This window comes from Oryctolagus cuniculus, chromosome X, assembly GCF_964237555.1.
Source record: "Oryctolagus cuniculus chromosome X, mOryCun1.1, whole genome shotgun sequence".
Taxonomy (NCBI): Eukaryota; Metazoa; Chordata; class Mammalia; order Lagomorpha; family Leporidae; genus Oryctolagus; species Oryctolagus cuniculus.
The window spans coordinates 38501505-38571489 of record NC_091453.1 but is presented as its reverse complement, the minus strand read 5'-3'; the positions used below and the strand labels follow the sequence as shown (position 1 = coordinate 38571489).

Sequence of the window (69985 nt, the reverse complement as noted above, 5' to 3'; positions counted from 1 at the left end):
AGAGACACGGAGATAATAACAGAGCCAAATAGATCAGGAGGGGGTGACTAGGATTAGATGGACAAAGATAGAAATAGATGGTGATGATAATGAGGATGATGTTGATGACATAGAAGCTAACATGTCTGAGTATTTGTTCTGTCGGAGACATCATTCTACAGAGTGTATGTGCATGAACTCATCTGATCCCCTTAGTAACACTATGAAGCATACGTATTATGATCAGCCCCATTTTACAGATGAGGACACTGAGGTACAGAAAGTCAATGGCACAGCTAGAACTGGAATGCAACAATCTAGCACCAGAGACCATATTCTTGACCAGTCTGTCAGTGACAGAGAGATAGAGACAAAGCATGTAAATGTTAAGGGAAAAAAAGATGAAGACAGATATACAGAGATTGGAGCAGAAAAATGAGAACAGAATGTGAGACAGGTGGGGAATGGAGACAGATGAATATAGCAACACAAGAGAAAGATGAGGAAGGACTAGGGACAGCCCGAGATAAGATAAATATGAACAGAGTGAGAGAAGGAGAGAAAAAAGGCCAAGAAGCCAGGGCAAACAGAAAAGACTGAAATTTAGGAACATATAAATTCAGAAACAGATGAGGTGAAGCAATGTAGTACTATATATATATATATAAGGACAAGGATACAGACCAAACTGGGGACCATGCATTAGATGGGGACAAGATGTAGACAAGACAGCTCTCAACATAACGAATAGGGAGAGACAGAGAACAGGAAGAAGGGGAGCAAGTGTGAGAAACAAATTATGAGAGATAGGAAAAAGAAAGCCAGATAGATGTAAACAAAAAAAGAGAAAGCAAAAGAGAGATGGGGGCTGGGAGGTGGGGATGGTGATGGGGGATGGGCAGCAGGGGAACACAGACCAATATGTGAAAGGAGGGTGGGCATTTGGCACAGCAATAAGATGCTACTTGGCAGGCCTGCATCTCATATTGGAGTCACTGGGTTTGAGTCCTGGCTCAGTTTCTGATTCCAATGCACCCTAGGAGGCAGCAGGTAATGGATCAAATACTTAGGTCCCTGCCACCCATGTGGGAAACCTGGATTCAGTTCCTGGCTCCAGTCTTTGGTCTGGCCCATCCCCAGCTGTTGGAAGCATTTGATATCTGAACCAATGGATCACAAATCTATTTCTCTCTCTCTCCCCACCCCCTACACGGACTTTCAAACAAATCAATACATATAAAAAAAAAAAAGAAAGAAAGAAAAGGAAATAGAGAGAAAAGGATGAAGTTCTTTCACTCCAGCAATCATGGAAAAGTCTGTTGGATATACCAGAACTGGAGCTGGATTGTAGAGGGTCAGGAAGGCAGGGCCCAGGCCTTTGTTCCTCATTGCTGTCCACTACTATCGACAGCCATAATAGAGTACCAGTCATAGGGAGGGCTCCCATTTATTAACCACTGGATACCACGGACTGTGCATGCCTTTGTGTGGATTACATCAGGAAATTGTCACAGCTGTGATGGCACAGGCATTCTCCATCTTCCCCAGTTTTCAGATGCGCAAACTGAGAGTTCAAATTGACCACTTATCCACAGTCTCATAGAGGAACTGGGAGTGAAACCCCAGCCTGGGAGTAAATCGTGAACAAAGGGTTGGGATGAATCCTATTCCTTATACCTAAGGAACAAAAAGGCAAAGTCCCATGTGCCTGCCTCCAAGGCCAAGATGATTGATCACCAAACCATAGTGCTTCAGTGAGGACTTGCTGATAGTCTAATGGGCGACTGCAGAGCATCTATGGACAGGAGCTCCTGCCATCTAGTTAAACAGGCTGGCTCAGAGAGACTGGGAAAAGTCCTATGAGTGGCAGAGATAAATCCTGTGGGAGAACAGGATTTATCAGCCAGGGAAAATCAAAGAAAGCTTCCTGGAGGAGGAGGTAGTTCAAAGAGGCCAGAAGCAGATTAAGTAGCCGCCTATAGCCCGCCTGATGTGCCAGCATCCCATATGAGTGCCCCCTTTCAGATCGAGCTCCCTTCTCTCCCTCTATCCTCTCTCTGTACCTCCGCCTTTCAAATAAAAAATAAGCAAATCTTTAAGAAAAAGGAAAAAGAAATCAAAGACAGGCTCCTTCGGAGGCCCTAGTTAATGAACAGTGAGAAATCAGGATACTGAATTAGTTGTTATTCTACAAGAAAATTTAAATGCCCAGAAGTCTTACAGTCCACATATGAGACAAACCAGAGGTTTTCCCAAACTTGACAGCAGTCTTAAAAAATACGTAAGATATTTTAAAGCTGAAAGTTTTAAAAATTATCCATAGCATAAAACAAACTTCTGTCAACCATGGTATTAAGAAAGACAAATATTTTTACTCTCTGTGGAAAATACCTTCACTTCAAGCTTCAGTGATAAAATAGAAGTCACCGGACTTGCAAATCGTCACAGAGTCCTCTTCGTCCCACCACCAAATTTCTAAACCTACTGGTATCTGCATTCATCCTTCCTGTTACAACGAGGCAACTGGAGCAGGGGCGGGACCTTTCCTCACCTCTGAGGCCCAGTGCTCCAGACCCCGAGCCCAACCCCATCTTTCCCTCGTTTTATTCCCTTTCTCTCCCTCTCTACTATATTATTCTCAGAAGCAAACGTAGTTCAGTATCTCCTATCTTTTATTTTTGAATATTTATTTTATTTATTTGAAAGGCAGAGTTGCAGAGAGAGGTAGAGACAGAGAGAGAAAGACAGACAGAGAGACAGAGAGAAAGAGAGGCAAAGAGAGAGAGAGAGAGAGAGAGAGAGAGAGAGAGAGAGATCTTCTATCCACTGGTTCACTCCCTAAATGGCTGCAATGGCTGGAGCTGGGCCAGGCTGAAGCACTGGCCTGAAGCTTCTTTCAGGTCTCCCACACGGGTGCAGGGGCTCAAGGTCTTGGGCCATCTTCTACTGCTTTCTCAGGCCATAGCAGAGAGCTGGATCAGAAGTGGAGCAGCTGGAACTCAAACTGGCTCCCATAGGGGATGCCAGCATTGCAGGCTGGAGCTTTAACCCACTGTGCCACATTGCCGGCCCCAGTATCTCCTATGTTTTAAAAAAATAAATAAATAAACAAATCATTCATTCACCCCCCCCCCCTACCATTGCCCTACATCTCTGTGCTTTGTTCCTGACAGCCAAACTTTGCAAGGGAATTTTCTGCACCCTTAGCTTCACTCCACTTGGGTTAGGAAGGGAACCTGCCCCTACATTTCCACCAGCAATCTAGCCAAGTAACCCTGTTGTGTTGTTTTTTTTTTTCTATGAATGTATTTGTTTTTCATGAAATACATTGTACATTTTAGAATATACATGTCTGGGCCATCATTGTGGCACAGTGGGTTAAGCTGTCACCTGTGATGCCATCATGCCATATGGGCACTGGTTTAAGTCCCAGCCAATTAGGGAGTGAACCAGTGGATAGAAGACCCCTCCCCCCACTTATGCCTCTGTAAGTCTGCCTTTGAAATAAATAAATCTTTTTTTAAAGTGTACCTATATATTGTTTAATTTTGCATGTTTTCAGCTTCATTAAACATGATTCCATGACTTTTCTGAATCAGCATTAGATTTCCTGAATCTCATCCACATTGATAGATATAGCTACAATCATTCATTTATTTTTTTTTATTTTTTGTTAGATTTTTATTTGAAAATCAGAGTTACACAGAGAGAAGCAGAAGCAGACAAAGAGAGAGAGAGAAGTCTTCTATCCACCGGTTCACTCCTCAATTGGCCAAAACAGCCGGAGCTGCGTCGATCCGAAGCCAGGAGCCAGGATCTTCTTCCAGGTCTCCCACACATGTGCACAGGCCCAAGGACGTGGGCCATCGTCTACTGCTTTCCCCGGCCATAGCAGAGAGCTGGATCGGAAGTGGAGCTGCCAGGATTTGAACTGGTGCCCACACGGGATGCCGGCACTGCAGGCAGCAGCTTTACTGGCTACACCACAGCACCGGCCCCTATTTTTTTTTTCTTAAAGGCAGAGTTACACACACAGAGAGAAGGAGAGACAAAGAGATCTTCTATCTGCTGGTTCACCTTCCAAATGGCCACAACACCCAGAGCTGGGCTAGACAAAAACTAGGAGGCAGGAGCTTCTTCCAGGTCTCTCACAGGGGTGTAGGGGCCCAAGCACTTGGGCCATTTTTGCTGCTTTCCCAGGTTGCATTAGCAGAGAGCTGGATCAGAAGTGGAGCAGCCAGCAATCAAACCAGCTCTCATATGGGATACTGGCGTTGCAGGTGGTGGCTTTCACCCACTATGCCACAGCGCCAGCCTCAGTCATTCATTTTTTATTCCCTTATAGTATTTCATTATATAGCTAGGTCTCAATGTGTTCATCCCATGCTTGTTTCCAGTTTCTTGGTATGATAAACAGGCTTTTGTGAGCATTCTTCTTTTTTATTTAACAATTTATTTAGTTATTTAAAAGAGTTACAGAGAGAGAGGGAAAGACAGAGCTCTTCCATCCTCTGGTTCACTCCCCAGATGGCTACAATGGTCAGGACTGGACCAGACTGAAACCAAGCGCTTCATCTGGGTCTCCCACGTGGGAGGCAGGAGCCCAAGCTGTTGGGCCATCTTCCACTTCCTTTTCCATGACATTAGCAGTAAGCTAGATCAGAAGCAGAACAACCAGGACACAAACCAGTGCCCTATAGGATACCGTTGTCTCGGGTGGTGACTTAACCCATTATGTCACAATGCCGGCCCTGAACATTCTTTTTTTGAAAACAAATATTTATTTATTTGAGAGGGAGAGAGGGAGGGAAGGAGGGAGGGAGGGAGGGAGAGAGAGAGAGAAAGAGAGAGAGAGAGAGAGAGAGAGAGAGAGAGAGAGAGACTCCATCTATTGATTCACTCCCCAAATATCTACAAGGGCTGGGAAAATAGGCAAGGGACAAAGTTAGGAACTGGGAACTCAATCCAGGTCTCCCACATGGGTGACAGGCACCTAATTACTTGAGCCATCATCTCCTGCCACCCAGAGTCTGCATCAACAGGAAACTGGAATCAGAAACTGGAAGCAGGTATGAAACCCAGGCACTCTGATATCGACAAGGGCATCTCAACTGGTATCTTTAATGGCTAAGCCAAACACCTCCCCTTTGTGAACAGTCCTGGAGGGTCTCCCAGTATACATGTGGAAAGGTTGCTCTAGGAAGCAGTCCTCAAACGTCTTTGTCTCAAGACCCCTTTACATTCTTAAAAAGCATTGAATGTTCAAAGGGCTTTGGTTTATATGGATTATAGCCATTAGAAATGAAAACTGAGGGGCTGGCATTGTGGCACAGCAGGTTAAGCCACTGCTTGTAATGCCAACATCCCAAATAAGAGCACAAGTTTGAGGACCAGCTGCTCCATTTCAAATCCAGCTTCCTGCTAATGTGTCTAGGGAGGCAGCAGAAGATGGTCCAAGTGCTTGGGCCCCTGCCAATCATGGAGTTCCTGGCTCCTGAATTCAGCCTGGCCCAGACCTGGCTGTTGCAGCCATCCGGGGAGTAAACCAGAAGATGGAAGCTTGCTCTCTCTCTCTCTGACTCTCTCTCCCTCTCTGTCAGTCTGCCTTTCAAATAAATAAATCTTTAAAGAAAAGAAATTAGGGCCTGGTGCTGTGGCATAGCGGGTAAAGCAGCTGCCTGCAGTGCTGGCATCCCATATGGGCACCGGTTTGAGACCCAGCTGCTCCATTTCTGATCCAACTCCCTACTAATGTGCCTGGGAAAGCAGTAGAAGATGGCCCAAGTGCTTGGGCCCCTGCACCCACATTGGAGAAGAAGCCCCTGGCTCCTGGCTTTGGACTACCCCAGCTCCAGCCATTGCGGCCATTTGGGAAGTAAACCAGTGGATGGAAGATCTCTCTCTCACTCTCTGCCTCCCCTTCTCTCTCTGTAAGTCTGCCTTCCAAATAAATAATAAATCTTTAAACAAAAAAAAAAAAAAAAAAAAAAAGAGGGGCCGGTGCTGTGGTGCAGCAGGTTAAAGCCCTGTCCTGAAGCACCAGCCTCCCATATGGGTGCCGGTTTGAGTCCTGGCTGCTCCACTTCTGATCCAGCTCTCTGCTATGGCCTGGGAAAGCAGTAGAAGATGGCCCAAGTCCTTGGGCCCCTGCACTCAGTGGGAGACCTGGAAGAAGCTTCTGGCTCCTGGCTTCGGATCGGTGCAGCTTCGGCCATTGCGGCCATCTGGGTTTGAACCAGCAGATGGACGACCTCTCTCTCTGTCTCTACTCTCTGTAACTCTGTCTTTCAAATAAGTAAAATTAATCTTTCAAAAAAGAAATTAAAAATGAGAAAGTTTACATATATTAATTTTAAATAACAAAAATAAACCCATTACATTGAACACAAATAACATTTTTTATGAAAAATAACCATAATTTCCAAAATAAAAAGGATTTAGTGAAAAGAATGGCACTATTTTACATTTTTGTAAATCTTTCTACTGTATGGCTTCAGAGAAGACAACTGGATTCTCCTATCTACTTGTGCATTCAATCTGTTATGATATCACATGTCATGTAGCCTCTATAAAACTCCACTCTACATTCTTGAGAGAATAAGAGTTTTTAAAAGCAAATAATATCTTACTAGTATTTTATATTTTTGCTCCCCCATCCCGGTCCACAGGATCCCCAGACCACACTGGGAGAATCACTACTCTGGGATATCCCAATACACCTAGGATTGCTGGGTCATAGAGTATGGTGCGTCATTTAGCTTTGCTCAAAATGCTCAACTTTATCTACGCATGGTTGTATCAAAGAATGCTCCCTCCCCTGGTATATTCATTCACTCTTTTTCCACTCTGGCATTCACTCCCATCACTTCTCCAAAACTGCTCCTGTCAAGGTCACTAATGATATCCATGTGACCTGATCCAACAGACCATCTTCTGTCTTCATCTTACCCAACTCAGTGCTCTTGAAACATCCCTAACACACTCCTAGTTATGTTTCTACCTCTTAACCTCTCTCTCAGTCTCTCCGTTCCTTCAGCCAACCCGTAAAGTTGGCATTTCTTAGGGCTCAATCATAGATCCTCGGGGCCAGCACTGTGGCGTAGAGGGTAAGGCCGTCACCTGCAGTGCCAGCATCCCATATGGGCGCTGATTCGAGTCCCGGCTGCTCTACTTCCAATCCAGCTCTCTGCTATGGCCTGGGAAAGCAGTAGAAGATGGCCCAAGTCCTTGGGCCCCTGCACCCACGTGGGAAGACCCAGACGAAGCTCCAGGCTTCGGATCGGCCCAGCTCCAGCCATTGAGGCCAATTAGGGAGTGAACCAGCAGATGGAAGACACCCCCCCACCCCGCCTCTCCTCTGTGTAACTCTGACTTTCAAATAAATAAATAAATCTTTTTTTTTAAAAAATCACAGATACCCTTCCTTTCTCACTCTTTGCTGTGTTTCAGGCTGATCTTGTTGACTCACATTAAAAAAAAAAAAAAAGAAACAATTTATTTCTTTGAAAGGCAGAGACAGAGACAGACAAACAGTCATCCACAGGTTCGTTCCCCAAATGCCTGCAATAACTGGGACTGAGCCAGGAGCCTGGAACTCAATCCAGATCTCCCATTTAGGTGGCAGGGACCCAACTGCTGAGTCATCCTCCACTTCCCCTCAGAGTACCCATTAGCAGGAAGCTGGATCAGAAACAGCAGCAAGGACTTGAACCAGGAGCTCTGATTTTGGGTGTAGGTATACCAAAGGAGCATCTTAACAGGTATATCAAAATAACCAACCCTATCCTCATAAATGTTAATGCCATCTCTCTGTTGACAATTCTCATTTTTTTCTGAAACCCAGACCTCTCCCCTTGAATATGTAGATGCCATTACCTGCCTGACTTCTCCACTTGGATATCTTAAGGGCTTGTTTGGCTTAATGTATCAAAACTGAACTCTTAATGTTCTCCTGAAAACCTGTTTCTTTGTCTCAGTGAATAACTGGCACCACCATTGCTGGAATCCTGGAAATTATCCTTGATTCCTCCCTCTCCCTCCTTCTTCCAAGCCTCCACAACAGACCCTCCAAATTCTAGATATCTCTCAAATCTGTCTACCTCTCTCCATGTGCACTGCCACCACCTTAGTCAACCTGTCATGACCTCTGACTGCTGTATGTTCTTAATCTTGTTCACCTCCAATCCAATCCACAGCAACCAAAGTCATCTTTTTAAAATACTAAATATTATGCTGGTGCTGCGGTGCTGTGGGTTAAAGCCCTGGCCTGCAGCACCAGCATCTCATATGGGCACCAGCTCCACTTCTGATCCAGCTCTCTGCTATAGCCTGGGAAAGCATCAGAGGATGCCTCAAATCCTTGGGTCCCTGGACCTGTGTGGGAGACCCAAAAGAAGCTCCTGGCTCAGCTCCAGCCATTGCAGCCATTTGGGGAGTGAACCAGCAGATGAAGACCTCTCTCTCTCTCTCAAATAAATAAATCTTAAAAAACAAAACGAAATAAAATAAAATGTCAGGGGCCGGCACTGTGGCATAGTGGGTAAGGCTGCCTCCTGCACTGCTGATATCCCATATGGGTGCTGGTTCGAGTACCGGCTTCCCATCCAGCTCTCTGCTATGGCCTGGGAAGGCAGTGGAGAATGGCTCAAGTCCTTGGGACCCTGCGCCTGCATGGGGGACCCGGAGGAGGCTCCTGTCTCCTGGCTTTGGATCAACGCAGCTCCAGCCATTGCCGCCAATTGTGGAGTGAACCAGCGGATGGAAGACCTCTCTCTCTCTCTCTCTCTCTCTTTCTCTCTCTCTCTGCCTCTCCTTCTCTCTCTGTGTAACTCTGCCTTTCAAATAAATAAATAAATAAAATGTTAAATACACCAAATCAACCCCAAGCCTAAAACCTTTCAATGTGTATCTCCACATCTTTTGGATGTAAAGTATCTACAAGACATACTATATCCTCATGATACAGTTCATACATAATACAAATAGAAAAGTCTCATGAAACATACAAAGGTACTTCAAAAGGTTCGTGGAAAATTGAATTAAAAGTATGAGTTTAGGGGCAGATGCTTGCCACAGCAGTTAAAATCCCCTCTTGGGATACCCACATCCCATATTGGAGGGCTTCAGTTTGAGTTCTGGTTCTGCTTCCAATTCCAACGTGCTGCTTATGCAGACACTGGGAGCCAGCAATGGTAACTGTCACCCACATGGGAGATCTGCGCTGAGTTTCAGGCTCCTGGCTTTAGCCTGACTCAGCCCCAGCTGTTGCATTTGGGGAGGGAACCAGTGAGAGCAAGAGCTTTCTTTGGTTGTCTGTCTCAATTGTTGTCTCTCTCTCTGCCTTTCAAATAAAAAAAAGAGTTTTATTTTAGTATGAGTTTATTTTAGTGCAAAAATCATTTTTCAAATACATGCATAGTTTTTTATAATACACATTTTCCACATATTATAAAAAAACTTTGTAACCCCAAATTTTTTGTACCAAAATAAACTCATACTTTTAATTCCGTTTCTATGAAGTGTGTTGAAGTACCCATGTATTTCCCCTCCCTTATTTGATCCTGTGATACACTCTGATATTTTCTATTCTTAAATTGATTTCAGTACCTTCTCCAGTTTGACCCACACTTAAAAGCACTGCATTAATACCTTTGCCATTGCTCATAAAATAAAATCTATCCTGCTTGCTAAGGCCTAGGAAGCCTCCACACAATCTGGCTCCTGCCTTCCTCTTCAATCTTACTTGCCACCCTCTTTCCCTGGGCTCACTGTGCTCTAGCCAGGCTGGCCTTCTTATAGCTCTTGAATATGCCATTTTCCTTTATCCCCAGGGCCTTCCCACTTACTGCTTTCTCTGCCTAGAACAGTTTTGCCTCCACTCCTCATCTGATCACTCCCACTCCTTCATGTCTCAGCTCCAATATCAGGCATTGCCTGATACTTCTGGCTAAATCACCCCTACCCGTTATTCTCTCTCCTCTCACCCTGTTCTGTCCCTTAATAAAGCCTTATCACAATTTATAATTATGTGTGTTTATGTGTCATAATTATGTGTTTGTTTCATGTCTTCTCCAGTACCAGACCATAAACTCTGAAAGCAGAGTTTGTTCACCACTGTCTTTTTTAAAAAAGATTTATTTATTTATTTGAAAGCCAGAGTTACACAGAGAGAGAGGGAGAGACAGAGAATAACAGAGAGAGAGGTCTTCTATCCACTGGTTCACTCCCTAATTGGCCACAACAGCCAGAGCTGCACTGATCTGAAGCCAGGAGCCAGGAGCCAGGAGCTTCTTCCAGGTCTCCCATGTGGGTCCAGGGGCCCAAGGACTTGGGCCATCTTCTACTGCTTTCCCAGGCTATAGCAGAGAGCTGGATGGGAAGTGGAGCAGCCGGGACTCGAACCAGTGCCTATACAGGATGTCGGCACTGCAGGTGGTGGCTTTACCCACTACGCCATAGTGCCGGCCCCTCACCATGGTCTTGTTCATGTCTGTCTGATTCACTGCTGCATAGCCAGTGCTTCACCTGGTGCCTGGCCCATAGTGTGTGCTCAAAAGACAGCCATTGAATGAGCTGAGATCTGAAGAACTAATGAGGTGGAATCAGGGAGATGTGGCGTAGAGAGTTTCATGCAGAGGCAGCAGCATGTGCCACAACTCAGAAGCTAATGAGGCTAAGAACAGTCTAAGAATTTCAGCTTTGACTCAAGCAATCATGGAACCTGGAAAGGCTGGTGAGTCCAGGGGAGCAGTGCAGATCATGAAGGACTCAGCTTAAATTTTTCCTGTTCAGGAAGGTAAGTTCTCATTGAAGAATTCTAAACATGGGAGTGATATGATTTTATTTACCTTTTCAAAGATACATATTGGCAAAAGTGTAAAGAATAGAGTCCAGAGAACAAGATACAAACAGGGAGGCTATGACAACATTGCAAATCAGACAGGGTGCTGGCTTAGGCTGGCATTGCAGCACAGTGGGTTAAGCCACCACCCGGGATGCCAGCATCCCATATGAGCGCTGGTTCCAGTCTCAGCTGCTGTGCTTCTGATCCAGCTCCCTACTAATGCTCCTGGAAAAGCAGAGGAAGATGGCCCAAGTGTTTGGGCTCCTGCCAGCCATGTGGGAGACTCAGATGGAGTTCCAGGCTAATAGCTTCAGCCTGGCCCAGCTCCTGCTGTTGTGGCCATTTTGGGAATGGACCAGCAGATAGGAGATCCCTCTCTGTGTCTCTCCCTCTCCCTCTCTAATTCTGCCCTACAAATAAAATAATTCTTTAAAAAGAGAGAGAGAGAGAGAGAGAGAGAGAGAAAAGTTGCTGGCTTAAATGAGAGTATGTGCTGGCTTAAATAAAAAGCCTGCATAAATAGATCTGATAGACATTCAGGAGGTAAAAATGACAGGACTTGCAGATTGCATAGAGGGTGGAAGAGCAAGAAGAGCCAGGAATCTACTGGAGTCATTCACTAAGGCAAGATTCAAGGAAGGACAAACAAACTGGGAGCAGGATGCATTAAGTCAGAGAAAAGCTGAGGTTCTAGGTGTCTCTGGGATATTTAGGTAGAGAAAATAGTTGAATGCATGGATCAAGAGAAATATCTGGACCTGAGATATCAATTTGGGAGTCATCAGCAAAGAGATGCTAACTGAAGCCATGGGAGTGAATGAGATAAACAAAAGAAAGAACATAGACAGAGAAGAGAGCTCAAGCCCTAAAGAGAACTCATATTAAGAGTTGGACAGAGGGGCTAGCGCTGTGGTGTAGCCGGTAAAGCCACCGCCTGCAGTGCCGGCATCCCATATGGGCACCAGTTCGAGTCTCAGCTGCTCCACTCCTGATCCAGCTCTCTGCTGTGGCCTGGGAAAGCAGTGGAAGATGGCCCAAGTCCTTGAGCCCCTGCACCCATATGGGAGACCCGGAGGAAGCTCCTGGCTCCTGGCTCCTGGCTTCCGATCGGCACAGCTCCGGCCATTGGGGTGAACCAGCGGATGGAAGTCCACCCCCCCCCACCTCTGCCTCTGCCTCTCTGTAACTCTGCCTTCCAAATAAATAATTTTTTTAATTTTATTTGACAGATAGAGTTAGATAGTGAGAGAGAGAGACAGAGAGAAAGGTCTTCCTTCCATTGGTTCACTTCCCAAATGGCCACTACGGCCAGAGCTATGCTGATCCGAAGCCAGGAGCTGGGTGCTTCCTCCTGGTCTCCCATGCTGGTGCAGGTGCTGGTGCCCAAGCACTTGAACCATCCTCCACTGCCCTCCCGGGCCACAGCAGAGAGCTGGACTGGAAGAGGGGCAACCGGGACTAGAACCTGGTGCCCATATGGGATGCCGGCGCCACAGGTGGAAGATTAGCCAAGTGAGCCACGGTGCCGCCCCCCCCCCCAATTTTTTTTTAAAGTTGAACAGATTGGGGCTGGTGCTGTGGCATAGCAGGTTAACTCCCTGGCCTGAAGCACCAGCATCCCATATGGGCACCGGTTCTAGTCCTGGCTGCTCCTCTTCCAATCCAGCTCTCTGAGTGGCCTGGGAAAACAATAGAAGATGGCCCAAGTCCTTGGGCCCCTGCACCCATGGGAGAGAACCGGAGGAAGCTCCTGGCTCCTGGCTTCGGATCAGCACAGCTCTGGCCATTGCAGCCATCTGGGGAGTGAACCAGCAAATGGAAGACCTCTCTCTCTGTCTCTACCTCTCTCTGTGACTCTTTCAAATAAAAAAAAAAGTTGAACAGAGGAGCCTGGAAAGTAAGAAGGAATTACCAAGGGAGTAGGAGAAAAACAAGGGGGAGGAGGTGGTAAGGAGGAGGGAGTGGTCACCAATCCCAAATGCTACCCAGAGCCAAGTAGGAGGATAACCTCTGAAGAGATGCTCTTGGATTTGGTGGCACAGGTCCACGGCAGACCTTGATGAGACAACAGTTTCGGGCAAGCAGTGGAGGCAGGTTGAAGTGGGTTGAAACATAAGTGGGAAGTGAAAAATGAGGACAGTTCAGTGTAGGCAACTCTTTCGAGAAATTCGTAGAAAGGAGAAGAGAGGGAGGTGGTGGGAGAGGGAGAATTTGAAGTAATTATCTGTTTTTAGATGGAAGACACCTGAGTATGTTTAGATGTTGACCGGAAGGAGCAAGGAGCAAATTTCTAAGCGTGGTGGCAAGAAGTCAGAAACCTCTTAGGTGGCTTCTGTTGACTCTGTGAAGACATGGGCAGGGTCAGCTGCTGAGAGTTAGAGGGTAGTTACAGAAGTTGGAGGGGGGGTTGACAGAAGAACAGAAGGTTTGAAACGGCCGCTGTGACAAATGGGATGGCTATTAGGGTCTGGGACCGCACGGAGGGCCCAGCAGAAGCTGGAAACTGTGGGTTTACAATGGCCCAAGTCTGCGAGGTTCAACGTTTTCTCCAGCAGTGTTTCGCTCAGGCATGGAAAAGGCAGGCAGTTGAGGACGGATCCAAACTTGGGCTGTTGCCAGGCGGATGCGACAAACCAGGAACTGAGGTTACTGCTAAGACAGTGACAAGTAAAGAACCATGAAGTCTGGTTTGAGCAGAGTCGAGTCGGCGAGCTGTGCCCTACGGGAAGCTCTGGAACATGTTGGAAAAGGCTTCTGGAAAAGAGAGTGAAGGGCGCGAGAAGGTGAAAAGACCCGAGCTGGGTCAGAAGGGCAAATTTGAGGGGTTGAGCCCGAGACTTGCCCGTGTGGGACCAGGAAGGGAGAGGGAAGGCGGCTTGAAGGGGGATTTTTAAGGGGCAGAAGGAGGACCTTGAGGGCGGTCGCAGCGAGAAGGGAGGCGGACCCGAGCGAAGGGGCGTGGTCAGCGCAAATCCCGGGCGAGGGGGCGGGGCCCCGGTAACTGGGTCCCAGCGCCGCTGTGGCTGCGGCTGCCTCAGCGACGGCTCCCGCCTCCCAACCCCCCTTCCCAGGGCTGCTTCCCGCCTGCCGCCGCCGCCGAGACTCAGGCTGAGGCTGGGGAGAACGGTGAAGCCCGGCCCAGGCCGTTCCCCTGTCCCCGGGGCTGGAGCATCGCCCGGGAGGACTGGCCGAAGGCGAGCCCCGAAGCCCAAGCGCGCGGCGCACACGCGCGCCCCCGGCCATCGCCATCCTCCCCTCCCTCCCCTTCCTTTCCCTCCCCTCCCCTCTCCTCCGCCCCCAGCCTCCGCTGCGGCGGGAGGAAGAACCCTTTCCGACCAGCCAGGAGAGTCCAGATCGATTCCCATTCGGGCAGAAAGAAGAGACCCCGCACTCGGATCCGACCGACCGCTCTCCCCGGGGCCACGGAAGTAGCTCGCAGTCCAACGGAGAGCCCGCGCCCAGCGCAGCCCTCCGACCCTCGCCCAGCCGCAGCCGCATAGACAGCGCTCCCCAGCGGGCCCCCGGCCCCGCCAAGCCCACTCCCCGCGCGGAGCCGGGGCCGGCGATGCCTGGCACGGCAGCGGCGGTGGCCGCGGCTGCTGCTGCCACTGCCACCGCTGCCACGGCTGCTGGCCCGGGCCCGGGCCGGGGGCTCGAGTCTCCGCAGTGGGGCTGAGCCCGCAGCCCCGCCCCCCGAGCCTGAGGCCGCTGCTCTGCCGGGCGCCGGGCCTCCTCCGCCCGCGCCTCCGCCCCAGGAGCTGGAGCCAAGCGGGGAGCCCGGGCCCCGCGCCCAGGCCCGGACCATGCACGGCCACCGAGCTCCGGGGGGCGCCGGGCCTTCGGAGCCCGAACACCCGGCTGCGAACCCCCCCGGCGCCGCTCCACCGGCCTGTGCCGACTCGGACCCTGGAGCCTCGGAGCCCGGACTACCGGTGCGCAGGGGCTCAGGCTCGGCTCTCGGCGGCCCCCTGGATCCCCAGTTTCCCGGACCCTCGGACGCCAGCCTGGGTGCTGTACCAGGGCCCCGGGTCTTGCCCTGCGGCCCCAGTCCACAGCACCACCGGGCCCTGCGCTTCTCTTACCACCTGGAGGGCTCGCAGCCTCGGCCTGGTGAGTGATCCAGAGGGCATGGGAGCCGGGGCCACGGGCCTGGTACTGGGAGCGGGTTCTTGTTCTCAGGCCCTCTAAGCCCCACCTCGGGGCCGGCCTGCTCATCCCGGTCCTTCAGATGCCCTCAGCCTCCACCTCCTGCCCTCGTCCCTGGGCCTTCCAACCCGTCCTTTCAACCTCGGGCCCGGTCTCCCCTGCTGTCCCCTGTGCCCCTCAACCCTCTAGCTCCCCTCTCTTCTGTCTGCCGAGGCTAATGGGAGAAGGAAAACTCCAAGAAAAAGGAGCAGGATTGCAAGACAGCAGCAGGGATTTGGTTGGGGGAATCTGGGTCTAGTTGGGGGAATCAGAATTTAATTGGGAGGAGTAGGAGAAAAGGAGGAGCCTCTCATTAGCCAAGCAGCTAGATTAACCAAATTTTGTAGGAGAGGAAACTGAGGCTCAGAGAAGTTAAGTAACTTGTCCAAGGTCACACAGCTTGTATGGAGCCAGGATTCAGTACCAGATCTGTTTGAGTCCAAAGTCTGTGGTCTTTCCGCCTTCCCCAAACTGAGGCTGGAGAGCATGAAAGTAATGCCAAGCCTTCTGCTTATGTGATTTTCTCCTGTACTGTTCGGCAGCTCTGGAGTATGAGTGGAAAAAAAAAAGAGGGATGGTGGATTGATCCAAGGTTGGGGTTTTGCCAGGGGTGTGTGGCGGGAGGACAAGGGAAGGAAGGAGCAGAAGGTACTGATGAGAGGGAAAGGTGGAAGGGGGGGATGGGGAGCAAGCTGGAAGGGTTGTTGGGTAGGGAGACAGCAGAGATCAGCAGGGGCAGGAGGCAGTTGCAGCAGAGCTAGAGAGCTGCAGGGCCACGAGGCTGCTTCTTGGATGTGTAGAGGTAGAGCAACCCTGGGAGAGGCTGGGGCCACAGACCACTGCCTGGAGAGTCCTTTGTGTTGCATAGACCTGAGTGAGGGACCCAGCATCTGGGCAAATTCTCCTGTGGGCTGAGCCCAAGACTCGCAGGAGAAGAGCAGTGCTGTGGGCCCTGTCTTTCACTAGGACCAAAGGAGTTGTTGAGTCTCTGGGAGCTCCCCAGGCTCACCTTCCACGTCCCACAGGGCTTTGGGACTGTGACCCAGCAGCAGGTAGCAGTGGCTAAGCATAAAGGATGGCCCCTTGCTGCTGTTGTGACCTCGAGTTAGTCCTGGAACCTTTGGGAGATTTCAGGGGGCTCCCTGCACGTGGGCTGGAGGTAACCAGCTAACAGCCCGTTTCCACTGTCTGTCTAAACTCCCCTTGTCAGACTGTGGGTAGAGGGCTATTCAGTGCTCTCCTACAGCACCTTCTTATCCCAACACATGCCACGGGCACTCCCACCGCAGGGCCTTTGCATTTGCTCCTCTCTCTGCCTGCAGCCTTGCCTCCAGCCCTCCACCTGGCTTGCTCCTCATCTTTCAGGTCTCAGCTCAGATGTCACCTCCTCCAAGAGACTTTCCCTGACCCCTCCACCGCAGCTGCCAGCCTGCTCCCACCCTTGCACTCTGGACAGTCTGAAGTTAGCTTCCCCTTGCTTATTGGCCATCTTCTGCCGCTACAGCGTGAGCTCCGTGAGGGCCAAGGGATCCTCTCTGTTTTGTTCACTGTTGGGTCCCCACTGACTGACACAGTGCCTTGCACACAGTAGGTGCTCCATAAGTCCTTGTTGGACAAATGCCTGAACAGAGAGCAAGCAGGCACATAGTAGGCCCTCAGGAACTATTACCTAAGCAAAGGGCACTAGATTCCTGCTCTCCACACACAGAGACCAAGAGTTCTCTGGCCTCTCTGATCAGTACACCGCGATGATTCTGAGGATGCCTTCCCACTGCACCAATCCTTTGAGTCCCAATTCATAGTCCCCTGCCTAAACCGCTCTCCTGCTCCCCCCAAAAAACAGCAGGAAGTTCAGGACCCTTTCCCCACTGAAGTCCCTGCTTCTGCAGTTGCCTGGGATGGGGGTGGGGAGTCTTTTTTTTTTTTTCAATCCAAAACGGGGATTGGGAATAAGAAAGAGATCCGGGAAGGACCTGGCCTCCCATCCAATCATTCCTAACTGACTCACTGAGTGACTTCCCTTCTCTGAGCTTCAATTTCCTCATCTGGAGAATGCCGCGAAGAGTCTGTTTGCAAAGCCTGCAGCATGGCCTAAACCGTCAGCCACCAGGAGTTTAAAAAAAACTCAAATCACATCATAAGAGAGAAAAAGCTCCTGAAGAGGAGGCGGAGGGATTACTCAGGCCTGGCAAGGCGGGCGCTGGGCCATGTGATTCACAGCAGCATGGGTGGTGAGAGACCCGCCTCCCCCACTGCCCAGCCGGCCCAGGGGCAGGCGCAAGCCACTGACTTCTCTCTCCATGGGACTCGCCTATAATTGGCCCGAAGAGGGCAGGGTTGGTGGTTGTAGGGTGTGTATGTAAGAGAAGGAGCGAGCAAGCGAGTGAGAGAGAGAGAGAGATTCCTGAGCTTCAATTAAAGGGTTGAAACGTTTTAGTCCACATGTTAAGATGTCCGTGCGCCGCCCGACTTCCTCCCTCAGACTGCCAAGGCCTTTATTGAATCACCATCCTCAGGACTCAGTGGCTGATCGTGGAGATGGGGGAGGCTTTGTAAAGTACTAAGTATATCTTATGCTTATGAAGAGCCTCGAATTGCTTGAGAGCCCTTTTTTTCGTTATCCTGTCCCAATTCCTGGAGAGAGGGACAATTGTTAGTGTGCCCATTTTCCGGATTGATAAAACCTGAGGCCTCATTGCAGCACTGGGATAACATATTGAGATACCAGAGAAGGCTTTGAGAGAGTCAGGAAGGGGCTCCCAAGTATGGATTACCCCACAGGATTTGCAGGAGAGCTACCCTATTCCTTGGGGTTAAAGCCTAGAACGTCCTTCCCGATGGTGGTGCTGGAGAAGCTGGGGCCCTGACCTTAGCTCCATCACACCTGATGTTAGAGCCTTCTGTTGGGTAGCAGGGGAAACCAGGGCTAGGGGAGCCAGGAGCAGCAAGAAGGGCTGGCTTTTTCTGACTTGGAGCCTGGGGCATTTTCGGAGACTTCCAGGAGTTGAAATGGCAGCTGGAAAGGTGCCTCCACACTGTTTGGTTCTGAGTGATCATCTGAATCCCTTGTTGGCCTGAGGGAAAGAAACGTGATTCCCAGACTCCACCTTGGAGTTCCAGAACCTCAGGGCTGGAACCTAGTAGTCTGGTTGCCCAGATGCTTCTGACGCACAGCCCGCAGTGGGAACTGCTGCTCAAGCCCATTTTCCAGTTGGGGTAGTGGAGGCTCGGAGAGGCAGGAATGTGGCCATGGTCCCGCAGTGAGTCAGCAGCTCTAGGGCCTGAAGAATGTCTCCATCTCCTCCTGAGGCCCTGTCTCCAGGGCCCTCGATGGGCCCCTCAACCCCCTAGGGAGGGACAAGATCAGAAATAAATGGGAGTGGGTCAACCCCTCACCCACATACACACGTTTCAGTTTACCCTCCAGTCCCAGCTCTCATGAATAGCTACCATTTGGCAGTTCAAGTTGGAAGGCAAGTTGCACTTCTGGGACTGCAGGCACGGGAAACCTTGGCTTCAGCAGTGTCCAGCCCAGGGCCTGGGCCAAAGGAAGAGCTACTAGAGGGATGTCCAGCAAGGCTCGTAGTGCTAGAGGGGAATGTGGAGGGCAGTTCAGGTGGGTGGGTTAGGGAGCAGAGGTGCCAAAACAGGGCACTGGCGAGTGAAGCTGCTGTCAGGAGGAGCAGTGTGATGAGACTGGCAGAGAAATGTTCTCGCATGTGCATACGGACCACTGGAGGGTTGAAGAACTGGGGAATCATGGGCTCATGTGCTCAGATGTGGGTGTCTGCAAGCTGCATAGGCTGAATGGATGGAAGCGGTGCAAGAGAGGCAGCAGGGAGACGGGCAGGTGGGTGTTACAGGTGGCCTGGTGCAGGGTGGTGGAGCTCATGGTGGCAGGTGAGGAAAGGAAGGCCTGAGAGATATTTAGGTGTTAACATGGACAGGCGTTAAGGTGACATGGATGTAGAGGCCGAGGAAGAGAGGCAAGTCCAAGATGGCTCTAATTTTTTTTTTTTTCTGAAACGCCTGACACTGACCTGGTAGATAACAGGGCCATCTAGATGCAAAGAGAAGGAGTGGGTTTAGGGAAAGATAATGAATAATATTTGAGATCTATTGAGTTTGAGAGATCAAGGAGAATATCAGGGTGCAGATGGCCAGCAGGCGTAAGATTGGAAAACTCAGGAGAAGGGCCTGGGCCAGAGATGGTTGGGAGTTTCACCAGCAACACATACCACGCCCCACACAACCGTTCACGGGGAGAGTGTGTGTGGCTCTGGAGGCAGTCTCCTCCCCCAAGTCAGAAAGTGAGATCAGCAGAGTCACACTCAGGTGGCTCATTCGCTACCACCTGCTCAAACTGCCGAAGGAATGCCTCTTGTGTGTGTGGGAGTTCTTGAAGCACGTTTGCACGAAGCCGAGATCCATTTCGCGGACATCCAGGCTAGCCGGGTGCAAAGAAGTGAGGGAGGCCTGCTGGAAAGCCAATCAGACACAGGTAAACTCAGTTCATGTGACTCCCTGGCTATTCTCCCTAGTCACGGCATCCTGAGAGGTGGTTAGCTCGCGGAAAGATTGAAGAAGGGGCTCAAGATGGGAGGGGTGGGTGGACCCTGCTGGAGAGTTCTGCAGAGCAGTGCTATTGCGATTCCAGGAGAGTGTCTGGGAAAAGACCCAGATTCCATTTCTAATCAGCTGAGGCCTTCCCAACAAATGCCAACAAAATGGAAAGACTCTGGGTAGCTGGGAGAAGGACTTCCCCCAGACAGGACTAAAAGAGTTGGTTTCCAAATTGCACATGGTTGGCGCCCCCACTCCTCAGCCCTCTCAGGGGCCTCTGTGCCTGGAGGAGGGCCTGGCTGGAGCTGTCTGCTCCCTCAAGGGTGAGTGACAGCTAACAGTGCCTCAGTCAGATACAAACTGTGGCTTTCTGGGGGCCGGTTAGCTAAATGCCTTAGGCAGATGTGGAGCTGGCCAGACACTGCCTGGGTGGGGCTAGGACCTGTCTGGAATGAGGGCAGGAAGCACAGTCTGCCATTGGCTAGCCCCTCAAAGTTAAGTTCCCTCCTCTGAAGAGAGCAGCCATCCTTGGAGCAGCCAGTCTGGCCTCTTGGAGCTCCAGTGGCCAGTTCCTTGAACCTGTAAGGCACCTTCAAAAGGTGCCTTCGAACACGCAGGGCTGGAGACATGCAGGGCATCGCAGAAGGAGCCTCAGCGCTGCGGGCTCTGCTGTTCGTCCACTATGCCTCCAGGCCTCCCTTGCCCTCTCGCAGGGCCTTCGTTTCCCCATTTGTAAGGTTGCAGACATGATCGTTGCATTTGCTTGGCAGAGACTATGGCATGGATAAGTACTGGAGTGTGCAAGAGGGGAGGGAGGAGACCATTTGTTTAATATGTGCCTACTGAGTGTCTGTGGGCCACACGAGGAACACAACCCCTGTCCCCATGGAGCTTATATCTAGCAGGAAGGATAACTCTTCAAGTTATCCCCAGCACACTTGCTGCAGGAGCACAATGGGTTGGGGGGCAGAGACAAAGAGGACACTTGAGTTAAGACCTGAAGGATACATAGAGTCCAGAGGTAAGGAGAAGCGGAAAAGCCATTCAGGGTACAGGAACAACATGTGCCAAAGCCCCAGGCGGAAGAGAGCACTTTCGAGGAACAGACAAGAGGCCATTGTGGCTGGAGGGTGGGGGCAGGGAAGTGTACTTGAGCTTAGGCCTTCCTTGTCCTGGTGCTCAGGGGTTCCGCGTTGGCCCTGAAGGCAAAGGGGAGCCCTTGAGGAGGCTGAAGGAAATGAAGGGGGGCTGTGTTTTCCCAAAGCGGGCTGTGGTGTGGTGAACTGGGGTGGGGGCGGGGGTTCCGGATGAATATACAGATTCTCAGCTACTAAGTCCGTGGAGATGGCCGGATGTGTGCACTGAGGGAGAGGGAGGAGCAGAAGAGACAGCCCAGCCTGTGCCGGGATGGACTGGAGGGGCAGGAGAGGAGCAGTGTAGGCGTGTGGTTGATTTAGGACGCGGAGTCGGAGCAGCCCGAAGCCCGGACATTGAGGCGACAGCGCCCGACAGGCAACAGCTGTGCCACTCTGAGCCCCCGGACTTAGAGCAGGAGGGTGAAGGGCACAGGTGTGTGGCAGAGGCCAAGAGGGCAGGGCAGGCTCTTCCGAGTGCCAGCGGCCTTTTAGTCCAAGGCACTCACCCGGGGCTCCTGAAGGGAAGGGGTTAAGTCACCGAGGGAAGGAGCTTGTGGAAAGCGGGAAAGGCGGGCCTGGCAGGGCTGCCCCTGGGAGCTGCAGCTGGCAGAGAAGCCCTTCCGCCCGGGCCTGCTGGGCTCGCGCTGCTGCTGCTGCCGCTGCCGCTGCCGCTGCCGCTGCCGCCCACGCCGCCGCCGCCTTCACCTTCACCTTCACCTTTCCTGCTCCCCCTCCAGCTTCTTCCTGGCTCCCCTAGGCCGGGCCTCCCTACCTAATGCATTCCAGGTGTAGATGTGCCCTTCCCCCACCCAGGGGCGGCCGGGGAGGGGGGCAGGGAAGCCGTGGGTCTCCTTCATAGTACATCTCTTAGGGTGAGTCTCCCAGTCTCACTGATGGCTTCTTTCTCTGGAGAATTCTTTTAGAGATATCTGGGCACGTGTCCATGGCAGGAACCCGTAGTGGGGAGAGCCACCCCAGTTTTGCCAAGCTCTTAAGTTTTATGTGACTTTGGGCTAGTCACCTTATCTCTCTGCGCCTTGGTTTTCTCATCTGTAATAGGGGCTTGTCATCCCGCCTCCTAGGGCGTTGTGGGGATTTAACTGCCAGAGCTGAAGCCCACAGTCGTGGTCACCCTTTGTGTCCCTGCCCTTGTCCCTCGCTGACTCCCAGACCCTGTGTGAACTTCTCGGGACTGTGTCTCCCTTCTCACTGACCGCTTCCTTTTTCTGGTTCCCTGCGGCTCTCTGTACTTTTCCTGTCCTCTCCCTCTTTGTCTTTGTCCCCGTGTCTTTCTTTATCTCTGTCTTTTTCCCTCATAATCTCTCAGTGTCTCCAACTCTCACATTTGACCAGGCTCTGGTGCATGGGAAGGGACATGAGTGGGTGGTGGGGTCCCTGGGGTGGAGGCAGGGGTCAGAGGGACCATCCCCCTAGTGGCTTTGTCCTCGCAGGGAGGGGAATCTCAGCCAGCGTGGCAGCCCCAGCACTGGGTAATTACTGCCCCCAGTGCTCCCAGCTGCAGCTCCACTCCCTTCCCTTCCTGTCCTCTGAAGTCCCCAGCTCCTCGGGGGAGGGGCTGGGGGTGGAGTCACCACCCCTGTCCTCTGGCCTTTGGTCCAGAGAAGCAGGGAAGAGGTGGCCAGGCCCTCACAGTAATCAAGCCACTAGAACAGGGATGGGCTGCTGAAGTTCTCATGTGGCCATGTGGTTTGTGTGTGCGTGCCTGCCGGCATGTGCCTAGCTGCCTGGCTGGGTCACCATAGGCCTATTTTGTGTAGGTCTTTATGTTCTTGGTTTTAATATGTCCACATGCAAATTTGCATGTGTGTGTATTATTCCTGTGTGTCTTTGAGTCTGCATGCATTGTTATTGTGTGTTCCAGGTTGTATGTCACCTTGGCTCTATGTAAGCCCATGTGGGTTTCTACATGTTTCTATGTATAGGTCTCTGGATCTTGTGTGTGTCCGTGTGTCTTTTTTTAAAAAGACGCATTTGCTTATTTGAAAGACAGAGTTAGAGAGAGAGAGAGAGAGAGAGAGAGAGAGATTCCATCTGCTGGTTCATTCCCCAAATGACCACAATGCCTGCGCCAGGCAGAAGCCAAAAGCTTCATCTGGGTCTCCTACATGAGTGACAAGGGCCCAGGCACTTGGGTCATCTGCTGCTTTCCTAGGTGCATTAGCAGGGAGTTGGATCAGAAGTAGAGCAGCGGGGCTGGTGTTGTGGTGTAGCGGGTAAAGCCGCTGCCTACAGTGCTAGCATCCTATTTGAACGCCAGTTCGAGTCCCAGCTGCTCCACTTCTGGTCCAGGTCTCTGTTATGGCCTGGGAAAGCAGTAGAAGATGGCCCAAGTTCTTGGGCCCCTGCACCCACATGGGAGACCTGAAAGAAGCTCCTGGCTCCTGGCTTCAGATTAGTGCATCTCCGGCTGCTGTGGCCATCTGAGGAGTGAACCAGCGGATGGAAGACCTCTCTCTGTCTTTCAAATAAACAAATACATCTTTTAAAAAAGTGGAGCAGCTGGGACTCAAACTCGTGCCCATATAGGATGCCGGTGCTATAGGCAGCAGCCTAATCCACTGTCCTACAGTATCGGCCCCTATGTCTGTCTTTTAATGCCCCCTGTAGGTCTGTGTCATGATTGTGGCACTTGGTGGTATTGGGAGCAGAGGGAGATGCCTGCCAGCCTGCCTGCATGCATGCATCTTTTGGCCCTTACCCTTTCTTGCTGCTCTGGACTTTCTTGCAAACTCAGGACTCTGTCCATCAAACATATGCTTCACTTACACCGCTTTCCCTATTATCCACATTTTTGCATGCTATTCTTCCCTTGTCTGCAGTATCATCCCTGGTCCATCCAATCCTGGTCCATCCATCCTGGATGGTTCGACTAAAAGCTACCTGCTTTAGAAAGTCTTTTCCCTCGCCCCTCCAAATGTGATGTCTTTTCCAACTTAGTAGACGTTCGCTGAAGATACACTCTGTGACTCTGGAAACAGACCCACTTGGGATCCAGTCCCAGTTCAACCACTTCTACCTCTGTGTCCTCAGAACAATTATTTTGCTTCTGTGTGCCTTAGATTCCTCAACTGTAAAATGGAGCCCTTTGCTCCCAGGGTTATTAGCAGAATGCCCTACACTCCTGGAAAGCATCAACACAATGCCTGGCCCCAGAGTAGGTGTTCAACGAACAGTTGCATCCCATACCTTATATACCCTATACGGAAAAATGAACAGCTGGGGTTCCTGAGAGTTCTGAGTATTCTTCCACTGTCTCCTGCTCTCTCATCCAGGCTTCCTGCACAGAGCAGAAGGTGAACGGGGCCAGACAGAACAAAAGGCAGATTCCAATTCAGGGAACAGCTGACAAATATTGCATGAGTTAACTCACTGATCCTGCTTAGGACGAGAGGAGACTGGGCCCTTCCTAGGAATGGAAGAAGGTACCTCCAAGGCCCTAAGGGTCAGAACATTCCAGATAGGGCAAGAGGTAAACAGCAGGGGTGGAAGAAGCCTTCAGGACCATCCAACTTAGATTTTTACAATGTGATGGCCTTAAGTTGAGTGAGTTGAACTTAACTCACAAGTTTCGTTTGGCCTGCTCATTTCTATTAAATTTATTTATTTGAGGGGTGGAAACACAGAGACAGAGAAAGCCCCTCCAAATGTTCCAAACAGCCACAGCTGAAGGGCTGGGCCAGGCTGAAATCCTGGGCTAGGAAAACAATCCAGGTGTCCCATGTGGGCGGCAGGAAATCAATTACATGAGCCATCACTGCAGCCTCCCGGGGCCTGCACTGGCAGGAAGTCAGGAGCCATAGCTGGTGATCAAACACATTTACCCTGATATAGGATGCTAGCATTTTAAACTGCTAGGCCAAAGTTTTGCTCTGGCCTGCTCACTTTTTATAACTAGGAGATTTTACATAAAAATCTAGCTATGTGGATTCTTTTCAAATATCGGAAGATCTGACAATTCATGGCTGCATAACTGCAAGGTGATAACTGGACAGAGGGGGAGGAGCTGCTGTCCCTACTTCGGGTGAGGCATATGCTTTGTAGTTTTCCGCAGTCCGCACCATTCCCTGTTGGCTTATACTTCCTTAGTTCCTCACTTTACACAGGGCCCTACGCTTCACAGAAATGTTCTTTGCTCTATGGAAGGGGACTCACTTTAGAAAAAAAGGGGATTCTCCAGTCTCCTATTTTGTCAGAGTATGTAATTTTCAGATCATCCTTTTTACAAAAGGGTCTTTATAGAACTCTCTCCACTTCATAGAATGCCTCTCTGCTTTAAAGAAGCCTCCTCCATTTGCTAGAAACTTCTTCCCTTTACAGAAGGGCTCTTCTTTTTATCAAAGAGCCCTCCCTTTTCACACAGTTTCTCCATATTGCAGGTGGGAACAGGGCTTAGGCTTAGAAAGCGCCTCACTTGCCAGAATGAATCCCATCTTCCCCAAGTGTTTTCACCCCCCCACACACACACACACATTTTTCTGCAGAGTCCTTGTGGTCAGAAGACTTCGGGGAAGGAGCCTTTGGACTACCCACAGGGTTCCTGTAAACAGCTCCTCCTGCACCTTTCACACTTGACAGAGCTTCGTGTTTGAACTTTCAGAGTGCACATTTGCCGGGCCAAGCAGGGGCCTAGCTGCAGTCTGGCCTCGAGGTTGGAGTGGGACAGCTTGGCTGGAGCTGACATTCAAGGGGCAGGTGGGAAGAGGTGGAGCAGTTAGGCCTTTATCCCCTGCTTTTTTTTTCTCTCCACAGCTGAGGGACTCCCTACCCTTCCCCCAGGGAGCTGGCTTCCCAAAAGGCACTTTGCTTTGCTTTTTTGCTGTTGTTCTTTCTTCTCCACTCCCTCTGCTCCCCCCAACCCCCGCTCCACCCGCAGGAATTCCAGTTGTCCCCGGGGCCTACCTCTCAGCCAGGAAAGGCAGAGATTTGGGGCGTGTAGGGAGAAGCTCGCATCAGCTGTGAGGGCAGCCGGCTTCTGTCCACCCTAGCATCTCGGATTCCTCACAATGAGCAGCTCACACATATTTCTTTCCACCTTCCCCCCACCCCCAACCGCCTGCCACCTTTTTCTGCAGATGGCGATGTTGGGGTCCAAAGCTATGAGGTCACTTGCCTCAGATCACCAGGGTCCCTAATAGCTGTCTTGAGATGAAGCCAAGGCTACAAATGGGAGAAGGGAGAGGGGGCTGCCGCTGGCCAGGGACGATGGGGAATGTTGACAGCTGAAATGCCCAGAAAGAGGTGAGGGAGAAGCGGGGTCTGGTTCCAGGGGGGAATGGGCAGACGAGCCCTTGTTCTGAAACACAGCTAGAGACTGGACCTGCTCTGCCACTCAACCTGGAAGCATGTGCTCCAGGCACCTGCCAAGCAGGGACATGCGGCAACCAGAAACAATTTTTGGAACGATCTTTGCTATTTCAACAACAATAAGTTGTCATGGGAAAATTCAAAACCCAGCAACACTTCTCAACCCTGATTTTGCAGTCTTGGACAGTTTGTATTTGGAGTTGAATTTGACTGAAAGTCGGGGTGCTGAGTACCTTTGTCTTTTCACTGCGCTGCACCTCTCAATAATCCTCTTCTCCATCTGCAGAACTGTCCTGGGGAGCAAGGGCTGGATTCTGGGCCCGTCTCTGGTTGGCTTTGTAGCATATCTGTAGCTCTATGTTGGGTTGCAGCCTGTGACCTGAGCATGTATGCATCTGTGTATGACATTTTGTGTCTTTCCGAATATGTGATTCTTAGGGGTTTTCTCTCTCTCTGTGTGTGTGTGTGTGTGTGTGTGTGTGTGTGTGTGTGTGAGGGAGCACTGTGTTCTTTCCTTTCGTGGTCTCATAGCTTCTCCCAAGTGAGGGGGCTGCTATGACCAGTTGAGCATTCCTAATTGGAAAATGCAAAACCTCAAATGTTCAGAAATGGTCAACATGGCAATTAGAAAGTTTCAGATTTTGGAGCATTTTGAATTTCACATTTTTTGGACTAGGGATGCGTAATTGGTAAAATGTATACAAATTTTTTAAAAAAATCCAAAAAACTCCCCAAATCTGAAACACTTCTGGTCCCAAGTATTTCAGATAAGGGATAGTCAACCTGATAGCATAATGAATTTTTAGTATAAGTATCGCATGAGAGACTTATTAAAAAATGTATTGTTTATCTGAAACTCAAATTGAACTGGATATCCTGCATTTCATGTGGCCACCCTATCCCTGCCTTCTCCTTTCCCTCAGTGTCCCCATCCCAACAGGCTGACCCCCTTGCACTTCCTGAGCCACCAGTTGGCTTTTCCTGAATGAGTCTCTTGTCCTTGAGATTGGGAACTCCCTGAGGATAAGGGTCAAGATTGCCCCGCTGACTTCCCATGCTTGCTGAGGGCCCGGCAGGGGTGAGGATGGGCCAGGGAGGCTCTGTGCTATCCCTGCAGTTTCCAGGGTATGCTTCCCATCTGCGATGAGAGGTGTCCAAATGGCAGTGATGGTGGTGGGTGTGCATGTTGGGCTGAACACGTCGCACATGAACTTGAGTACAGCTCTGTGGTTCTCTCTAGGTCTTCAGGGGATACACACAGTTGGTGTGTGGAGGGGGACAGCTTCTCCAAGCATTATAGGACTTGTTGCTATAGACTGTGTGGCCTCTGCTCTAATGGGCACTGGAGACACTGGTGCTGGTAGAGGATCTTGTCAGGGGTGTAGGTGTGGGGATGAGTATGTGTGAGATACAAGGTCGGAAATGATCAACCGCAAGAAAAACGGGCTCTGGAAAATCCGTGCAGGGTCTGGCTTGGCGGGGGTGAGATGGGGCAATAGGAAGAGCTGGCTGCGATTTCAAGGAAGAGGGAGGGGGGCCTACCTTGTGAGCTCCCCAAGGGTAAGAGGCAAGATTTTCTTGTCCTACCCCAAGAGTCTACCAGGCTCAGAAATATTTAGGGGCTCAAACTGAGCTGAGAGAAGCCAGACAGTTCCTCAGGGTGGCTAGGGGGCCACAGAGGCCTAACTGAGAAGTTGATTTTCTCATGGGCAGCGAGGAGTTCCAAGAAGGTTCAAGTGCAGGGAAGTGGCATGAGCTGAGCTGGATTAGAAGAAAGTTTATCCAGCCATCTGCAGGGAATCCAAGACCCAGGGATCAGGGAGCCATTGAGGGAAAACACAGAAGGAGACAGGAGAAGGTAGGCAAAAAGGCAAGGAAGGGAGAGTGCTGAAATTGGACAGGGGACTGGGGGGGGATCTTGAACCATTTTCCCCTGGATAGAACCTTACTATTCTCCATGTGGGCAGAGCTGGGGGTGTCCCTGTCACTAGCCACTCTGCAGTTTGTGACTTTTGGAAGCACTGGGACTCAGGCCTGCCTCTTCTGGTCTCCCTCTTTTCCAGCTTCCTCTTGGAGAGCAGAGTTCAAAGCAAGGAGTGCAGTGCATGGCTAGTCAGCTTGAGAGTTTGCCATGAACTTGCTGTGAGACCTTGGGCAAGTCACTTCCTCTCTGTCTGCCTTTATCTCCTCACTAGACACTGCCCTATCCATCCCTTCTCCTCTTACATGGGACTCTAAGGTGTGAATTTCATTCAGCCTCCTATTCTGTAGAGCTGCCTGCAAGGAGGCGCACAGAATGGAAAGGCTGGCCCAACTGAGGGCTGCCAGCTGTGCAGGGGGCAGAGGGTGGGCCAAGCCAGTGCTGTGGAGGGTGGCATGTGTAGCCAGAGGGACAGAAACCCTAGCCAGGCAGAGAGGGCTTGCCCAGGAGGGAGGCCTGGCCACTTTGAGATGTGGAGACGGGGCCAGATAGGCACCACCTGGCACTAGGAGGCAGGCAAGGAGCCTCAGGGACCCTAACACCCATGTGTGTATAGATGAAGTAGGGGGTCTCCACTTGGCTTTGCCCCCTGGCTCTCTGACCCTTCCAGCTACTGTCTGCATCTCTCACTTTCTCTGGTCATGTGTCTCTGCAACCATGTCTCCACTGGTGCCACCTCTAGGTGACTCATCTTCCTCAACCCCACGCCCAGGGGAGGGCAAGGGCAGGACCAGGCCAGGATATGCTGAGCCGGGCAGGGTAAGCAGCCCAGCTGAGCTGAGAGGAACACTTCCTCCGGCCGGCTGCGGCACTGCCTGTTCAGGTGGGAGAGGAAGTGAGGAAACTGCACCCAGAACCAGGTACAGGGTGGGGGATGGGTGCTTGGCCCGGGGTCTGGGGTACCAACTTCCCTTGGGGCTGGGAAGGGACTCTGGCCCAAGTCCCCTGTGGCTTTCCTAGCTGTGTGGTAGCCAGGGTGGGGTCGGGGGCCCAAGGAATCTCTTGGACTGGGAGACTGCCAATCCCCTGTAACCCTTTCTGTCTGTGTGACCTTATAAGGGAGGGTACACATGATTTGGGGTGTGTCACAGCCATATGATTTTATAGCAGAGGCCACCTGTTAGTATGTAGACCAGGAGGAGGTAAGTGTCTCGTGTGTGTGTGTGTGTGTGTGTGTGTATACGTGTGTGTCCCTGAACCCATGGCTAAGATCCAGGGACTCTATGGCCATGTTTGTTTCTTGAGTATGACATAAGTATCTGTGTTTCTGAGTATATGTTGGCATGCACTTTTGCCATTGTGTGAGGTCGTGTCTGCCCTGGTATAATTGACCCCATATGAGCCGGCGCCGCGGCTCACTAGGCTAATCCTCCACCTAGCGGCGCCGGCACACCGGGTTCTAGTCCCGGTTGGGGCGCCGGATTCTGTCCCGGTTGCCCCTCTTCCAGGCCAGCCCTCTGCTGTGGCCCGGGAGTGCAGTGGAGGATGGCCCAGGTGCTTGGGCCCTGCACCCCATGGGAGACCAGGAAAAGCACCTGGCTCCTGGCTCCTGCCATCGGATCAGCGCGGTGCGCCGGCCGCAGCGCGCCGGCCGCGGCGGCCATTGGAGGGTGAACCAACGGCAAAGGAAGACCTTTCTCTCTGTCTCTCTCTCTCACTGTCCACTCTGCCTGTCAAAAAATAAAAAAAAATAAAAAAAAATAATTGACCCCATATGGATTACCTTTGAGTATATGTAAGCATATTTGCAGGTGTGTAAAGGCCCATTATGATATATTTGCCACTCTGTGGCCATTCACTTGTGAGATACAGTGTACATGATGCTGTGTATCTTTGCGACTCAGTGAAACCACATTTAAGGGATGTATACACTGGGTATGTGGATAGTATGTGATTGGGCGATCATTGCATGATCATTGTATGATCATATCGTGATGGTGTCACCGAGTCTGTGACTGCGCTTGACCATATTTGCAGGTGAGTGTGAGGCCATGTGACCAGCCCTGTGAAGCTGTGGCTGTGGGGTCTTTCTCTGTGACTGTGTGTGACTAGGCTTTCAACAGGGTGAGGGTATGTGACTAGATGTCTGGATTTGTGTGGCCCTGCAGTTGTGTGGAACAGTATAAATAACACCGTGCGATTTTGTGACTGGCGAGACCATGTGTGACACAGGTAATAGACACTGTGTGGCTGTTAGAGGCCATGTGGCTGACGCTCGTGCAGGTGGCGGCTCTGGGGAGCTCTCGGCTAGAGCTCACTCTTTTGTCTGCACACCTGTCTGCCTATGTCTCTCCCTGCACAGATGCTGTCATGGCTCCTTCTGCCACAGGATGGGTGGATGGCCGGCTCGACAGCCTGGCACCCACAGCTTTTTCCCCTCCTCTCTGGCCCCACCTGAATTCTCTGTCATCTCAGGCACTCCCCCAACCCCAGCCGAGCCACACGCACGTGAGCCCCACACTCCTTTCCTTGGGACATGTCTTCTGTGAGGGGTTCCTTGCACCTCCCACACCGAATCTTCCCTTGTAAGTGGGACCATCATCTCCTCCAGAGCCAGAGACAGAGGTGGCTCTGGGGGACCTACAATGAGGAGAGAGGGACAGTGCAAAGGCCTCCGCTTTTTCCTGAATTCCCTGCTTGCTGGTTTTGAAGTTGCTCCTGTGAGCTGGAATGTGGATGTGGATGTGGATGTGGATGTGCAAGTGGAGGAGGCTGGTGCCGATCAGTGAAAGCAAAACTTTGGCTCATGAAATATAATTTCACTTTTAAGACACAGAAAAAGTCCACGATGGCTTTTTATAAAAAAAAAAGTTACTACAAAAAATGTTTCTGTGTCTTAAAAGTGAATTAACAATTTATATTTATTCTCTAAACTAAAGGTTTCCTGTCCTTTCTCATAATTTTTTGTTCTTATTTAAACCATGATGGCCTGTAACAGTTGTGAAAATTGAAATAAATATATGTGTTTTTTTTAAAGAAATACAATGTCATCACTTTTAAGCACATCAAGCTGTACAAAACTGTAAGCAAGAATGGGGCCGGTGTTGTAGCACAGCAGGTTAAGCCACAATTTGTGACACCGGCGTCTCATAGTAGATCGCCTGTTCAAGTCCTGGCCTGGCTGCTTCTGATCCAGCTGTCTGCTAGTGCATCTGGGAAGGCAGCGGAAGACAGCCCAAGTCCTTGGTCGCTTGACACCCATCTGGGAGACCTAGATGGAGTTCTAGGATCCTGGCTTTAGCCTGGCCCAGCCCTGACCATTGTGGCCATTTGGAGAATGAACCAGTAGATAGAAGATCTCTATCTATCATCTATCTATCTATCTATTTCTCCAGCTATTCTTAGGGCCTTAAGATAAAGGAGGAAGTTGGGGCTGGCACTGTGATATAGCAGGTTAAGTTGCCACCTGTGATGCTAACATTCCATGTGGGCACCGGTTCAAGACCCAGCTGCTCCATTTCTGATCCAGCTCCCTGCTAATGTGCCTAAGAAAGCAGAGGAGGATGGTCCAAGTGCTTGGGTTCCTGAACCCATGTGGGAGACCCAGTTGAAGATCCAGGCTCCTGGCTTCAGCCTGGCCCAGCCCTGGTTGTTTTGGCCATTTGGGGAGTGAACCAGCGGATGGAAGATTTCTCTCTCTCTCTCTCTCTCTCTCTCTCTCTCTCTCTTTCTCTAACTCTGAATTTCAAATAAGCAAATAAATGAATATTTTGTAAAAAGAAAGAAAAAGGGAGAGGAATGGTTTATTCTCAGCACACCCCCTGCAACACACAAACTTGACCATGCTCACTCACACTCCCAGCCTGGCTAAACTCTGTAATAACACTGCCTGCTGACATGCATGGAACCAATGCCCTGATCCCAGAGAAAGCCTCTATTAATGAAAACAGGCAGCTCCAGCCCTGGGCCTGGCTCCCCAGCTGAGAGCCAGGGTCAGGACTTCCCAAAAAAGCAGTGTGCCCAGGAAAGGGGCTCAGAGAAACCCAACACCGCAGACACCTGCTCAGATAGGTAACTCCCCTGTCCCCCTTGGGTAAAGTCAATTGCTTCACACCTACTTTCTCTTTCTAAAGGGCTACACCAGGGAAACCGGATCCTGGTTAAAAGTTTGTCCCTTGACCCTGGCCAGAGCCTTGAGCCTCATCCCGAAGGCCCCCAGCGGCTTCGCTCAGACCCAGGCCCCCCCACTGAGTCTCCCAGCCAGCGTCCTTCGCCACTGAAGCGGGCACCAGGCCCAAAGCCACAGGGTAAGTGTTTCCAGAAAGGAACAGAGAAATGGACTAGAGGAAGGGAGAAGGTTAGCCAGTGGCGGGAGAGGGCTTATTAGGATGGGGTTGGGGCGGGGGGAGCACCATGATCTCTGGGGCATGGCTGTCTACCCAGGGCTTGAGAGCTGTGGCCTGGGGTCACGTGTGTATACTCGCATCTTACCTCAGATCTACACTGCGCCCACTTCAGGGTGGTGTAGCCTGGCCATGACAGCCACTTGCAAGGCCAACTCATGAGTTCTCCCTGCTCTCTCTTTCCCATTCGTCTCCAGTGCCCCCAAAGCCCAGCTACCTGCAGATGCCCCGGATGCCCCCTCCACCTGAGCCCATCCCCCCTCCACCATCACGTCCGCTGCCTGCAGACCCCCGAGTGGCAAAGGGCCTGGCCCCCAGAGTGGAGGCCAGCCCGAGTTCTGCAGCAGTATCCTCACTCATTGAGAAGTTTGAAAGGTGAGTCTGGTCCCTGGGGGGCCCTGGGGGCAGGGCGGGCCTGGGACAGGAAGGGATAGTAGTTGTAGGAGAGGCCTCTCAGTCAAGCTCATAGCTCATACCCTGCCTCCATGTGTGTCCGCCACCCACCTCAGAGAGCCTGTGATTGTCGCCTCGGATAGGCCAGCCCCTGGCCCCTGCCCAGGTCCCCCAGAGCCAGCCATGTTGCCACAGCCACCCCCGCAGCCACCAGTGCCCCAGCTCCCTGAGGGTGAGGCCTCCCGCTGCCTGTTCCTGCTGGCTCCTGGGCCCCGGGATGGTGAGAAGGTGCCCAACCGGGACAGCGGCATTGACAGCATCAGCTCGCCATCCAACAGCGAAGAGACCTGCTTCGTCAGTGATGACGGGCCCCCCAGCCACAGCCTCTGCCCCGGGCCCCCTGCCCTGGCCAGTGTGCCTGTTGCTTTGGCCGACCCCCACCGGCCTGGCTCCCAGGAGGTTGACAGTGACCTGGAGGAGGAGGACGACGAGGAGGAGGATGAGGAGAAGGACAGAGAAATCCCAGTGCCCCCGCTGGAGAGACAGGAGTCTGTGGAGGTACTGACCTATGTTCACCGAGAGGCAGGACCCTTTGGAGAAACCAGGAGACGGGCTTTTATGCTTGGTTCTTCCCCTAGCTCAGTAGTTCTCCAAACAGGGACATCATTGCCATTTTGAATGTTTAGCGTCCCTGGTCCTTCCGGTACTAAATACCAGTCATGAAGCCCTGGTCATTGTGACTACCAAAGCCGCCTTGTACGGTTCCACATGCCAACTAGGAAGGTTGGTCTCCTTTCATCACAGAGCCACTAGCTGGACCTCAGTTTTGCCATCTTCAAGATGGGCATCCTAGTTGGGGGGCCTTTACAGTCCTATTCCAGGTGGAAAATCCTAGGACTCAGCAGCTGTGTAGGGCAAGTCTCTTCTGTCTCTGCTCTGCCACCACAAGCCTCAGTTTCCTTATTTGTAAAGTGGGAAGTCACATCCAGAGAGCCTTCCTGACAGCTGGAGGAGGGGCACGAGAGCAAGAGCTCCCCAGGGACCTGAGGCTATGGCAATGAAGGCTTCTGGCGGCAGGGACCGCTTTTTGCACCCCGGCAGCCCAGGATTTCTTCAAAAGGCACCTGTGCACCTGAGTTAGGTCTCTGCCAGGACCAAGCTCAAGTGTGAGGGCTAAAGCCAGGGACTGCTGGGATGGCAGCTACTGAGCAAATAGATGTCTAATGAGTAGGAAGCTGGGCCAACAGGCAGTGAGTTTTCTATAATTTTATCCTTTTGTATTTTTCTCACACCCCAGGTGCACAGCAAGCTTGTGCTGACAGTGAACTGAGTGGGTGAATAAATAAGTAACATTCATAGACTACTTGGTCTGTAGTCTGCTATATGGTTTTTTTTATGTATGAAATCATTTAATAGTCTCCATTTCAATTGGACTTGGATGCTGTTATTATCTATATTTATAGCTGAAAAATCTGAAACACAGAGAGTAGTTAAACAACTTATGCGAGCTAGTGAACAGCAGAGCTAGGATTTGAACCCAGGAAGTCTGATGGCTCTGCCCACTTGCCCTGCACTATGCTGAAGGAATGGAAAGAGCAGATGCGTGGGTGAACGAGTGTCTGGGGGATGGAGTGCATGCCTTCTGGGTTGAGAGCGGGGCTGTACGATAGGCTGAGGAGTCTGGGGTGAGGGTGAGGCTGTTGGGGTGACTTTAGGCTTAGAGTAGCGTGTGAGCTATTCGGAGACTCCTGAGGACTTGAGTGAGGGTTCTGGGAGAGGCTGTTGCATCCAGGGGGCATCTTTCCCCCTTTCCAGTTGACTGTGCAGCAGAAGGTATTCCACATTGCCAATGAGCTCCTGCAAACGGAGAAAGCCTACGTCTCCCGGCTCCATCTCCTGGATCAGGTGAGTGGTCCCAGGGCCCCAGGACTATGTAGGTGGGTTCCAAGGAGGAAGCGAAGGGGCCTGAGACCAGCTCCACCTCTGGGGCCAGAATCTAGAGGTAGTAAGCCCCCTCTCTGACCTTGAAGCCAACTTGTCCATGAAAGATAACTCTATGACCCCAAAGTTGGTCCTTGTAGCAACCCTCATGCTTAATCCTGGGAAGTTACACCAGCACTCACTGAGACTCTGACACTAATGCTCACTATGACCCATATCCTCTGTTTACCCCTGGCTGTGGACTTAATCCTAACTCTGTCCCTATTCCTCATCCTCAAACCAGTAGAATCTCCGAGGGTAGGGATTCTATTTTTTTTTAAGATTTATTTATGTATATGAAAGTCAGAGTTGCACAGAGAGAGGAAGAGAGGCAGAGAGAGAGAGAGAGAGAAAAAGTCTTCTATCCTCTGGTTCACTCCTCAATTGGCTGCAGTGGCCAGAGCTATGCCGATCTGAAGCCAAGAGCCAGGAGCTTCTTCTGGATCTCCCACACAGGTGCAGGGGCCCAAGGACTTGGGCCATCCTCTACTGCTTTCCCAGACCATAGCAGAAAGTTGGATCGGAAGTGGAGCAGCCGGGACTCAAACTGGCGCCCATATGGGATGCTAGCAGTGCAGGCAGTGGCTTTACCCGCTATGCCGCAGTACCAGCCCTGGATAGGGATTCTTGTCTGTTTTGTTCACCGATCTACCCCAGCCTCTGGGACAATACCTGACACAGTGTAAACACTCACAAATATGGTTTAATGAATGGATCTAATTATAACGTTCTCTCTGACCTTGAATCAATTTCTGACCTTGACCATGATCCTGAATTCTCATTCCAATGCCTAATTGCAGGTCCCACCTTGACAACCTGATCTCCAACCTCATATATAACCTTAATTCCATTCCCTCCCTCCTCAGTCTCAACACCAGTGCCAATCCCAAAGCTCCACACAACTGCCCACAAGTACTATCCCCACTGGCAAGCTGTCTGTTCCCCAGCCAAGTCCCAGAACCAGCTGGGCTGAGCATTCCTGTCCTACCCCCACAGGTGTTCTGTGCCCGGCTGCTGGAAGAAGCTCGGAACCGCAGCTCCTTCCCTGCTGACGTTGTCCATGGCATCTTCTCCAACATCTGCTCCATCTATTGCTTCCACCAGCAGTTCCTGCTGCCTGAGCTAGAGAAGCGCATGGAAGAATGGTGAGAGGCTCCCCACCAGGCTGCCCACTTGCCTGCCCAGGCCAAGCCCAGAAGTGTACACAAGAGTTCGTGCTGCTTGCCACCTCCTATTACTTTCACAGAAAGAACCAGGCCCAAGGTTCTTTAGGCCTTCCAATCTAATGCAAAACACACACGAAGACTCAGAAAATTACAGCAATAGCAGAGCCCTTCAGAGTTTGAGGTTAGGAACCAAATTAGCTGCATTCAAATTCTGACTCTGCCACTTGCTGACTTTCTGAAGTTGCTATGCCTCGGTTTCCTCGTCTGTATGATGGGCATGATCAAAATAAGAATAACCTATCTTGAAGGCTTGTAAGAATGAAGTGAATACTCTGGTTTCTCTTCAGATCATATAAATCTTTCACCTTTTACTAAAAAAAAAAAAAAAGAATGAAGTGAGTTGATACATAGAGAGCTCAGAACAGCACCCAGGATATAATAAGGACTCAGTCAATGCGAGCTGCTGTCATTTGTGTCAGTGCTATGATGCAGGTGAGAATGGGAGGCCATGGAAATCCAGACACAGGGAGCAAGGTGAGCTGGGGGCTTTGGGAAAGATTCAGGGAGGAGGTAATGCCTGAGCTGAGTGCTGAGGAAGAAGACTGTCTTTCCAATCTAGCCATTAGTGTCTGCATCACTTGCTAGAATGGTCTTTGTTTGTTTGTTTGTTTTAAGATTTATTTGCTTATTTGAAAGTCAGAATTAACAGAGAGAGAGAGAATCTTCGTTCTGCTAGTTCACTCCCCAAATGGCTATAACAGCCAGGCCTGGGCCAGGCTGAAGCCAGGAGCCCAGAGCTTCTTCCAGGTCTCCCATGTGGGTATAGGGGCCATCCTCCACTGCCTTCCTAGGTGCATTAGAGGGAGCTGGATTGGAAGTGGGACAGCTGGAACTCAAACCGGTGCCCAGTTTGTGGGATGCTGGTGCTGCAGATGGCAGCTCAACCTGCTGAGCCAAAGCACCAGCCCCTGGAATGGTCTTTCTAAACAACAATCAGACCATGGCACTCTCTGCTTAAAATTGGTTCCACATTGCCCACACCCGCAGGGTAAAGTGTGTTCCCCTCCCTAGACTCTGACCACGGAGGGCTGGCGTGAAGCCTGGTTTCTATATTCCCTCTCCCAGCCTGTGACCCCCGAGGGTGTGCACCAGGTCTAGTTTCTTTGTCTCCCACCTCAGACTATGACCAGGCCTGGTCACTTTACTTCCAAGACTGTGACCTTCTCAGGGGCAGAACTGGGTGTGATGCGTTTCTGTGTCCCAATCATCACCTGGCACAACACTGGGCACAGATCAATAATCAATGTTTGAAGCTGCCCTTGAAGTAAGGTCTAGGATGCGTCATTCCTGGTGCTTAGGAGGGCAGAGTTGGGGCAAGTTGTGTCCTAGGCCATGGGCTAAGGTCAACCTGAGCTTCTTGGCTCAATTGACCTGTAACTAAGCACCGTTTCCAAAGGAGCAGACTGATTGAGAAGTGGGTTTCCAGGACTGAGATGAGTGCAGTCTGCCTGGGGCTGGAGACCTACTAGGGGAGGATTCTGGAAGGTAAGGTTCAGGCAGATCATATGAGCTTGTACCCAGGGACCGCTACCCACGCATTGGGGACATCCTGCAGAAGCTAGCGCCCTTCCTCAAGATGTATGGCGAGTATGTGAAGAACTTTGACCGGGCCGTGGAGCTGGTGAACACCTGGACAGAACGCTCCACCCAGTTTAAAGTCATCATCCATGAGGTGCAGGTAAGTTGGATGGCGCAGCCTGGGAGAGGAGCAATCTGTGGGGACGTAGGGCAGGCTCTGCAGCCAGACCTGAGCTCTTTTGCTTCCACTTTCCATAGAAGGAGGAAGCCTGTGGCAACCTGACGTTGCAGCATCACATGCTGGAGCCTGTGCAGCGCATCCCCCGCTATGAGCTGCTTCTCAAGGACTATCTATTAAAGCTGCCCCATGGCTCCCCGGACAGCAAGGATGCCCAAAGTAAGTGTGCACACCTAGGCCCTGCCCTGCTCCTCAACACAGATAGCCCTAAGCCAGACCTCTGGAGCAGGTCTTTGTGTGTGTGTGTGTGTGTGTGTATGCGTGTATTTTTTTTTATCTGAGAAGTAGACAGATCCCATATGCTTGTTCATTCCCCATATATTTGCAATGGCTGGGTCTGGACCGGGCTAGGCCAAATCAGAGATCCAGGAACCCAATCTAGGTCTCCCACATGGGTGGCAGAGACTTAATTACTTGAGCCATCACCACTGCCTGCCAGAGTGTGTCTTTGCAAGAAGCTGGAGTCAGGAGCTAGAATCAGGTACTCTGATGTGGGACATGGACATCTCAAATGACCTGTTTAACTGCTAGTCACCACTGCCCCTCCCCACCACTGCCCTGCTATGCCCTGGGCCTCAAATCTTAATTCAGAGTCAGCCTTCCCTTACGTTATCACATACATGGTTGAGATCCTAGGATGGGCTCCACAAACTAGAAGGTCTAATGTTGAAGTTCTGATGTGAGACTGCAGGGTGAAGCTCCAGGCTGAGGACTCTGTCTGACTTACCCAGAGAGAACATTCAGAAGTAGAGCCCGGTGTGAACTTCCCAACTGGAAATTTTGAGTGTAAGGGGCATACCATGAATGGTCACCTAAAGGGAGCTACCCGTTTCCTAGGCCAAGACCTTAAGGCCAAGCCCCAGACTCATCCCCAAGTGAAGTTGTACCAATTGGGAAATGAAACTCAGTGTGAACCCTCAGGGACTGAGCCAGCAGGATGAGAGCCCACACTGGCCCTCCTTACTGAGTCTCCATGGCTAAGCCCCCCAGAAAGAGCCCTCTCTCATCAAGCTCCTGATCTTTCAGCCTGCACAGAGTTCCACTCCATGTACACCAATCACTACCCTGAACAAACCTTCCTCAAAGAACCTCATGTCTGATCAGAGCCATGCAGAATCACCACTCCACAACTAACTGGACCCCATATTTTCTTTTTTTTTAAAAGATTTATTTATTTGAAAGTCAGAGTTACACAGAGAGAGAAGGAAAGGCAGAGAGACAGAGAGAGGTCTTCCGTCCGCTGGTTCACTCCCCAGATGGCCACAATGGCCGGAGCTGCGTCAATCTGAAGCCAGGAGCCAGGAGCTTCCTCCGGCTCTCTCACGTGGGTGCAGGAGCCCAAGGACTTGGGCCGTCTTCTACTGCTTTCCCAGGCCATAGCAGAGAGCTGGGTCAGAAGTGGAGCAGCCAGGATACAAACTGGTGCCCATATGGGATGCCGGCACTGCAGGCTTTACTGGCTACACCACAGTGCTGGCCCCTGGATCCCATATTTTCTACTTTTCAGATTCGAATCTCTAGGATGAGATATCTCCTCCTCAGACTGAGTCTTTACCCATTGAGCCACCAGAAAAATATTTTCTTTTGACTCTTCCCATATCAGACCACTCCCATAGGGTCACATCCCATATGGAGCCCCCCCACCAGCGTCTACCCCACTTTCTCTTTCTCAGACTTCTGTTTGCACTTATTCGTTAACTTACCAGCTACCTACTTAGCACTTCCATGTTCTGGGGATTGTTCTAGAGACTGGAGATAGAAAGGTGAACAGAACAGAACAGAGCAGGTCCTTGATCTCAGGCAACAAACCTTTTAGTCGGAGAAAGAGACAGCAAACAAAAGTAACAGATACACAGGAGAAAATTAGGTACTAAGTACACTCTCGAGAATTAAAAAGGGGGTAATGTGACAGTGACTGGGGAACCCCCTTTAGATTTGGTGACCCCTCTGAATAGAAGACATGGGAGTCAAGCCCTGAACAGCAAGAAGAAAGTAAGCACCAATTAGGAAGAGCATGTTCCAGGCCAAGGCAACAACTGGAATAGAATCCCCCAAGGAAGGGAGGAGGTTGAGGGGTTTGGGGGGAGGAGGTGGCCAGCTTGTGTATCAGTGACCAACAAGGGAGCCAGTATGATCCAGACATGACAAGTGAGGGTAGAATGATCAAAGACATTTGAGATGAACAAGACTTTGAAGACTAAGATAAGGAGATGGATTTTAGTCTGAGTGTGGTAGGTAGCCAGGGGAAGATTCCAGTATGGGTTACCCGGGAGCAACAGCAGGGGCCAAGGGATAAGTTACAAGGTTTTTGCAGTAATCTAAGTGAGAAATGTTGGCTTGGGTGAGGCTAGTAGCAGTGAAAGTGGTGAGAAGTGGTTAGATTGAAGGTATATTATATTTGGAAGTAGCACCGAAAGGCTTGAGATACAGTGGATGCAGGAGCTTGGGAAGAAAAGTCAAGAATGACTTGCTGCTTTTTGGATGGTTCCTAAGATGAGTTCAAGAGTTTTATTTCAGATATGTTCAAACTAAGCTGCCAGTTGGGCAGTTAGATGAATCTAGAATGCCAGGAGGAGACATTTGGTTAACACTGGCACATAGATAGTAATCAAGCCTTGGAGCTGGACAAGACCACCAAAGGGAGGGAGTGTGAATGGAGGAGAACAATGACCAAGAAGGTGGACTCACCGAAGGAGACTTAGAAGGAGTAGCTCTAAAGGGAGAGGAGCATCAGGAAATCATAAGGTCCTGGAAGTACAAGAAAGGCAAGCAGGCAGTTGTAGCTGCTGCTGCATCTGCTTCCCAAACTCAGCACCGTCCACTTCACTAGATGGAACACTTCGCTCCCAAGCCTGACCTTCCAGAAAGAGCTAGAACCCTAAGAAGTTTCATGGCTGAGCTCCACAGAGAGACATCTACAGAGTGAATCAGTACCTCCTTCCTCCCCCTGCTGAGGTGCCAGGATGAGCTACATAACCCAAACCTCTAGAAAGAGCCCTCTAGACTGATTCCGTGGCGTGAGCCTCATGAACTGCTATCTGCAACCTCAGCCCTCAGGCAAGTCCAGTCTGAGTCCCAGTTAGAGATCCCCACACCATTTTCTCAAACCAAAATGCCCAGACCGGGCTTCAAGGATGTTGTGCCCGCCATGAGCCCTCAGAGTGGATTTCCAGTCATAGCTGTCTGCCTGAGGCCCCAGAATGAGTCCTCCAAAGGAACATCCCAAGGTCATCTCCCTGGCCACCTTTCTGTACACAGGTATTGCCCAAATGAGCACCCTAGATTAGTCTACTTACTACCCCTCAGACCTAAACCTGCAGCCTTAGCCAAAAGCCTGACTCTCCCGGTCCATCCCACAGACTAGATTACCAGAGCTCCCAGTGTAAACCCCAAAGGGATCCCTAACATTGAGCAGCCCACCCTGAGCTCCAGAGCTTCCAGTCTGTTCTCCCTAGCCCAAGTGCCCAGACTAAACACCCTGTATTCCATCCACCACATTGAGTGTCCTTTGCCAAGCCCTCAGACTAATGCCCTAAGACTGTCCCCCAAAATGAAATCACCCAGGCTAAGCACCTAGTCTAATTTTCTAAGCCTCAACTCCCAGACTGAGCCCCCTATTTTCTGTCTCCCAGACTTGGCTTCAGGGATTGAGATTCCCAGGCTGAGTCCAGCAGACTGGCAGGTCTCCAAACTGGCCCTACAGAAGGCCATCTCCCTGCCTTATCGAGTCATCACATTTTATACCTGCCCGGCTGGGATCCCCACGAAGGCGCCTCCCATCTCAATGCTACACTCAGAGCCCCACAGACTCACACGTTGTATGCTGTGTTTCCAGGGCCCAGTGCTGTGGTTTTATTTCTGCACTGGATCCCTTGCGTGGCATTCCTAGATAGAAAACCCCCAAATGAGTTCCCTGGATTGGATTCCAGTGTAAGCTTCTTAGACTGGGACTCGGGTTGGATCCTTTTATCAACTCTGCATGAAGCTTCTCAGTCTTACTTACCTCATAGGGTTGGTTTGAGGTGAAGTGAAATACTCTGGGTCAAGCTTTTAGCACACGCCTGGTGCATGGTAAAGGCTCAATAAAGGTTGCTTTTTATTACCGAATACCCTGGCTGACGCTCTGTAGGCTGACTCCCTGAAAATCAGCCCCCAGATGAAGTTTATCACAGTTAATTTCCTGAGTTTTCTTTTATGTAGCAATATTCTACTTATTTTTTGCAATCACATTTTTAATTTACATTAAAGGTTTAATGGCTCTGCTAAATAAAGAGTTCAATAAACAGTAGAAAGACTACAGTCTAGCAGGAAAATAGGCAAGGGCTGCAAAAAATAATCAAATAAAAAAAGCTCAACTTCACTCATAAAGTCGATTTTAAAATGGTTTAAAACCATTAAAAACTATAGTAGTATATAATTCCTATCAATCTGACAAAGATTTAAAACAAAGTTTGATGAGATACCGTATTTACAGCAAAACTGATACACACAGGCATTTCTTTTTTGTTGTTTTAGTTCCCATATAAGGAAGTTAACTTCCTGTTTTATATCAATCCCAACCCTATGTGAGCCCCCAGAATAAACCTCAGAGCTTGAGCTTGGGCAACCAAGCTCCCCACATTGAGCCCAAAGATGAAACCCCCAGAAAGAACTTCCCCACATGGTTTTCTGCTCAGCTGAGCTCCCTTTTTTTTTTAAGATTTATTTGTTTATTTCAAAGGCAGAGTTACAGAGAGAGAGGAAGAGATAGAGAGAGAGGTCTTCCATCCTCTGGTTTACTCCTCTAATGGCCACAACGGCCAGAGCTGGGCTCAGCCGAAGCTAGGAGCTTCTTCTGCGTCTCCTGTGTGGGTACAGGGGCCCAAGGATTTGGGCCATCTTCTACTGCTTTCCCAGGTGCACTAGCAGGGAGCCAGCTAGAAGTGAAGCAGCCAGGACTCGAATCAGCACCCATATGGGATGTCGGCACTGCAGGTGGTGGCTTTACCCGCTACATCACAACACCACCCCCACATTTTCTCTAAGATTTAACTTTTTAATTTATTTGAAAAGTAGAGTTACAGAGATAAGAGGAGAGAGAGAGAGAGAGAGAGAGAGAGATATTGTCCATCTGCTGCTTCAGTCCCCAAATGGCCACAATGGCTGGGGGTGGGCCAGGCCGAAGCCAGGAGCCAAGAGCTTCTTTTGGGTCTCCCATGTGGGTGCAGTAGCCCAAGCACTTGGGCCATCTTCCACTGCTTTCCTAGGCACATTATCAGGGAGCTGGTACAGAAGCGGAGCAGCTGAGACTCGAACTGGCACCCATATGGGATGCTGGCATCACAGGTAGAGGCTTAACCTACTATGCCACAATGCCAGCCCCTGAGCTCTCTATTTTTTTGCCCGAGACTGAAATCCCAAGGCTGAGCCCCAGAAAGTTCCTTCCAGTCTGAGTTCCACTGCATCATCTCTCTGGTTCCCCAGACTAACTCACCTACACTTTTCTGTATCCCAGTCTGAACTGCAGAGGCTGGCTACTAGATTTAACTCTCCAAACCAGCTAGCTAGAACTCCTGGCCTCCGCTGACCACACTGAGCCCAAAACTGAACTCCAGCCAAGATCCTAAACTATTGAGTCCAGACCAAGCCCCAGTAAAGGCTTCCAGACCAAGCTCCCTGAAGTGCACTCCCTGGCCTGAACTTCCAAGTAAAATTCTGGGCTAACATCTCCACATTGAACCCCGGAGCCTGCCCACACTGGACTGGAAATGCCAGTCTCTGCCACACATGAGACATCTGCAGAAAGAGCTCCCTGTAGGAAAACCTCCAGTCTGAGCCCAGCAGCCTGTTCAGGCCTGAGCTTGTGTGCCTACAGCTTGCCAAAATTGTCCTGTCCCCTTCCCTAGGCAGTCTCTACCTCCACCACCTAGCCTACCTCCTGCCCTGGGTAGGAGAAATGCAAAATGCTTAGGAGATCAGCCCCAGGTAGACAACCTAGGCAGCCGCCTTTTCTCTGAGCCTTGTTTTCCTTATTGGACAAGTGGGGCATAGTGATTTATAGAAAGTGCTGGAAAAAAAAAACAACCCTGGACAGGGTAATGGGACTATGGCCCTGACCAGTGGAACAGAAGGGAGGAAGGGGGAATGTAGGAACCCAGACAGAGACTTGGCCCAGCCTGGGAACTCAGAGCAGCCTTACTGGGAGAGGTGAGCTAAATCCAGAAAACCGAGTGGCACTTGGCCAGATGAAACAAGACAGGGCATGCTTAGGGTGGTGCACATGGAGGAAGCTGGAATGGTCAGCAGAAGCCAGATCACCAAGGACTTCCCATGAAAAGCCTGAGTCTTTACCCTGCAGGCAAAGGGGAGGGAGCCATTGACCGATCTGAGCAGACGCAGTAAGCTGTGTGTGAGAAAAAAGTGCCTTCTGGTAGCGAGGCTGTAGGAGGGTTCGCAGATTGAAGCCCGGTGACTGAAAGGCATGTGGAGGCCTGAGCTGAGCCAAGGGCCCATAGATCCTGTTGAGGACCAAAACTTGGTCACGCGGAGAGCCTCCTAGGAAAACGAGACTTGGTTTGCCAGCCATCTGAACCCTCTTCAGAAGTACCTGTGCTTCTCCAAGACAGGTATCTTCTGCGTGGGGCAATCCAACATGTAGAATGGGGTGCAGTGAGGCTGTGACAAGGCCTTAAGCAGTGGCAGGGTTTACTAGCGTGTGCAGATCCTAGAGGACTGCTTTCACTTTTTCTTGATGATACCTGGTCACTATGAGAAATAGGGAAATTATAGGGGGGAAAAAAGGAGCAGGGGGAAAAGAAATACTATCTGTGATCTGAATCCCCAAAGAATAGGCAGAAGGAACATACAAGGATACTTCGAAAAGTTCATGGAGGGGCAGGCATTTGGCACAGTGTAAAGATGACACTTGGGACACCTTCATTCCACATCAGACTGCCTGGTTTGGGTCCCAGCACCTCCGCTTGTGATCCAGCTTCCTGCTAACATGCACCCTAGGAGGCAGCAGGTGATGGCACAAGCACATGGGCACCTGCCACCCACATGGTAGACCCAGATGGAGTTTCAGGCACCTGGCTTGAGCCTACTCCACCTCTGGCTGATGGGGGCATTTGGGGAATGAACCAGCAGCTCTCTGCTATGGCCTGGGAAAGCAGTAGAAGATGGCCCAAGTCCTTGGGCCCCTGCACCCACATGGGAGACCCAGAAGAAGCTCCTGGCTTCGGATCAACGCAGCTCTGGCCATTGCAGCCATCTGGGGAGTGAACCAGCGGATGGAAGACCTCTCTCTCTCTCTCTGCCTCTCCTCTCTCTATGCAACTCTGACTTTCAAATAAATAAATAAATCTTTAAATTTATTTTTAAATTTATCTTGAGAAACAGAGACCATCTCTTTGGTTTTTTAAAAAGATTTATTCATTTATTTGAAAGGCAGAGTAACAGGCAGAGAGAGAGAGTATGTGTTTTCCATCTGCTGGTTCACTCCTCAAATGGCAGCAAGGGCCAGAGCTGTGCTAATCTGAAGCCAGAGCCAGGAGCTTCTTCCGGGTCTCCCACGTAGGTGCAGGGGCCCAAGCACTTGGGCCATCTTCTACTGCTTTTCCAGGCCATAGCAGAGAGCTGGATCGGAAGTGGAGCAGCTGGGACTCGAACCAGCGCCCATATGGGATGATGGCACTGCAGGCGGCAGCTTTACCCGTTATGCCACAGCATCGGCCCCTCTGTTTCTTTATATGACTTTTTTAGATTATACAAAGGTCTTCAAAAAGTTCATGGAAAATTTGTGTTATGGGAAAACTGCATGGATTTCAATTGTTTTTGCACCAAAATAAACTTACCTTCCAATTCCACTTTCTGTGAATGTCTTAAAAAGTTTATTTACTTGAAAGTCAGAGAGACGTGTAGAGAGAGATCAGCCATCTAACTGGTTTAACTCCTTAAATGCCCACAACAGCCAGGGCTGGGCCAGAGCAAAGCTAGGAGCCTGGAATTCAATCCAGCACTCTCTCGTTGAGTGGCAGGGACTCCAGTACCTGAACCATCACCTGCTGCCTCTCAGGCTACACATTAGCAGGAAGCTGGAACCAGAGTCTGGACTTGAATCAGGGTACTCCAGTATGGCTATGGTTGTCCCAAGTGGCATCTTAACTGCTGCACCAAACACCTGCCCCTCTATGATTTTTTTGAAGTACCCTCATAAAAGTAATAGATATTTTTATCAAATCATAGAAAATACAGAAAAATCTGAAGAAGACCCTAAAGCCACCACCCAGAGCCAATTTGTTAAACATGGGTGTGTCTCCTTCCGGTTATGTATGTAACTCTTGTTACTGTTGATGATAATAATGATCTTGGCAAGTTTGCATTTTACTGGCTGCCAGCTAGCCTAGGTACTGTGATTCTGCTCGTGTGCCATTGAGGTAGTTTCTGACTTTCAATGATGTTGCTATGGACACACTTGAGGCTGGCACTTTCTGAGCTGGGGAGAGCGTGGTGAGGCCAGGAGGAGGTTTGCAGGGAGGAAAGAAGCCCCCCAGGAGCCTCACCTCGTCTCCTCCCCCCTCTGACCTCACTTCTCTTTGCTCATAGAGTCTCTGGAGCTGATAGCCACAGCAGCAGAGCACTCTAATGCTGCCATCCGCAAAATGGTGAGTGGCCCTTCTTGCCCCTCCCCTTCCTTGGCCCCCCACCTGTGGCATCTCTGTCCAAGGGTGAGAAGCTTGCAACTTGGGGGTGGGGTGCATATGGGGGGCAGTTGGCAATCCCAAGCCTTGCCTTTTGCTCACTGTCTTCCTGCCAGGAGCGAATGCACAAGCTGCTGAAGGTATATGAGCTGCTAGGGGGTGAAGAGGACATTGTCAGCCCCACCAAAGAGCTCATAAAAGAAGGCCACATCCTTAAGCTTTCAGCAAAGAATGGGACCACTCAAGACCGATACCTCATACTCGTAAGTGCCAGGTGTGGGGTTGCAAGTGGCTCATGCCCTCATGCACATTGACCTGGTACTCACTCACCTGCACCTCCATTCTTTCCTCTAGTAACGCATTGTATTTTCACTAACTGCACCTAGTGTTATTTTTCTTTTTTTGCCTCAGCTGGCATAACTAAGCATTAGAGAGAAGTGACTAAGCCCAAGGTCACCCACTAGGAGGTAACTCCCATGCCCAGACCCTTTCCTTGCAACCCCTGTGCCCACTCTGGGCTTTTCTCCACCGATTGCCTGGAGTCCTCAGCAGTAAAGCTTGAGGAGTCCTGTGAGGGTAGGGAGCCAGGCCACATCTCCACTAGGTCCTCGCCACATCCAGCCCAACCCTTTCTCTTCCTAGTTCAACGACCGCCTCCTTTACTGCGTGCCCAGGCTGCGGCTCCTCGGCCAGAAGTTTAGCGTGCGGGCACGCATTGATGTAGATGGCATGGAGGTGAGCACCAGGAGGTGGGAAATGGGAACCTGGAGGGGGGCACTAGTGTCGGGAGCAATACAGACATGGCTGGCTTTGACCCCAAGTCTGTACGTGCATGTGTGCAAAGGGCTGAGGGCCCTGGGGAGCTCAGTAGGCCTCAGCACACCCCTTTCTCTCTGCAATCAGCTAAAGGAGAGCTCCAACCTCAATCTGCCTCGGACCTTCCTGGTGTCAGGAAAGCAGCGCTCCCTGGAGCTCCAGGCCAGGTACCTGTCCTTGCCCATGCTCTCCCTGCAGCCCCCTCTGTCCTGCAGATATTCCAAGTCCACAGATTGTTCCAGAGAAAGAGCGGGCAACTTTCCCCCAAGACACAGGCTTGCTCTTCCGCAGTGAGGGTGATCCCAAGGGCTAGATACCATTCGGAGCTGGGTGAGTACTTCCTGGTGTGGGGAAAGGCAGCACCCCTGCCCCGAGAGCCTTTTGGAGAATGAAGCAGCTCCCCTGGACTAAAACAAGAATTTCTTCCGGTGGGTTTTGTTAGAGGAGAGGGAATAAATTCATAGTTTATTGTGGGGCCAGAGATTTAAGACAAGTAGCAAGCAGAAAATGTGGTTTGGGGAAAACAGCCCTTAAAGACGTTGTGGGATAGTAGGGAAACTGGACATGGACTGCTCACTGGATATTTGGGGGAATTACTGCTGCCTTTCCTAGATGTGGTAGCATGTGGTGGTTAGATAATGGCCTTTTATTTTCTTCATCAATGCGTGCTGAGGATGTACTGCTATGATGTCTATAATTTACCTTAAATGATTCATCATCCAAAAAATACACATTTACACACACACACCCACACACACCCACACATTTATCAGCAAAGGTGCTTCAAAAAGCTCCTGGAAAATGGAATTAAAGGAAAAGTTTATTTTGGCACAAGAAAACTGGAATCCCTGTACTTCTGCCTAGTGGTTTTTAATACACTTTTTGAAGACATGCTTACATATATATACATGGAGTAAATATGCTAAAATATATTTTTTAATTTGCATGTATTTAGTGAGAATAGATGTGCTATACTTAGGCTATCCTGCCCACTTTTTGGTATGCTTGAAATTTTTCAGAATAAAAACTTTAAAATAAGTCGGCGCCGCGGCTCAATAGGCTAATCCTCCGCCTGCGACGCCGGAACACCGGGTTCTAGTCCCTGTCGGGGCGCCAGATTCTGTCCCGGTTGCTCCTCTTCCAGGCCAGCTCTCTGCTGTGGCCCTGGAGTGCAGTGGAGGATGGCCCAAGTGCTTGGGCCCTGCACCCGCATGGGAGACCAGGAGAAGCACCTGGCTCCTGCCTTCGGATCAGCGCGGTGCGCCGGCAGCAGCGCACCAGCCGCGGCAGCCATTGGAGGGTGAACCAATGGAAAAAGGAAGACCTTTCTCTCTGTCTCTTTCTCTCACTGTCTACTCTGCCTGTCAAAAAAATAAAATGTTAAAATAATACCATGAGTAAAGTGCCCAGCCATTAACAGAGGGGTTTTTCATCTACTTCCTCTAGAGATCATTATAATAGCTCACATTTCATGCAGACTTACTCTTGTGCCAGTGAGCTAATTTTAACCTATACATTTGTTTAAACTGATTAGTGGAATCCTTACAACAACCTTGGAAGTGTCCAACCACTTTACAGATAAGAACACAGAGGCACAGAACCCTTATGTACGTTTTCCAACATCCCACAGCTAGAAAGGAACAGATCTAGGATTAAAGCTCAGGGTCTCTGGGCCTGGAGTCCAAGCTACTGACCACTGTCCATGCTACCTTCTAAGGACTCGGGTGAAAGGGTACCAAGGTCATGGTCAGGGTCAGAGAATGGATGCACATCAGATGACCTGCTTCTGAGAAGTGAGAAATGACTGGCGGGATTGTGTGGAGGTAAGAGAGAGATGCATGTAGAAGATGAAGTGAGATGGGAGCTGAGCCTTGAGACTCAGGGAGACCCAGAGAACCTCCCGGAGGCCTGGGGTTGCGAGGCGTACTGTCACATCCGGGGGAGGTGGTGACAAGCCACATGATAAAGATATATTGTCTGCAGAGAGCGAGAGTGCCACAGATGGACTCAGCCCTGAAGAGGCCCCTGAGCAGTGTAGGGTTTCCTCCTAGTGGTGGCAGGAAGACAGAGGGTTCGCTTTGCATTCACTTTTACTGCCCTTAAAAAATTATTTTTAATGAAAATGTTCAGCTAGCCACAAAGTAAAGCACAACAAGAGCTCATTTGCCCACAACTTAGTTGACCCTTGGAATCAACTGAGGAGCTTTTAACAAATACTACTGCCTGGGCCCCACCCCCAGAGATCTGATTTAACTGGTTTGGGGTGTATTCTGAACATGAGGAAGTTTTCAAAGCTCCCCAGGTGATGTTAACATGTATGCGAGAGTTTAGAACCACTGATTTAAGAGTCAACAACTATTGACAATTTTGCCTTGTATGTCTTTTATTGAACCATTTCAAAGGAAACAACAAATATCATGACACTTTGGGTATGAATGGCCAAAAGCATTACTGTGGCTCTTAAAAATCAAAAGCAACATATGGTCACTGTAAAGATATTATTAGAAAATTTAGATACATATGAAACCATGTTTTCAAAAAAAATACAATCAGAAAAAAAGTAAAATCCCCGCCAGAACCCTACCACCCAGAAATAACCCACACTGATGTGGTATCACAATCCCTTTTTGTCCTTTACTTGGCACATTTTATCATGATAGCTCTCCAAAGTAGTCAACTTGAAAGAATTACAGTGAACACCTGTAAACCCACCATCTAGGTCCTCCCAGTGTTAACATTCTGCTATATTTACTTTGTAGCTGTCCTTTTATTCATCTATCAATCCATTTGATTTTTAATGCATTTCAAAATCAGTTACAACTAGACACCCTCAAGGGTTTGCCATGCAAATTATGAACTAGAATTCAATATTTGCCTAAGACCCCACTTCATCTTTTTAAAGATTTATTTATTGGAGGCTGATGCTGTGGCATAGTTGGTTAGGCCTCCGCCTGTGGTGCCAGCATCCCATTATGGGTGCTTGTTCGAGTCCCGGCTGCTCCACTTCCAATCCAGCTGCTTGATAATGCACCTGGGAAAATAGCAGAAGATGGCCCAAATGCTTGGGCCCCTGCACCAACGTAGGAGACCCAGAAAAAGCTCCTGGCTCCTGGCATCTGTCTGGCCAAGCCCTGGCCAGTGCGTCCATGTTGGGAGTGAACAAGAAGGTGGAAGATTTCTCTTTCTCTGTCTCTCTCTCTCTAAACAAATCTAAAAAAGATTTATTTGAGAGGCAGAGAGAGAGAGAGATGTCTTAGGGTGTAGCGCACATCCCATATCAGAGTGCCAGTTCAAGTCCCAGCTGCTGCACTCCTAATTCAACTTCCTGTTCGTGTACCCTAGAAGGCAGCTGATGATGGCCCAAGTACTTGGGTCCATGTCACCATGTGACAGGACCTAGATGGAGTTCTGGGCTCCTGGGAGTGAACCAGCAGATAGAAGAGCTCGCTTGCTTGCTCGCTCGCTCTCCCTCCCTCCCTTCCTCCCTCTATCACTCTACCTTTCAAATAGATAAGTCTTTAAAAAAAATTTAGGGCTCAGCATTGTAGTGCTGTAGGTTAGGCAGCCACTTATGATGCCAGAATCCAATATCAGAGTGCCAGTTGATATCCTGGCTACTCCACTTGTGATCCAGGTCCCTGCTAACGTGCCTGAGAAGGCAGCAGAAAATCACCCAGCTGCTTGGGACCCCTGTACCCACGTGGGAGACCCAGATGGAATTTCTGGCTCTTGGCTTCAATCTGGACCAGCCCTGACCATTGTGGTCATTTGGGGAGTGAACCAGCAGATGGAAGTCCTCTCTCTCTCTGTGTCTCTCCCTCCTTCTCTGTCACTCTGCATTTCAAATAACTAAATAAATCTTCAAAAACATTTCAAGACAGAGGGATATATCTTCTATTTGCAGATTCACTCCTCAAATGGCCACAACAGCTAGGGCTGGTCCAGGCCAAAGCCAGGAGCCAGGAACACCATCCGTATCTCCTGTGTGGGTGACAGGGACTCAAGCACTCGAGCCATCTTGTGCTGCTTCCCAGGTGCATTAGCAGAGAGGGAGCTGGGACTCCGATACTCTGATATAAGATGCTGGCATCCCAAGCAGAGGCTTAACCTACTACACCACAATGCCCATTCTCCTCCTTTTTCTTGAGGCAACATTTTCATACTGTAAAATGTGACGATCTTAAGTGTACCATGGATGAGCTTTGTGAAATGTGAACACTCATGTCACATATGAGAGGTCTTTAAAAAAATTCATGGGAAAACGCATGCTATGGAAAACCATACGTGGATTTCAAAAAATGTTACACCAAAATAAACATCTTTTTTGCTATTTACTTATTTTTTGTTTGACAAGTTCCCAACTGCTGGCTCACTCCCCACATGCCCACAACAGCCTGGGCTGGACTGAGCTTGCTGGGAACCAGGAACTCAATCCAGGTCTCCCATGTGATGGCACAGACCCAAGTACTTGAGCCATCACCTGCGGACTCAGGGTGTTCACCAGAAGGAAGCTGGAATCAGGAGTGGAACTGGGACTTGAACCCAGGCACTCTAATGCAAGCATTCCAGTGTCCTTTTTTAAAGGTTTTTAATGTATTTATTTGAAAGAGTGATAGAGAGGGAAAGAGAGAGATCTTCCATCTACCATTTCACTGTCCAAATGGCCGCAATGGCCGCGGCTGGGCCAGGCCAAAGCCAGGAGCTTCATTCGGGTGTCCCACATGGGTGGCAGGGGCCTGAACACTTGGACCATCCTCTGCTGCTTTTCCCAGGCCTTTAGCAGGGGAGCTGGATTGGAAGTGGAGCAGCTAGGACTCGAACTGGCACCTGTATGGAATGCTGGCATTACCCTCTATGCCACAACAGCTCCTCCAACCAGTTTCCTAACTGCTAGGCTGAATGCCTACCTTAGCCTAAACTTATCTTTAAACTCCATTTTCCATGAACTTTTAGAAGTACCTTCATATATATTTTTCAAACAATAATGGGATAGTACATGTATCTTATATATGTCCTTTTCACTTAGCACACCATAAACATCTTATTAGATAATGAATGTTCTCTTGTAGTAGTTATACACTACCTTTTTTGATTTTTACCTGACCCCCTATTGTTGGACACAAGCTGCTTCCAAATTTTCACTATAATAAAAAGCATTGCAGTGGGCATTCTGGTAGCTAAATATTGACTCACGTCCTTAATTTTTCATGAAGTGGTTCTACAACTGTAGTCAAACTTTTCATAGTAGAAAAATACTTTTGACATCTGGAGTGTGGATGCGGAAGCCAATTAGAAGAGCCCAAATGGGAGGCCACAGGGAGGCTGGGTCCTATTCCTAGTGAGCCATTAAAGGGAGCTGTACCAGGCCAGAGGTCTTGGGGGCAGCAGGGCAGACCAGAGGGGCAGGAAAGACAGACAATAGGAACGGGAACTCACACTGATTAAGCCCTGATTAGCGCTGCAAACGCCGCCGTACTGGGCACTTGACACGGCTCCTCAGTTGCTGTTCCTCACAGCTCAGAGAGTGATAATCATCATCTTCGTGTACAGATGAGAAAACAATGGTAAACTGCACTCTCTCAAGCTTGACCTCCTCCAGTTACGGAAATGCTGCTTTCTTGTGCGTTCCATACACATTCATCATATACACGCTCTACCTGAGGCTAGGACCCCCTTGAGGAAAACTTCCTCCAAAGCCTCCACCCCTCTGGGCACCTGGATCCTGTTTTCACCTTGTTACAGCACCTCGTCATCTGCTAGACCACATGCTCCTCGAGGGCAGGGTCTTCTCTGAGGTCCAAGTTCCTGTAAGCACAGGGGCTGGCAATTACAGGTTAAATAACTTGCCCACAAAAGTAACAAGCGAAGCAGCAGAGGGTCAAACCCTCTGAACCCCAAACACTGCAATTGCTTTGTGTTAGTCTGCCTAACCCATACCTTTCTTTTTCCTTCCCCTGTCCCCCTCTCCCCCGCCCAAGGACTGAGGAGGAGAAGAAAGACTGGGTCCAGGTAACATCCAGGAAGGCTTTGTGGGTAGGGGCTGGAGGCAGGGGGGCTCTGCTTTAAAAGTCACAGAGACCAGAATGGGCCTGGGCACCGGCCCTCCAAACTGCCATGCCCGTTTTACAAATAAGCACACGGAGATCCAGACACTAAGCAGAACTCAGATGCTTCTCTTCGAAAGCTGGTTCTTCTCAGGTTACATAACCCCCCTGAGAGTCAAGCCCTGTAAAACCTTAGGTCTAAGCAACAGGCAAGAAGGCCACCTGAGGATTTCAGCCATGCTCCTCTCTCATCTTACAATTGTTAAGACTGTGCCCTGCATTTGGGAAGGAACTTGCTCAAGGTCACGTGCCCCACAGGAGCAAAGCTGGGCTAGAACCCAACTTCTCTTGACTCCAGGCTAGGGCATAGGAAGGTGAGGGGAGGGTGGAAATGGGCGGCTTTGTAGGATGATGTGACCTCTCCTGACACCTCCTCTCCAGGCCATCAACTCCACCCTCCTGAAGCACGAACAGACGCTGGAGACCTTCAAACTATTGAACTCGACCAACAGGGAAGATGAAGACACTCCACCCAACTCTCCAGTAAGAGCCCCCACTCTTCTCCCTGCACCAGCCTTCCGGTTTTCCCTTCAATCCTAAGATGACCCAGGCCTTGGGGAACAGGCAAGGGCTGGCTGGACTGGGCTGCGGAGTAGCTGTCTCTGACCCGGGACCTGGCCCTCCCCCTAGAACGTGGATCTTGGGAAGAGGGCACCCACGCCCATCCGGGAAAAAGAAGTCACCATGTGCATGCGCTGCCAGGAACCCTTCAATTCCATCACCAAACGCAGGCACCACTGCAAGGCCTGTGGGCATGTGAGTGTTGGGAGGCAAGGGCACAGCTGGAGGGACAGGCTGACAGCCTAAAGGCCCGCTTCTGAGTGGGTACCCTCCAAGTAGGGGGAGGTGACAAGTCGGTTGTGGGAGTTGGTACACCAAAGGGGAAGGCCTGCTGGAATCAGGCTCTTCTTGCCCACTTGCCACCCAGGTGGTTTGTGGGAAGTGTTCCGAGTTCCGGGCCCGCCTCATCTATGACAACAACCGCTCCAACCGTGTGTGCACGGACTGCTACGTGGCCTTGCACGGGGTGCCCGGGAGCAGCCCAGCTTGCAGCCAGCATACACCCCAGCGCCGGAGGTCCATCCTGGAGGTAGGCCCCAACTAACCCCCACAGTGGCCCAGGGGACCCCAGCAGCCTACCCAGTGTGATGGAAGAGGCCCGGATGTCTTTGAAACCGTAGGGGACTATGTACACCTGCTGATCAAGCGGCCCAGGCTAGCAGCGTGTGAGTAAAAGGAGTGAACGAAAGCCATTTTTATTGAAGAACTTCACACATTTAATCCTCAGAGTATGTGCCCATACTGTTATCATCCCTGTTTTACAAATGAGGAAACCAAGGATCATAGCACTCATTTGTCCAACGAATGGCAGAGCTGGGACTTTTTAAATGAACAAATTGCCTTTTCTTATCACCAAGTAGCATAAGACAATATAAACAATAAAAAAAAAACCACCATATTCCTTCTACCCCAAGTTAGCACTGTTAACGCTCATCTTTCTAGGCGTGCACACATACATATTTTTCAGTTAGTTATTTTAACAAATGGAGGTATTTAACAGTTAAAGAACACTTCTGTGCCAGGAGTAGTCTAAATGCTTTGCATATACTAACTCATTTCATCCTAACAGCGCTCAGTGCTCTCCTTCCAAGTCAATACATTCCCATCTAGAGCTGGGATTTCCCAGCCCAACTGCATTAACCACTCACCGGCACCCCCTGAGCCACAGTGCTGGAGCTGGAGTGTAGGGAGCAGATGTACTATGAAAAGATGAGAGAAGAGTGAGGCCTAAGTGTGCGAATGACTTGAGGAATAAACTGAAGAAAGAATGCCCACTTAGCATTTCAAGGGCCCCACCTAAGATCGGTAACACCCCTTCCACTGGCTCTTAGAGCCAGCAGCCCTGTCCACAGCAGGCAGACAAGTCTGGCTTGGAATCTCCTCCACTCTACATGACTGGGTGACACTGGGCAAATCGCTCCTGCCACCTGAGCTGCAGCATCTTCATCTGAGACAGGGAAATGGCGATCTCTACATTAGGAGGGTGGGGTGGGGTGGGGTGGGGTGGGGTGGGGTGGGTTAAAGGCCAAGGGGAGCCAGGCAGGGCCTTCTGTCAACACTGATGCTCCACATGTGTCTCCGGCCACAGAAACAGGCCTCAGTGGCGGCGGAGAACAGCGTCATCTGCAGCTTCCTGCACTACATGGAGAAGGGTGGGAAAGGATGGCACAAGGCATGGTTCGTGGTCCCTGAGAATGAACCCTTGGTGCTGTACATCTATGGAGCCCCTCAGGTATGCATCCTGTCCCTTCCAGTCCTTGGCCACAAGTGATAAGGTGAGCCTCGCTTTTAGCTGAGGAAACCAGAACCACCAACCATACGAGGCAAAGACTGACTGGAGACAAGGGGTGATCGTGGGCCAAGGATGGAGAGAAATGGGGGTGAGTTCGGGCGAGGGGGTGGCTTTTGAGAGGAAACAAGAGTTAGTTCTGGTTCGGGGGAGGCAAGAGCATGCAGAGAGGGGACAAAGGCCTGGAACCACTGTTTGGTATGCTCGAGACTAGGCCCAGCTGATTCTGGGTGTGGGAGGAGACAGGGATTTATTTGCACTGGCCTGCCTTCTAACCCCAGTTCAGACACCTTCCTGTTGGTAACCGTGGAGCCGTGGAAGGTTCTTGAGCAGGGGAAGGAAAACAGGGAGGCAGATGCAAAACCAGAGAGAAGCTGGGGCCAAGGGGAAGGAGCAGCCCCGCGGTGACGCCAGCTCCATTCCTCTTCTCCAGGATGTGAAAGCCCAGCGCAGCCTGCCCCTCATTGGCTTTGAGGTGGGGCCTCCCGAGGCAGGGGAGAGGCCTGACCGAAGGCACGTCTTTAAAATCACCCAGAGCCACCTGAGCTGGTACTTCAGTCCTGAGACAGAGGAGCTACAGCGGCGCTGGATGGCCGTGCTTGGCCGGGCTGGCCGTGGGGACACGTTCTGCCCAGGGCCCACACTGTCTGAGGACAGGGAAACAGAGGAGGCACCAGTGGCGGCGTCAGGAGCCACTGCTGAACCCCTCGAAGCCCCCCAGCCCCGAGACAAGACCTAGAGGGTTCGGGGGTGCCCCACACTCTAGCTGCCCATATCCGATTGGGGAGCTCCAGCCCCTCCCTCCCAGCTCAGTCAATACTTGAACTCCCATCACGGGCACTTTCAATCCCGAATGCTGGGTTTTGGGTTTTTTTAATTCATCTTTTCACAAATTGTGGGCTTTTAAAAAGATATTCCTACAGTGATGTTCATTTTTTTTAATCCCTGTCCCCAGGGAGGGTGGGAGCTGTTGCCAGACCTCGCCTGAATCGGGCCATTGAGTCTCCCATCTCCAACACCTTACAGATCCTGCCTCCACCCAATCCCCCCACCTCCAAAGCACCAGGGGGCAGGAGACCTGGATTCCAGTGCCAGCCCTGCCACCGACTCAGCCCTGCCTCCTCAGCCAGTGTTTCCACGTGAGGTGGTGACTAGACCCCCTCTCACCTCTCCCATGGCTTCAGCTTCCTGGCCTCAAGGCTACCCAGTATTTTATCGTCCAGACCCATGGCGGGGCCACCGGGCAGGACAGGGGAAGGGGGGTGGGGGGAGGACAACGGATACTCTTTGTTTTGTTTTGTTTTGTTTTTTAAAGAAAAATACAGTTTATTTCAGGCTTACAGTAACTCCCAGAGCACTGCTCTGCTGCACTCATCTGTCTGTCTGTCGAAAGTACCAGGCTACTAGGGTGGGCCCAGAAACCACTCCCTTGTGGACTCTGAGGTTCGGCTCCCAGAAGGCTGCTTCCAAGGTTACTCACAGGTCAAGCCACGGATTAAACAATAAGCTAGCATTTATTAAGGTCTTAGGCCTCATCCCTGGACTTAAATGGGATGGGATAGAGTCAGGAAAGAGGTTAGAGGAGGCAGAAAACAAAGCCCCAGTCTCCCAAGCTCACCACCTAGCCAAGCTCTTGGAATTCCCAGGGTGGGAGGCCAGCTGCACAAAAGGAGCATTCCTGGGAGGTTCCAGGTTCTGGGCAGAGATTCAGAGCTGCTGTGGGCAGGGTGGGGAAGGCGAGGGGAGCGCACCGCAGCTACTTGTAGTTCCCACGTTCAACTTCCTTCCATTTGCATGTTCACCGCACCACTCCTGACCCAGCCAGGCCCCTAGTGCCAACTACCAGTTCTCCTTCTGGGCCTCTCCCTTCACAAATCCACCTGCCCGCTGGCAAGCTCAAGCTCCTCCTCCAGCCACACAATACTCACTCATGTCCACTTCATAATGCCGTCCGTCACCCAAGAGGCACTCTGCCGGGAAACGGGCCTCAAGACTCACATGGTAACTTAAAGCCTGAGAGGCTGTGGTAGACTGGGTCCTACCACCCCCAGGACCAAAGACTCTAGGGGCTTTCCTTAACGTGGAGGAAACTGGACAGGGGAGTGAAGGAGAGGGTGGGAAAAGGGTAGCCAGTCCAGCGGTCTACAACCCTCCACAAACCCCCCTACAAGTAAGTCTCAAAACACCTAGCAAACCAAGGGCCCAAACCACTTTCAGCCCTACTCATTTCTTTCTCCGGACAATGGTCCAGCCATCTTCCACTATATCCTCTTCCTTAATAGTCTGGGAGTTGGGATCAGAGGGCTCAGGCTGGGGGCGGACCCCATCTGTAGCAGCTCCATCATTCATAGCCGTGACCTGGTGGAAAAGTACAAGACAGCACTGAATCCACTGGCCACTGGCAACCCATGCTCTGCTCCCAGCTTCTGCAGGACTGCTTGCTGCAGTGACCTTAGTAAAGTTCCCCTCCCTCTCCACACCACATTGCCCGCCCCAACTCATCACTTCTCTTGTCCATCTGGCTGCTTTCCCAGAAAATTGAAAACATTTGTACCCCACCCACCCAAGAGGCACCCTTGTCACCTCCATCTCTTCCACGCTGTCCGCATCCACCTCATCCTCATCAGTTTCTTTGGCTGTCATAACAGCTGTGGCTGTGACCTTGCACTTTTTTTGAGTGATGTGGGAGGCCATCTCCCTTAAAGCAGCCCCATCACCCCTCTGGAAGTGGCCGAACATGGTCTGTAGCTGCTGGCTCACCTGGCAAGAAAACATTCAACCAGCTTGCATTTTCCAGACAGTCTTCTATAGCGCCAACCAGTGTCTGCAGCAAGGGTGGGAAAGGGGCTGGAATTTTCCAGAAAAGAATGGAGCATGCTCTCCCCCAAACAGTTCACCAATGAAGCAACCACATTATGAGGAGCTCAGGTGAGGACTTGGAAGCACTGAGGGAGGGCCTCCAGCTGGGAAGGCACTAGAACTGGGCTTTGAAAAACCACAGATGCAAAAAGGGAAAGCAGTCTCATCATGGGGAACCGTGCTAACCAAGACAGAGGTGGACTGACCTCCCGTGGGGTGGGATTGAGGAATAAGCCTGGCGGAGAATGACACACGGAGAGAAATAAAAGAACACAGAGACAAGAGAGTCTCGGTTAGAAGAGTTTTGTGCACCACCCAGGAGAATGGTTGGAGTCAGGAGTATGGACCCAAAACAGGCAGGGACATGGCAAGTTGTGACCACGATAAACTCACCTGGGGCAGACTCCCATCCTCCACAACCGTATCAAACTCGTTGGTCATCAGCTCGCCAAGGAAGTCTTCCACCTCCTCTTGCTCCAAGTCAGCTGAGTAGGAAAGGAGAGAACCTTCTGGTCAACAACCAGCCAACTTCATCACCCCTGCCCACTACTGTTCAATACCTACTTGGTGGCTCCACATCTGGTTGGTGGGTAAAGGCCCAAGCAGTGAGCCTTTTATTTGCTAAAATGCTCTGCATGCCAGGTTTTAACATGACTTTTAAAAAGTCTCTGAATATTAATATCTAATTTTCAAGCCCCTGCAGCCTTATTCCTAGCCTCTTTCATCTGGCCTATTCTGAAGCACCTCCCCTCTATGAAACCTTAAGCAAGCTACTTCTTCCTCTCTGAGCCTCAGTTTTCTCATCCGTAAGGTGGGTCTAATAGTGGTCTCCTCAAAGGTCTGTTATGAGGAGTCATCCAATGCAATGCCTGGTGCAGGGGAAATCCATGAACCAGGTTAATTTCCATGACTCAAGGCCTAAAGGTTTTTAAGTGTAGAGACCCTTCACAACTGTGACTCCACTGACATGGAAGGCCACAGACTAATCGGAAAGGTAAGAAGAAAATGGATGTGACATCTCCAATGATGCATCTGTCACAGTCTCGACACCAACATCCTACTGTGTGACTTGAGCCCTCTCTGGGCTCCAGGAATCTTATGGGCCCCTACTCTAATTTGCTGAATTAGACAGTGACTCAAGTCCTGCACAAAACTCCTCACACCCTCCTTCCCCCAGATGCTCCCCCTGCGAGAGCTCATCCTCTCCCTTGGTTTCCTCCACCACTCAAACCTAACAGTCCCCATGTCTCTAACTCAGACTCCTCTGTGCCTAGATGTTTCACCGGGGCCTCTAGTCTGCCATACCCAAAGCCAGGCTCATCACATTCCACTCCAAGCACCTGCTTCTCATCCTCTTGGGTTCCTTTATTCCAAGAAAGGCACTTAATCCACCCAGCTGAGGGAACTCGAACCCCAAATCGGCCTCTTTTTCCCTTCCCCTCTACAGCCAAGCAATCTCCCAGGCCTTTAATCTTCTTTCCCATGGCTATGGCCACCGCTCTGCTTCAGGCCTCACCATTTTCTAGACCTTTACAGCCCTCTCATCGGGTCTTTCCCTCTCCAGGCTGGGCCCCATACTGCTTACTTTCTGAACTCTCTAGTCAGCAAATCCCATCCTATTACTCACCTTAGAACCTACCCATGAATTTTTATCACCGACTGCAGTGTTTCATAGTTTGCCTTTGAGAAATATCTGTTCTGCTGGGTTTTAAGGGAAGCTATCCATAGAAAGCTAATGGGAAACAAAGGTAAATAGGTTTCTTTTTAGTGGTTCTTATCCTTAGCCAAGCCTATAATATGTTAATGAGTGTCGGGACTCAAGCAGGAACTGAAGAAAAGAGCTTTTCTTACAGAATTTGACTGGAGAAGCTTTTTCTTCACTAAACATCTAACTGGGATGAGTCTTCCTTAGCATGCATTTTGGAAACACTGGCCTAAAGGATAAAATCAAAGGCACACAGAGCCTTCCAGGTCCTGCCCCCGCCCCCAGTTTCATTCTAGAGCATTCCTCCACCCCACCCCACCCCACCCCACCCCACACACGTGCAAACACCCTTGCTACAACACTGAGTTCCCTGCCACGTTCCAAATATAACTCATTATCGCCTCAAACCACAGAACTATGAGTGTTGTTCTTTCTGCCTCCCCAATGTAGTTAACTCCTTCTCATCCCCTAACACGCAGCCCAGGGGTATGTTGTGGCACAGTGGGTTAAGCTGCTGCCTACATCGCTGGCATCCTATATGAGCACCTGTCCTGGCTGCTCCATTTCCGATCCAGCTCTCTGCTAATGTACCTGGGAAAGCAATGGAGGATGGCCCAAGTACACGGGTTCCTGCCACCCACATAGGAGACTCAAATGGAGTTCCTGGCTCCAGGCTTACAGTCGGCCCAGCCCAGGCCATTGTGGCCATCTGGGAAGTGACCCGTGGATGGAAGATATCATTCTCTTTGCAATTCTGCCTATCAAATGAATAAATAAACCTTTTCTTTTTTCTAAAGACCCAGCCCAATCACCACCTCCCTCTGAGAGGCTTTCTCCCCAGTCTCATGTTACCCCAAGTACCCTGAGCTTTTATCAAAACACCTATCATCGGGACCGGCACTATGCCATAGCGGGTTAAAGCCATCACCTGCAGTGCAGGCATCCCATATAGGCGCCAGTTCGAGTTCTGGCTGCTCCACATCCAATCCAGCTCTCTGTTATGGCCTGGGAAAGCAGTAGATGTTTCAAGTCCTTGGGCCCCTGCCCTCCGCGTGGGAGACCAAGAAGAAACTCCTACCTCCTGGCTTCAGACTGGCACAGCTCCAGCCATTGTGGCCATTTGGGGAGTGAACCAGCAGATAGAACACCTATCTATCTCTCTGCCTCTAACTCTGCCATTCAAATAAAATAAATAAATAAATAAAACCAAACAAACCACCTATCACCCAGGATGTAACTGTCTACCTGTCTGGATCCCTCACTAGACAGTAAACTTTCTTGAGACATGAGAATCTGCCTACTATCATTCCAAGGGCTAGAAAATGAATAAGGAATCTCCTCAAAAACCACATTCTGCAACAGGTCCTCTTTCAGACCCCTTGTTGCTCTATAACCCTTAAGATAAACCTAAGGTGCAGATATTTGCTGTCACAATAGCCACGTGTGGTTACTGACCAAACGGAATGGCCAGACTAAGGTGTGCTAAAATTGTAAGACAGCAGATTTTGAAAACATAACGCTAGGGGTTGGCGCTGTGGCGCAGTGGGTTAAAGCCCTGGCCTGCAGTGCCAGCATCCCATATGGGCGTCAGTTCTAGTCCTGGCTGCCCCTCTTCCGATCCAGCTCTCTGCTGTGGCCTGGGATAGCAGTAGAAGATGGCCCAAGTCCTTGGGCCCCCGAGCTCCTGGCTCCTGGTGCAGCTCTGATCATTGCAGCCATTTGGGCAGGGAACCAGCAGATGGAAGACCTCTCTCGCTCGCTCTCTTTCAAATAAAACAAATCTTTTTAAAAAAAAAAAAAAGAAAGAAAAGAAAACATAACGCTAAAAAAGATGTAAAATGTTTTAATGATATTTTATGCTGAGACACATTGAAATATTCTGGATATATTGAGTTGGGTGACATTATTAATTCAGCCTGCTTCTTTAAAGTAGCTGCTAAAAAACTTGAAACTACAAAATGTGACTGGCAATGGCCAGTGCCAGGGTGGATACATTTGTAACCACATACCCGTTTGAAGAGCTAGGAAACTCAGATTCAGGGAGGTAAAACGCCTTGTCCAAAGCACAGCCCCCAAGGCATTCGTCCGCAAGATTCCGAGTTCAAAGTCAGGGTTTATTCCACCTTGGCTTCATATATCACCACCAGCTGCTCTAGAGGAAGCGCAGGCCCACCAGGGCTGGCTTCCTCCCCTCCACGTCCCCCACACGGGCCGCCAGCGCCTCGTGTTCACTCACCATTGCGGATGAAGTAATCTTCCACTGCCCCCTCCAGCCACTCGGCCTTCTCCTGGCTGTGCACGCCCCCGAAGCCATTCTCCACCGCGATCTGCGAACACAGGCCCGAGCCCACCACGTCAGCCCATGAGCCAGTCCCCGGCATGGCCAGGGGCCCGCCGGTCACGATACCCACACAAACCTCAGGCGCCTCGCTCGGCCAAGTCCTGTTCTGCCGCGAGCCCTAACCGTGATCCCGCCGTGGCCCCCACTCACCTGCAAGGCAGGCCAAGCCTCCAGTGCGGCACGGACCCCGGCCCTGAAGAGCGCTCGCGCATCTTCCCCAGCGCCCGCCATCGTCAAGTCTGAACCACGTGACGCCCAAGCGTCCCAACCCCTTGGCGGCTCAGCCCAGGCAGAATGAGCCGAAAGCCGAGACTGAGAACAGATCTTCGCTTTTCCGCTGAGCTGGCAGCAAGACTAGAGCAATAGAAAAGCCTGTCGGAGTGATTGATGACAGCAGCATCGTTACTCAATGGACCTGGACGACCTGTGGTACTGCGGGTTCGGGATCAGATAAAATGTGCGGAAGTTAGTACCGATATAGATTGCAGGCCCTCGGACAGAACGCTCAGAGAGCATATCCTAAAAAATCTGGATTTATGTCTAGAGCACTGCGACCAACACCAACAGAATAGGTATTTTTCTGACGTGCACTAGAGCGATCTCCAGGAGAGACCAATATGCAAGGCCACAAAGCAGGCCTAGAGAGATTTAGGATTGAAATAATACAACCACAATGGAGTGAAATTACAAACCAATAACAGATTAAGCCTTTAGTATAATATAAAGTATATTAGCTCAAAAAAATTTTTTTGTTGGAAAATAACAAAAAAAATCAATAACATAAAAAACCTTGTGAACTTCATAAACTTGGAAATTAACAAACTCCTAAATAATGAATGGGTCAGAGCTGGCACTGTATGGCTATAGCTCCCACCTTGCAGGTAGGGGTTTTACCCGCTATGCCATAACCCCAGCCACAGTAAATAATTTTTAAAAAAGAGAGTAAAATAATGTTAAGGCAAACACGAAGAAAGAGATAATGGAGGTTAGTGCAGAAATAAATGAAATAAAGAGCAAACAGTAGGGGCCGGTGCAGTGGCATAGTGGGTAAAGCTGCCGCCTGCACTGGCAGCACTGCATGTGGACACCGGTTGAGTCCCAGCTGCTCCTCTTCCAATCCAGCTCTCTGCTGTGGCCTGGGAAAGCAGTAGAAGATGGTCCAAGTCCTTGGGCCCCTGCACCTGCTTGGGAGACCCAGAAGAAGCTCCTGGCTCCTGGCTTCAGATCAGCACAGCTCCAGCCATTGCAGCCAATTGGGGAGTGAACCAGTGGATGAAAGACCTCTCTCTCTCTGCCTCTCCTTCTCTCTCTGTGTAACTCTGACTTTCACATAAATAAATAAATCTTTTTTTTAAGAAAAAAAAAAAGAGCAAACGATAGAGAAAATCTGTGAGGCCAGAAGTCAGGTATTTGAAAGATCAACAAAATTTACAAACCTTTAGCTAGATTGGCTAAGAAAATAAGGAAGAAGATTCAAATTACTGAAATCAAAAATGAAAGAGGGGATATCATTGCTGATCAGCAAAAAATACAAATACTGTATTTTTGTATACCATTTATATGAAATGTGTAGAACAGTAAAAAAAAATACAAAATAGATGAATGGTTATACAGGGTTTGTAGGAGGGAGAGGAATGGTGCATGTCTCCTAACAGGTCCAAGGTTTTTTTGGGGAGTGATGAAGATGTTCTAAAATCAGATGTGGTAGTGGTTGCTGTTATGGGCTAAATTGTGTCCACCACTACCACCACCCACATTCAAGTTTGAAGTCCTAGCCCCAGTACCTCAGAATGTGACTGTATCTAGGGCCTTTAAAGAAGAGATTATGGTAAAATGAGGTCATGTGGCTGGGCCTATTACAAGATGACTGATGTCCCTAGAAAGAAGCGATTAGGACACAGGGATACCAGACAGGTGTATGCAGAGATGACCAGGTGAGCACACAGAAAAAAGGCTAAGGGGAAAGCCAAGGAAAAAAATCAGAAGAAACCAAACCTGCTAACACCGTAATCACAGACCTGTAACCTCCACAATGTGACAAAAAATTTTTTTGTTGTTTATGTCACCATGTCTGTGGTATTTTGTTATGGTAGCCCTAGCAAACTAATAATTAATTCTGCAAATAGAGTAAAAATCATTAAACTGGATACTTCAATGGTTTTGCTTATAGTACATAAATAATGTTTCAATAAAGCTGTTTTTATAAATGTAGAGTAGTAGGTACTTTCCTCACACTGCAAAGGTTGCAAACTTTTGACTGGACTATGCTAATAAACACTACTGACATTCGTGGACCTGGCTCAATGCTAAATAGTGCTGAGTCAAGGAGTTTGGGTCAGTTGCTCAAGGACCTCACAGTCTGGCATGCAAGACTGTCCAAGGACCATTGAGTACCATCACTGCCTAAAGAGAATCTAGGGTCTGAGCAGAAACAATTTTGCAAGCCCTCTTTAATGGGGCCAGCAATGTGGTGCATCAGGTTAAGCTACTGCTGCTATCCCATATTGGAGTGCTAGCTCGAGTCCCAGGTGCTCAGGCTTCTAATCCAGTGCCCTGTTAATGCTCCTGGGAAGGCAGCAGAAGATGGCCCAAATGCGTTGGCTCCTGCCACCCGTGTGGGAGACCCAGATGCTGTTCCTGGCTCCTGACTGGCCTGGCCCAGGGGGCTATTGTGGTCATTTGGGAAGTGAACCAATGGATGAAAGCTCTCTCTCTCTTTTCTTCTCTCTCTCTCTCTCTCTCTCTCTCAATCTCTGTCACTCTGTCTTTCAAATAAATCTTTTTTTTAAAAAAATGGCTTTTAGCAGCCAGTGCTGTGCCATAGTAGGTTAAGTGGCCATCTGCAGTGCCAGCATCCCATATGGGCATCAGTTCGTGTCCTGGCTGCTCCATTCCTAATCCAGCTCCCTGCTAATGCGCCTGGGAAGGCAGCAGAGAATGGCCCAAGTGCTTGGGCCCCTGCACCCACATGGGAGACCTGGAAGAAGCTTCTGGCTTCTGCCTGGCCCAGCCCTGGCTGTTGTAGCCATTTGGGGAGTGCACCAGCAGATGGAAGATCTTTCTCTCACTCTCGCTCTCGCTCTCACTCTCACTCTAGCTCTCTGTCTCCCCCTGTAATTCTGACTTTCAAATAAATAAATCAACCTAAAAAATGGCTTTACGTTTTTAAAAAGAATTCAATCGACTTCAATTCTACTTAATCCAATTTTTCTTATTATTGGCAGTTCAGAAAAGTTTCAAATTAACAACTCTTTATTTGTAATGCAAAGTTTAAGATTGTTATCAAATTTGGGAAAATCTCTTTCTAGATTTTTTTTTACATGCGAGCTGTAAGATTTCAGGGTACATTAACTTATCCTGTGAAGTGACAAATATTAAATACTCTTCAAATTGACTGGGCTCAATAACCAGACTCCGAAGTGGCTTGTGTGAGCGTGGGGCCCCGACACTTAATGTTTGTTAGTTCTATGACAAATCCATCTCCATGCAATGCTCCAGGAGAAGGAGCACGAGGGCCTGGGGAAGTCCAGCAGAAGGCACGCAATCCAGCTTTGAGGGTTGCAACCGGCTTCTCAGAGGAAGCGGTGCCTGAGCTCATTCTCAAAACTGGAGCGGAATTTTGCTGGGCTGGGGGTTGTGCGTGTGAGCTTGGGGATGTATTACTATAATGAGGAAGGAGGGAAGGGTCCTGGGCTGGGGTGCACGGCAGGCAGGATGGAGACAACCTTGGAGCAGCATCTGGAAGACACCTGGGCATGGATTCACAAAGACTTAATCTTTGCCACTGTGGGACCCTATCAGATGCACATGCTGGAGTGACAGCTGTTCTAGCCTAGCAAGCAGCTAAGCTAACCGCTGACCTCACAGACATTCTGTGGTGTGTCTAAAATCAGACAATGGGAACATTACGATCCCAGTGGCAGTGCACAAAATGGCTTCTTGACATCTCTTATCAGTTCTCCAGCAGCCTGTCCCAGGGACTTGATCCTACATGTTATCTCATAAACCTACTCAAATTCCAGCAGTTAGACCTATCACTGTTCCAATTATTTTAGAGTTAGTTTCCTTTTATTTTCTAATGTTTAAAGTTTTATTTGAAAGGCAGAATTAGGGAGAGACAGAGAGTTAGTTGCTTTTTATTTTTACTTTTTTTTTAATTTTTTCCTGTATGGTCACTTTTATTCTTCCAAATTTCCAAATAAAAGGCACCTATCAAGAGCATAACATGGCTAGGATATTTTACAAAGTGGATTTGCCCATTCTACCAAAAAGTACACATAGAAGAATTTACCCAAGGGAAATGAAATCAGCATATGAAAGAGTTATCTGCACCCCCATGTTTACTGCAGCTCAATTCACAATAGCTAAGATATGGAATCAACCCAGATGTCCATCAACTGAAGACTGGATAAAGAAATTATGGGATTTGTACACCATGGAATACTATACAGCAGGAAAAAATGAATCTGGTCATTTGTATCAAAATGGATGAATCTGGGAAATATCAGACTTAGTGAAATAAGCCAGTCCCAAAAAGACAAATACCATATGTTCTCCCTGACTTGTGATAACTAATAGAGCACCTAAAAGGTAATCTATAGAAGTGAAATTGACACTTTGAGGTGGGATGACTTTGAACATCCCTTGTCTCCACTGATGAGGAACAGGTTTTTTGTTTTCTCATACAATTTATTGAACTCTTTACTTAATATAGAGTTCATCATATGTATATAAAGTTAATTGAAAATAGATATTAGTAAAAAAAATATTTGGAATAGGAGAAGGAGGTGGCAGAGGGGTGGGAGTGTGGTTGGGAGGGCAAGTAAGGTAGAAAGAATTACTTTGTTCCTAAAGTTGTACTCATGAAATGCATGAAGTTTGTAATCCTTAAATAAAAAGGTTTCTGGGGAAAAATAAACAAACTTTATTAGTAAAAAAAAAGAGAGAGAGAGAGAGGATGGAATCTAAAGAAACAAACAGCACAAGCAAAACCCAAACAATTGTAACTACACTCTCGCTGCTCCCTGTGAGTTAACAGCTGAATGACCAGCCACTGAGTGTAGGTTTCTGAGTTTATTGCAACACTGGAGTTCTCCTTGCCTCTTAGTGGCTTATATTGATTCTCTGAGGTCCCAGCGCTGCTTTGCTCATGTTTACAAACTCCAGTATTGCAAGTGCACCTGCGGAGCATATGTTCCCAACTCTCCTCTAAGATTTACCCATCTTTACAGTAGTCTGAATGTGACAATTCATTCGCCAAACGTTTGCAGCTGAAGGAGCACAACACGTTCTTTCAGATTTTTACTCTATCATCTTCCCCAGTTCACTTTCCAGGATTTATCTGGAAAACATAGTGCAGACTGGCCCATGTCTGAAGACTGTAATCACAGATCAGCGCCACAATAAGAGCAGTCCACATCCTTCTGCAGCCCCCACATCTACCACCATGCTTATCTTAGTCTATGGGAAAGAAAGGGAAGAGAAGGGAAGGGAAGGGAAGGGAAGGGAAGGGAAGGGAAGGGAAGGGAAGGGAAGGGAAGGGAAGGGAAGGGAAGGGAAGGGAAGGGAAGGGAAGGGAAGGGGAGGGGAGGGGAGGGGAGGGGAGGGGAAGGGAAGGGAAGGGAAGGGAAGGGAAGGGAAGGGAAGGGAAGGGAAGGGAAGAAGGGAAGGTTATGAAAATATTACAAAACAGGAGTAAGCTTTTGGCATAGCAGTTAAGTCATCTGCATCCCACATCAGAGTACTTGGGTTCAATACCCAGCTCTAGCTCCTGATTCCAGCATCCTGCTAATGTAGACCTTGGGTGGTAGTGGAAATGTCTCTAGTAGTTGGGTTCCTGCAACCCATGTTGAGAAAGGATAGCAACTGCACTCACACTGAGTTAATCAAATCCCTCCTGTCTCTGACATATATCCATCTCCTTTCTTGATTTTGTATCCATCTCCAGCTCCAAACCAATCAGGAACAGGAGTGTTGAGACTCTAACCATGAAAGTCCTCCCTGCTTCCCTGTTAGGGACTTCCCCAACCTGCACACATAACAAAATACCCCACTGAGACTCATGTTACTTTTCTGAGGTGGTGGTTGTGAGCAACAGTGCAATTTTTAGCATGCCATGTGCAACAAATCCCACAAAAATGAAGCACCTGCAGAAAAGACCAAGTGGAGTGCAAACAATAGACGTGTGTGCCAAGGGAGATGAGCCAGAACTTCAGGCTAGGTGCAGATGAAAGTGCTGTATGCCGAGATGGAACTACCCTGTCACTCCAACCCCGGAAAAACACCTGTTCAACTCCAATCAGAGAGCCCATCCATGGACCCTCTTCCCACTGTGCCATCTCCATTGTGTTTCAGCATAAGCCTGCAATAAACCTTGCCTGGTAGCACTTGGACCTCTTGTCAATTTATCTTTGAAAGTGAGCCAAGGAACCTAGGGTCATTAACAGTGAGGAAGACCCGCCTTGAGTTCCCAGTTTTAGCCTAGCCACGCCACAGCAGTTGCAGGCATTTGGGGACCGAAGCAGCAGATGGGAGAGCGTGTTCTCTCTCTCTCCTTCTCAAACAAAATTAAATAAAACATTCTTTAAAATTAGATTACAAGGGTCAACATTGTGGCACAATGGGTTAAGCCACTGCCTACAGCTTCCGCATCCCATATGGGCCCAGATTGAGTCTTAGCTGCTCTGCTTCTGATCCAGCTCCCTGTTAACATGCCTGGGAAAGCAGGGCAGGATGATCCAAGTCTGTCTCTCTCTCTCTCTCTCTCTCTCTTCCTCTCTTCCTCTCTCCCTCTCTCCCTCTCTCCTTCTCTTCTTCTCTCCCTCTCTCCCTCTCTTCCTCTCTTCTTCCCTCCCTCCCTCCCTCTAACCCTGTCAAATACATTAAATTAAATAGAGTGAACTATCACCATCTAAACACTGAAAGTCATGTCTCCATAGTGAGCTTCTAGATAGAGCAATAGGAGCAGCCACACAAACTTAGCTCCTCAAAGGGATGTAGGGAATGATCTTGCAAGTGATCCCATGTTGCATTCTAGAAGGACCCTTCACACACTGAGGCCCAGACACATACACACACTGAACGTACAGACTAAACACACACTTGGCAACAATTTTCCCCAGACTGAAAGCCTAATGCCTGAACCCTAAGGTGACACATCCAGAGTGAGCCTTAGAGGGAATCTCCAGAGAAACTTGCCAGCACTCACTGCATGGTAGCCCCGAGACTCCATCTCACAGACCTTAAACCACATGGGATGTAATTGTTCGAGAATCACAGCTTCTATTCTGAAATCCATCCCGGCTTCAGGAACCTGAAGAGCTTAGCCAATCCTTTCTAGAAGAGTCTCACCCAAGCTTCCCTCCCTCTGGAGTTCTGGGTCAGACTGCCTCACATGGTGACGGCAACCCCAGCCTTCCATGC

The 69985-nt window shown here is 49.9% G+C and overlaps 2 protein-coding genes across 3 annotated transcripts; one reads left to right on the top strand and one right to left on the bottom strand.

Moving 5' to 3' along the window:
• The first annotated feature begins 14322 nt into the window (after window positions 1-14322).
• FGD1 (FYVE, RhoGEF and PH domain containing 1) lies at window positions 14323-57004 on the top strand. The gene is made up of 18 exons (XM_008272662.4): window positions 14323-14932; window positions 32086-32259; window positions 32553-32730; window positions 32865-33306; window positions 34564-34653; window positions 35725-35873; window positions 37476-37632; window positions 37731-37869; window positions 46294-46352; window positions 46505-46651; window positions 47031-47123; window positions 47292-47371; window positions 53183-53213; window positions 53690-53791; window positions 53939-54064; window positions 54237-54398; window positions 55458-55601; window positions 56092-57004. Exons 1-18 carry the CDS (start codon window positions 14626-14628, stop codon window positions 56395-56397), a joined length of 2886 nt encoding a protein of 961 aa, XP_008270884.3. The 5' UTR covers window positions 14323-14625; the 3' UTR covers window positions 56398-57004.
• On the bottom strand, window positions 54562-62868 carry TSR2 (TSR2 ribosome maturation factor). Of its 2 annotated transcripts, XM_070067351.1 has the most exons (6): window positions 62714-62804; window positions 62459-62549; window positions 60145-60249; window positions 58911-59002; window positions 58242-58418; window positions 54562-58016 (listed from the first exon to the last, which is right to left on the bottom strand). In XM_070067351.1, exons 4-6 carry the CDS (start codon window positions 58956-58958, stop codon window positions 57882-57884), a joined length of 360 nt encoding a protein of 119 aa, XP_069923452.1. In that variant the 5' UTR covers window positions 58959-59002; window positions 60145-60249; window positions 62459-62549; window positions 62714-62804; the 3' UTR covers window positions 54562-57881. The 2 variants fall into 2 exon arrangements, with proteins under 2 accessions (XP_069923452.1, XP_002720069.1); XM_002720023.5 differs by lacking the exon at window positions 60145-60249 and having other exon boundaries at window positions 62714-62868.
• Between the last annotated feature and the right edge of the window lie 7117 nt (window positions 62869-69985).

What these genes read in the sequence shown, in the direction of transcription:
- FGD1 (XM_008272662.4), top strand. Translation starts at nt 14,626, where the DNA reads ATGCACGGCCACCGAGCTCCGGGGGGCGCCGGGCCTTCGGAGCCCGAA. An exon ending in CTCATTGAGAAGTTTGAAAG is followed by an intron (nt 32,731 to 32,864) that starts GTGAGTCTGGTC and finishes CACCCACCTCAG; the next exon opens with AGAGCCTGTGATTGTCGCCT. An exon ending in AAGACCGATACCTCATACTC is followed by an intron (nt 46,652 to 47,030) that starts GTAAGTGCCAGG and finishes TTCTCTTCCTAG; the next exon opens with TTCAACGACCGCCTCCTTTA.
- TSR2 (XM_002720023.5), bottom strand. Translation starts at nt 62,794, where the DNA reads ATGGCGGGCGCTGGGGAAGATGCGCGAGCGCTCTTCAGGGCCGGGGTC. An exon ending in AGGATGGGAGTCTGCCCCAG is followed by an intron (nt 58,419 to 58,910) that starts GTGAGTTTATCG and finishes TTTTCTTGCCAG; the next exon opens with GTGAGCCAGCAGCTACAGAC. An exon ending in ACAGCGTGGAAGAGATGGAG is followed by an intron (nt 58,017 to 58,241) that starts GTGACAAGGGTG and finishes CTTTTCCACCAG; the next exon opens with GTCACGGCTATGAATGATGG.